This window comes from Benincasa hispida, chromosome 10 (genome assembly GCF_009727055.1).
Source record: "Benincasa hispida cultivar B227 chromosome 10, ASM972705v1, whole genome shotgun sequence".
In the NCBI taxonomy this organism is placed as follows: Eukaryota; Viridiplantae; Streptophyta; class Magnoliopsida; order Cucurbitales; family Cucurbitaceae; genus Benincasa; species Benincasa hispida.
In genome coordinates, this window is record NC_052358.1 from 41620770 (window position 1) to 41692858 (window position 72089).

Sequence of the window (72089 nt, forward strand, 5' to 3'; positions counted from 1 at the left end):
AAACCTAGATTCTGACCTGATCTTCCCAAGTCTAGATCCTGTTCTTAGACTACCCTCCCGAGTATCTCTAATAGACGAATGAAGCATACATAAACAAGACAGAATAAAGATTCCCTAGTTGTGCTAGCTAAATGCTTCTCAACTCATTCAACTAATTTAGCTACTCATGCGTGAATTACAGAGAGTGAACAAATATAGAGAAAGACATTCCATTCTTATAATTGAGTTGAGTACAAAATGATAATGGAAAATAAAGGTAGAAAGCCTGGTAGCAATTCCTTGCTGGCCGAGACTTTTTACACTGAATCTATATTCTGATCTACAAATATTCCCGCTTTCGCAGGTGTCGGCCCTCTTTCTGTCTTGGAGCTTCCGGTGCTTTTCCAACCTTGACGGAACGATCTATCGGCACACCTTCTTCCTCGCGTCCGCCTTAAAATGAAAGAAGACTATGGACAGAGACATGAACTTGTAAAGTGATGAAGTAATCAACTGCTTAACCCCTTCTCTGAAAAATGCACTTGGTATTTATAGAGCATCCATGGTGAAAGGCGGCTTCTCTCTCTTGGTTGTACAGATGGGACAGCTTTAATTCCTAACTAATGTACGGGATAATTGTCACTGATAAAGTTGAATGTACTTTGTGATCGTTATCGGCTATTGTCTTAATTTGGATCCAACTGTTATCAGCTTTCTGTCCCATCGCTCTTAATTATTCTTTCACTCGGATGCACCCACCATGTTACGCTGACCAAGTTGCGGCGATCCTTCTCGGGCGAATGTTTGTGAGCATGATCAACACAAAGTCTTGCGGTGAAGTTGCGCTCGATCAATGTATTCCTATGATCACAATCTCTGCATTACGTTAACACAGATTCTGCACAAAAATGTAAAGTTCAACTGCTGTAATGTGTTGGAGGCATGCGACCGCAATATTATAGAATTTATGCTTAATGGACACAATTTAACATATTTCATCAATGCAATCCCACATTGTTTAAGAACTTAGTACTATGATAACGTGCATTTCTACCCGTTATCAGTTTGCATTGATAAAATATATAAGATTGCATCCAAAAAACATTAAGTTCATAATATTGCGGTCACATGCGTCCATCGCATTAAAACAATTAACTTCTGTATTTTTGTGCAAAATATGCATTAAAGCAGGGCGAAAAATGAGATCACAATAAATTAAAGGTTAAGTGCAGCGTTACCACAAGGCTTTGTGGTGATTTGACCCCGCAAATATCTGCTCAAGAAGGTTGCCGCATAGAGCCAATACAACTTGGTAGGCACATCTGGGTGTAAAGCATAATAAATCACGATGAGACAGAAAGCTTATGACGGTCGATTCCAAATTAAGTTGACAAGCCGCTAGCGAACTACTGTAGCAAGTACGCTCAACTTTTCGGCGACAAATATTTGGCGCATCAGACAGAGAATTAATGTCATCCCATCAGTACAAGCATAAGAGAGAAGAAGCCTTTCACCCTAAAACTCTATAAATACCGAAGGCAACCTTCAGTGAAGGGGTTCGTGAAGTTCGAAAGTTAGATAATTTCTCTATAGTTAGAAGTAGCCTTGTTCTTAGTTTTTCTTTTATTTTAGAAGAAGGAATGGAGAGAAGTGAGATTGCACCGAGAGATTGTTCCGGTGAACTTGGAAGAGTGCTGGAAGCATCAAGATCAGAGAGAGAACCAACTCCTGCAGAAGCAGGAACATCTTTTGAGGAGAATAGAGTTAATAGTGTAAAAGTCTTGGAAAGTAAAGAATTGCTACCAGGCTCTCTATCCTTATCTTCCATTGTCATTTTGTACTTTGAACTTATCAATAGAAATGGAATTTACTTCTTTATATTTGTTCACTCTCTGTTTATTATGCATGAGTAGCTAAATCTGTCGAATGGGTTGAGAAGCACTTAGCTAGCATAATGGGGATCATCATTCTATGTGATTATCTTGTATTATGTATGTGTTATTCGTCCATTAGAGATACTCGAGAGGGTAGTCTAAGGATAGAATCTAAGCTTGAAAAAGTCAGGTTAGAATCTAGGCTCGGGAGAGTCAGATTAGAATGCATAATCAAGAGATAGAAGCTTAAGAATAAGCACTGTTTGCTATTAACGCATTGCATGCATCCTAAAGATAGGTTATGATTGTAGGCGGTCACTGTGTCCTTGTATGCATCTTGTATCATCGCATAGGCAAAAGGTAGAGACTTAAGAATAAGCTCTATGGACATTTTGCATTCATCGCATGCATTCTAGAATTAAGAGCACCGCATTTACATTAGAAAATGATTAGTTGTCACATGAGTGTAGCATGATCGCATAGTTTGAACGCATCCTCAGGAAATGCTAGCTAAAGACCTTCTCAACCCGTTCCTCTACATACTCAGTGTATCTGCCACATAATCAATCTTTTTCATAAATCCGCCGCATACTTTTTATACCGCAAACAACAAACCAACCAATCATTGATTTACTTGTTACTACAAAGTCTTCTTAAAAATTATCACCGCATATTATCTTCCTTAATCCCTAAGTTCGACCCTGGACTTACCAGGAAACTCAGTAGGATTTATACTTGGATTCTGCTGAGAAAACTGGTTGCACAACGTATTTCCATCACCGCAATTCCTTTCATTAATTTCACCGCATAAAATAACGCATCAATAGTAGTGAATAAAATATCTCATATTATTACATCACAAATATTTGTTCATACATGTGTTTATAAACTACAGGACCCTACAAGATTTAGGGTATCAACCCCAACATATAGGGTATAACAACCATCTGTTTCTGGTGTTCTTGGTCATAATCCTTAGGAGAGTTAGCTGAGGAAAGCTTAAAGTGTTGAGCAATGGGTAAACTCACAAGTTTGGCATCAATCATGTTGAACCTTTTAAGGATTTTCTCACAATAGTTAGACTGGTTGATGCTTAGTATAGACTCCTCTTTGTTCCTATGGATCTCTATTCCTAGGACCTTGCTTGCTTCTTCTAAGTCTTTCATATCAAACTCTCTTTTTAAGAGGTTTATAACATGGGCTAAATCTTCTTTAGACCTACCTACCAGCAACATGTCATCTACATATATGAGTAGGTAAACTTTGTCCTTGTAAGAACCTGTGTTTACATAAGCACATATGTCAAATGAGCTTCTCTTGAACCCAATGCTAGAAATATAGTCATCAAATCTCTTATACCAACATCTAGGTGACTGTTTTAACCCATATATAGACTTATTGAGTAAGCAAAAGAGATTTTCTTTTCCTTTAACTTCAAAGCCTTTAGGTTGCATCATATAAATTGTCTCCTCTAGATGTCCATGAAGAAAAGCAGTTTTGACATCTAGTTGATATAATTCTAAATTATTTTAAGCAACTAAGGATACAAGAAATCTTATTGAAGTTTGCTTTACAACAGGAGAGAAAATCTCAGAACAGTCTATTCCTTCCCTTTGAGTGATTGATGCTCGTAATTATGTGGTGGAAATATGGATGTTATGCGTTGATGGAATTACATTGTGTACTCAAGTTTCCCCAGTGAAATCCAAGTTTAAATTCCTCTGAGTTACCTGGTAAGTCCAGGGTCGAACACAGAGACTTGTGAAAATAGAATGCGTTAGTAATTTTTATGAAAACTTTGTGATAACCAAGTAAATAAATACAGTGTTAGGTATGTTGTTGCCTTGATGATAAAGAAATAAATAAAGGCGACGGATTTGAGAAAGACAGTTGCGTTGATAGATGCAATGAGTATGCGATGAACGGATTGAGAAGATCTTTAGCTAGCATTACTCGGGAATGCGTCAGACTATGCGATCTTGTTACAACCATGCACAGTAAGTCATTTTCCAATGTAAATGCGATGCTCCTAAGTCTAGGACGCATGTGTTGAATGCAAAGTGTCCATAGAGCTTATCCCTAAGTCTCTACTCTTGTCCTATGCGTTGATGCAAAATGCATGAAAGCAAGGTGACCGCATACAATCATATCTTATCGCTAAGATGCATGCGATGCGTTAATAACAAATAGTGCTCATTCCTAAGCGTCTATCTCTCATTTATGCGTTCTAGTCTAGTTCTTCCAAACCTAGATTCTGACTTGACCTTCCCAATTCTAGATCCTGTCCTTAGACTACCCTCCCGAGTATCTCTAATAGACGAATGAAGCATTCATAAACAAGATAATCGCAAATAATGAAGATTCCCTCGTTATGCTAGCTAATTGCTTCTCAACCCATTCAGCTAATTTAGCTACTCATGCATGAATAACAAAGTATATATAGAGAAAGAAATTCCATTCTTATAAATGAGTTGAGTACAAAATGACAATGGAAAGTAAAGGTAGAGAGCCTGGTAGCAATTCCTTGCTGACCGAGGCTTTTTACACTGAATCTCTATTCTAATCTAAAGATGTTCCTGCTTCCACAGGCGTCAGCCCTCTCTCTGTCTTTGGAGCTTCCGGCGCTCTCCCAAGCTTACTGGAACGATCTACCGATACGACTTTCTTCCTCGCGTCCACCTTAAAATGAAAGAAAACTATGGGCAGAGGCGTGAACTTGTGGAACAAAAGATTGTAAAAGTCGTGAACCCCTTTTCTGAAAAATGCACTTGATATTTATAGAGCATCCAAGGTTAAAGGTGGCTTCTCTCTCTTGGTTGTACAGATGGGACAGCTTAAATTCCTGACTGATGTACGGGATAATTGTCACTGATAAAGCTGAATGTACTTTGTGACCGTTATCGGCTATCGACTTAATTTGGATTCGACTGTCATCAGCTTTCTGTCCCATCGCTCTTAATTATCCTTTCACCCGGATGCGCCCACCATGTTTCACTGACCAAGTTGTGGCGATCCTTCTCGGGCAAATGTTTGCGAGCACGATCAACGCAAAGCCTTGCGGTGAAGTTGCTCTCGACCAATGAATTCCTATGATCGCAATCTTTGCATTGTGTTAACGCATATTCTGCACAAAAATATAAAGATCAACTGTTCTAATGCGTTGGACACATGCGACTGCAATATTATAGAATTATGCTTAATGGACGCAATTTAACATATTTCATCAATGCAATCCAACATTGTTTAAGAACTTAGCACTATGATAACGTGCATTTCTGCCCGTTATCAGTGAACCCCTTAGCAACCAATCTAGCTTTAAACCTAGGCTTTTGATCACAGGATACTCCTTCTTTAAATTTTAAAATTCATTTAGAAGTAACAAATTTATGCCCTTTTGGTAGATGAACCAAGGACCAAGTGTCATTCACCTTTAGTGAATGCATCTCCTCATTTATTGCCTCCATCCAATCCCTTGCATTAGCACAATTTGTTGCTTCCTCAAAGATAGTTGGTTCTTGGCTAGTAGAAGCTATTATATCATTTAAAACTAGATTCATATAATTTTTTCAATATATCTAGCTGGAGGTGTGATAGTTCTTCTTTGTCTATCCCTAACTAAGACATATTGGCTTAAATCATGTTGATCATATGCTGTCTCCTCATGTTCCTCTACATTTTCCTCTGTTTCTCCTGTGTTACTAGGTTGGCTAGACTCATTTGGCTACTCGAATGGTAACTTCACCTCAAAACTAGTATTGGATGACTCTTCTTCATCCTCTACCTTTTTCTTCTTTTGCATAAACATCTCCTCTTCCCTAAAGGTGATGTCTCTACTCACTAGGAATCTCCTCTCAATAGGATGTCACATTTTGAACCCCTTGACACCCTATGTAAAGCCTACAAACATACACTTAACTGCTTTGACCTTTAACTTTCCCTTATTTTGGTGTACAAACCCTACACATCCAAATACCTTGAGGTTACATAGGTTAGAAGGACGTTTAATCCACTTTTCCTCAGGTGTAAGCAAATCTAAATATGTGTGAGGGCACCTATTTAAGGTATACACAGTATAGAATGCAGCTTTTGCCCAAAAAATTCCCCTAAGATAGCATCAGTGAAGGAACTCTTATTCAAGAGAACCTACGAGCGGAAGCGGATCTTTCCAATTCATTGTGACATAATTACCACATATACATTCAAACGTGCTAAAATGCATTAATAATGCTAAAGAAATTGAGAGATCATACCAGTTGAAGACTTATTCTTCACAACGAATCTAAAACCCAATCGTCTACCTCGAACAGTCTCCACACGAGTGAGATTCCAAAGTGTGGGCTTTGTTTGGATTTGGTAGAGGGGAGGAGAAAGAGAGATCGTATACAACGATCAAGTTAGTGGGAGATGAGCTTGTCTATCGTATAGACAAGATGCTTGATCGTTTAGGTGAAGTAAACGATCGTGTAGGAAAAAGGTAAGCGATCGTCAACGATCGTGTAGAAAAAGTTAAGCAATCGTCTAAATGATCATGTAGGAATAACTAAGTGATCGTATATACAATCATTTAGTAAATATCGAGAGCTAAACGATCGCTTAGGAAAAGGTAAATGATCGTTTAGTAAATAGCGCGCAGGGTGTAATCGGTAAGCGATCACTTAGCACTATCATATAGGTAAGCGATCGTGCAGGCATTATCGTATAGGCACTGGTTTTCTAAGCGATGACACACTTTTTAACACAATGTCCGTGCATCTCATGCTTAACATACCGTGAGCTATTTATGCATTTCAAAGTGATCTTTCAACTCACTCATCTGTTATTAAAACAGAAGAGACGTCGTCCCATTTCCCTTTTAACCGTCCAATGAATGTGATCACATCATATTCATCACATATAAATTAATATCATATATTAATTATAGTATTTTTCCTCCACTAGATATAAATCATATTTATATCTAATTTCTTCCAAATTAATGTCATCATACATAAAGTTAATTATATCATATATAATTAACTAGTTCAATTATATCATGTATAATCGAACTCCCTCTTGTCAATTTGAACATTTCAAACTGACTCTCAACTTGTATCCAAGCTATCAAGGGGACCTTATGGACCTAAGGCTCGAAGCTTCAATGGTACGTGAATAGCTAACTAAACTCTTTAGTCACGATATCCACTATCCGTTAACTACCAGGCATTCCACTAAAGACCGATAGTCGAACTCTTCTTGCCATAGATATATTTCTATGTCCATTGGATATAACCAATCATCAGTACGATGACCCTTCACAAATACTCGTAATTACAGCAGATCAATTTACCGTTTTACCCCTATAATTACATCTTCCTCCTTAAGTACCACTGATCCCTCTAATGAACAATACAACATAGTCCTACTATGTGTGAACACCTCTCGGGCCATGAAAAGGTGTGTAGCTCCACATCGTTCAAGCCCCAGGATCAGCCCTTAAGAGGGCAATCTATCTACTTGCCCCTTCTTTGAGGAAGGAATGAACTCTATCTTGTGAAGCTGAGTTTTCATCTCCCAAATCAGACGAATCCCCAAAATGGTAGGTTTGAGTCGGCGCTCTGGCCACTCGCACCCATGTAAATCAAAGGACCGCCCTCAATGGCAAGAGTTCCTAACTCACTCAAGATTGAGGTCATGTTACCTATGGTCATTCTAGTGAAGTGAAGTCTCAGTCATGAATGAAGTTATATGAAGAGACATTAACACTTCGAGGTCAAGTCTTATACAAACTCTTTGTATAGGATGCCCCCGCTCGCATGTCCACTACACGAATGATCAGGATCAGACCATCTGTGACAGTCACAACACTTGTAACAATTCCATAAAGCGGGTCGCGTCCGTAGTGTTACCAGGATAAAGTTTTTCTCCTATATCCATATATTACAGACTATTTTGGTTGTCACTTAAGACATGATCCACTTGTATGTTACTACATACATGCTTAAGTTACATAAAGACAACCAAGGATATTACGTTTATTGATTTGTAGTCAAATAAAAAATATCTAAATGTGCAAAGTCAAGAAGTGAGGTAAATATCATGTATATTATACATCACAAGTGTTTTTACAAAGTTGTTTACAAACTATAGGACATGAGACTTTAGGGCACAAACCCCAACAATCAGAGAGCAAACACCTAACCGTTTCCATTATGGTTCTATTTAACCTCTCAGCAACCCCATTTTGTTGAGGTGTATACCTCACTGTCCTATGCCTAATTATACCATTCTCACTATAAAATTTATCAAAGTGTTCACTACAAAATTCAAGCCCATTATTGATTCTAAAGTATTTTAATCATTTAGATGTTTGATTTTCTATCATGGCTTTCCATTCTTTAAATTTTCCAAATACTTGGTCCTTAGTTTTAAGAAAGTATATCCAGCTTTTCCTTGAAAAATCATCTATAAAGGTTAGAAAATACCTTGAGCCACTAAGGCTTGGTGTAGGAGATGGTCCCATAGGTCAGAATGGACATAGTTCAATGCTTCTTTGGTGGTGTGCTGTGATTTTGTAAAGTTTTGCCTGGTTTCTTTACCTAAAATGCAATGCTCACAAAAGGAAAAATGCTCACTGATACCTTTGGGCAAGATTCCTTACTTGGACAGAGCTTGCATCCCTTTCCCACTAATTTGGGAGGGTCTTTTATGCCACAAGTTAGCATTTGTCAAGTTTGATGTTAAAGCTGTGTAGGCACGTGTCATCATTTCTACTCCTCTCACAATGTAAAAGTCATTGACCTTCTCACTAACCATCACAACTTTGGAATCCTTGATAACTTCAAGAACTCTACCTTTTCCTCTACATTCACACCCAATGGAGTCCAACATACCTAGAGATATCAAGTTTCTCTTGAGCAAAAGTACATGTCTAACATTTCTTAGAAGCTTGATTGAGCTACCCTTTAGCTTCAAGGACACTGAACCAACCCCCTTTATCTTATAGGCTTCATTGTTGCCCATGTACACTGATTCTCTATCTATTTCCTTGTAAGTATTAAACCAAGGTCTGAAAGGTGTCATATGATAGGTGCATTCGGAGTCTAGCACCCAATCATGCTTCCCAAGAGGACTGATTTGGTTGGTCTAATTTCTGGTAGAGGCTAAGGCATCAGAGTAAAAATAGGAACCTTCAACCACATACACTCCTAGTTGTTTCCCTTCTGATCCTTCTCTTTTTCTTGATTTTTTTCTTTTCAGGCTGTAGCAATCTCTCATTAGGTGATCTTTCTTCTTGCAGTAATTGCATCTCAACTTGGTCTTAGGCTTGTGCTCTTCGCCTGACTGGTTTTTGTTCCCCTTAGACTGGTTCTGCTTATTCTTCCCCTTGGAAAACAACCCCTCTGCATTAGGCTGCTCCTTTTTGACTGACTAAAGCTCTACCACTCTTGTTCTTAATGTTGAGATGATGGTATCAGTTGTCACTGATTCTCTGCCATACTTCAGAGCATTCTTCACCTCTTTATAGGCTTTGGGTAGAGAGTTTAATAACACAAAAGCCTCATTCTCGTTACCAATTTTCTCACCAAAGCTCTTGAACTCTGAGACTATGCTCTTGAATTCATCCAAATTTTCTGAAAGAGGCTTGGCAGAATCAACTTGAACGTGAAGAACTTTTCCCTCAGATACATCTTGTTTGAGAGATCCTTTGTGACAAAAAGTCCTTCTAGCTTGACCCACATCCTGTAGGCTATGTCTTGATCAATTACTTGCCTCACAATACTTTCACTAAGATTCAGAACCAGAGTCCCATATGCTGTGAGCTCCATTTCTTCTTTTTCTTGTACTGGTATGGTGGTTGGCAGTGTTGATGGGTCCAAAAGAGCCTTGTGTGCTCTTTATTGTCCACGAATGGCTTTGATTTTGGCCTTCCATAGGCCAAAGTCGCCCTTCCCATCAAACTTCTCGATCTCATACCTTGCAACGACCATTTCTGAATCGAACGAGTATCGAGTCTTGATTTCTTGAAAGTCTTAAAGCTCCAAGAAAGATGACCTTGCTGACCTTTAAGCACTTTGATACCAATAATTGTTGGGCTGAAGACCCTTCACAAGTCCCAAATACTCAAGATCACCGTTGAAGAGATGAAGAAATGGCTTAAATCGATTCTGCCAAATCCTTGATACTCGAAACTCGACGCTCGACTGCTTGCTACTCGATCCTCGATTAGAATTTTCTTCTTCGTCTGACTGATCTCTGTTAAATCATTGATGCAACTCGATGACAATAGAGTTAATACTCGATCGTCCTTGACGGTTCTTGAACGATACTCGGTGCAACTCGAACGTGAAAACGATGTACTCGGACCTACTCGATAGCGATGAATCGATACACGATTGACTCGATAACTTGATTACTCGATGCGATTTGTAATGCAAATGATTGTCGCACGATTGCAGTGAAGTATTACTTGATGAAAACAAGAAAGATAAGGGAAGAAGAAAGAGACACGGTGTTTTATGTGATTCAGCAAGATTGCCTACGTCCACGGGAAGATCTGAATTCTTTACTTAATGAAGATTGCTTACAGATTTGTTGTTTGCAAGAAAACTAAGAAATGATGATAACTCTCTGTTTTTGAATTCGAAATCAATGGTATTTATAAGATTATACTAGCTGATTGTTATACAAGTTAGTTACAAACAAAAAATGTGATGGTATTTGAGTCAAACTTCTTCACATATCTACTCCAGTATTCTTAAGTTGTCCAACCACTACCCAAAATGAGCATAACTCTACATAAAACTTAAACTATCAACCTCGATTTCCAAGTCCACATATCGTAAAAAAAAAACAAAAAAAAAAAAAAAAAGTTTGACTAACCATCTTTAAGTTCTAATATGGCGATTAAATAATTGAACAACTAAAGAAAAGGCTTGGTCAAATGGTTGAGTAAACAAGAAGGGAGTATTAAACTATTTTACTCAATAACACCAAAAGTTCTACAAACTTCAATTATCTTTTACAAAATTCTATAATCATCCAAACCTTTTAAAAAAATTTAAAAAAAAATCAACAACAATTTCTATATTAATTAGGGAGTTACATCCCAAACATCCCATTACTCATTATTTTTCCTCCTCAGCCACAAGGAAACTTTTCTGTATACATTTTCAATGCTAACTCACCTCTTTCTCCTCCTCCTTCTTTTTCCCTATCTTCCTCTCTTAGTCAATTCAGTTTCTTTCAAAATTGATCAAATTGAACCGAACGAAAACCGTTTACTTTACCAAGGAGATGCTGTTCCTACTAATGGAGCAGTTCTATTTAGTGATCCTGCATATTCCTGTCTTGTTGGTCAAGCTATTTACAAAGATGCCATCCCAATTTGGGACTCTGAAACCGGAAAACTCACTGATTTCACAACCCATTTCTCCTTCACCATTGATACTCAAAATGCTTTACACTATGGCAATGGGGTTGCTTTTTTCTTGGCTCCAGCTGAGTTTCATATCCCTCCAAATTCAGCTGGTGGGTATCTTGGCCTTTTCAATAAGACCTACACTGAATCATCCATAAACCAAATTGTTCATGTTGAGTTTGATTCTTACTCTAATGAATGGGATCCTAAATTTGAACATGTGGGTATCAACATTAACTCTGTTTCTTCCTCTAATTTCACAAAATGGAATGTCAGCTTACATAGTTTGGACACTGTTGATGTGTTTATTTCCTATGCTTCAACCACTAAATACTTGAGTGTTTCATGGAATTATGAAAAGACAGCAACTTCTCTTGAAAATACAACTTTGAGTTACCAGATTGATCTAATGAAGATTCTTCCTCAATGGGCAACAGTAGGATTTTCAGCTGCAACAGGGGCATATTTAGAGAGACATTTGCTATTTTCTTGGGAGTTCAACTCCAGTTTAGAAATGAAACAACCAGCTAGTACTGAAAAGAACGGGAAAAAAGTTGATGTAATTGTGGGTGTGACTGTTTCAATTGGAGTTTCAATTCTCATGGCAATTGTAGCCTTCGTAGTATTTTGGAGATTGAAACAAAAGAAAAGAAAATCAGAAGAAGAAAAGGCTGAGGAGGTAAACTTGACATCCATTAATGATGATTTGGAAAGAGGAGCTGGACCTAGAAGGTTTTCTCATAAGCTTCTTGCCATGGCTACCAACAACTTCTCCAATGAAAGGAAGCTTGGTCAAGGAGGATTTGGTGCAGTGTATAGGGGATACATACCAGACATAGATTTGACAGTAGCTGTGAAGAAAATCTCAAGGGGTTCAAGACAAGGGAGAAAAGAGTATATAACTGAAGTGAAGATCATTAGTCGGCTTCGTCATCGAAACTTGGTGCAACTCATTGGTTGGTGTCATGATAAAGGTGAGTTCTTGTTGGTTTATGAATTCATGCCTAATGGAAGTCTTGATTCTCATCTCTTTGGTAAGAGAGCCCCTCTTCCTTGGGCTGTGAGATATAAGATTGCTTTAGGTTTAGCCTCTGCTTTACTGTATCTTCATGAAGAATGGGAACAATGTGTGGTTCATAGAGATATTAAATCTAGTAATGTCATGTTAGATTCAAACTTCAATGTCAAGCTTGGAGATTTTGGGTTAGCTAGATTAATGGACCATGAGTTGGGAGCACAAACAACTGGGTTGGTAGGAACTTTGGGCTATTTAGCTCCTGAATACATAAGCACAGGCAGGGCTAGTAAAGAATCTGATGTGTTTAGTTTTGGGGTTGTTGCTTTGGAGATTGCTACTGGAAGAATATCAAGAACTTCAATGGAAATTGAATCTCATAAGGGTTTGGTGGAGTGGGTTTGGGATCTTTATGGAAGTGGACAATTCACTGATGGCATGGATGAGAAATTGCAATCTGATTGTGACAAAAAACAAGTGGAATGTTTGATGCTTGTTGGATTATGGAGTGCTTATCCAGACCCTAATCTTAGACCTTCTATAAAACAAGTAATTCAAGTTCTTAACTTTGAAACAATGATGCCAAATCTTCCAAATAAAATGCCTGTTCCTGTATATCCTGCTCCTCAAACATCGATGAGCTCAAATGAAGCTTCCATTACTGTAAGCCTTGACATGGGTCGTTGAACAATAAGGTCATGTCGGCCATGGTTAAGCTACATGTCTACTTTGTTTTGTTAGTTATCTAAATATTGTTTTAGAGTGTGAAAAGTGTAGGCTGGTGCGATAATAATTTTGTTTTTAATTTTTTAGTTTTGAAATTTATGCTTTTTTATTCTCATGTTTTGTACAATAATCTTCCCATTCAATTTCTTCAATAAGTATAACTAAGTAATCTTTGTCATGTTATGCATTGAGCAATCTCAAGATATATATAGCAAAGAAAATTTCTATCGTACCATATATTGAGTAATCTCAAGATACATAGTAGAACAAAACTCTATCGTACATTCATACAGAATAATTTGGAACATCAATAATGTCTCAAGTCAAAGATTTGAATTAGAATTTGAAATTCGAATTTGGCACTTAATGCCCTGAACATTCCCTTACATCCCTTACGGCCTGGACACACTAATAATTAATGTAATGCTTCAAGTCTAGAACTTGGACAAAGATTCTAAATCAGAACTATGCACCTAATGATCCTAATATTTCCTCTGCATCCCTTATCTGAGTACGTGGATGTATTATGGAATAGAAACGCATTCACAAAGATCACCATAGATACAAAATTTAATAGTTTGAAAACAACCCCAAGTACTCAAACCACATTCGGGTCACAAACATTCTCAAGCCAATGCCTCATATTTTAAAGTGATAATTAATTTATCAAATTTTACAACTGAAATCATGTCACCCCTTGACTTACATAACTCCAAACATTTATGTATCATGCTTTCATTTTGATAGCGATATTTTAATTTATGATATTTTCAATTCTTTGTGGTGTTTTCATGAATGTCACAATCTTTAGAATGAGTAAAGTTTTTTCATTTCTAAACCTCGAATTTGTAGCAATAATATTTGTTTCTATGATACTCTTTATAAGTATTTTGATTGCTCTTGTTAAATATAATTTTATGAAGATAATAGAAAAGTCCTAAAAAAGGAAGAAAACAAGAAAAGAAAAGTGTATTAAAAAAATTTGGGCAAAAAAAATTGTATTTCTCTTCTTAAATGTTATTTTATGAAACATAAGTCTTTAAAAAAAAATAAAAGAAAAGTGTACTAAGAAAACTTAGGCAAAAAAATAATAATAGAAGAGTTTATATTTTCCAATGAAAAGCTCATAATGCTCTTATCTTACAACTCAATTAACTAATACTAAATTTTAAAGACTACTTCACTCAACATCCTTCTATTGGCTAACAAAGTCAACTCCTATCTTATCTTCCTATCATTTACTTAGTCAACAACTATAAATTAAAATTAATTCCATTAGAAGTCATTTGATTTAATGTTTTATAGGTAAAACAATGAATGTCTATATAATATATCTAAGAATAAGATTATTGATTTTTCAAAGAGAATAAGATTATTGATTTTTCTAAGAAAATAAGATTGTTGGAATAAGATTTTGTCATACTTGATTGTGCATGAGAATCTTATCAAGATTGGAAGAATATATGTTTAGATTTATTTTATGAAATTAATTGTGACAACCTTATTAATTAACAAAAATATTAATTAATTAATAATACAAAAAAAAACATTTTAATTAGATAGTTAATTATAATTACTATTAAAAAAATGAATACTCATACTATTACTAAGTTAATTTAACTAATAATAAAGAAAAGTTCTTTTATTCAAACTAATACTAATATTAACTAATTAATATTTGGTTAAATTATAAAAAATGCCTTTGAACACTGTGTCAAAAATGTCTATGAAGTTTCAAAAAGTTTCAAAAATACACTTAGAACTTTCAAAAACAAGTTCAAATAATACCCTTGTCGTTAGTTTTGAATGGAAACAGTTAAAGTTTTGTTTCAAAAATACTCTTTAACTTAATAAAAGTTCAAAAATACCTTCACCGTTAATATTTGAACAAAAACCATTAATTCCTCGTGACAAAATGACTTTACAAATTAAAAAATATTAAAAATGTTCTTGCTGATCAATTTGTTTGAAATTTTTTAAGTTAAAAAAGAACCAATTTTAAAATAAGTTATATAGATATCCTCATTGTTTTTCGTATAGCTACTCCCATATTTCTCTTAAATTGTAAAATTAAGAGAAATATGAGAGTACCTCTATGTATGATAAATAGTCAAATACTTTTTTATTTGATTATTTATCGTTTTGGTATGTTTCAAAAGGAGATTTTGATTTTGAAGTTTTGTGAAATTTTGTAGTATTTTATGTTTAAACTTAAATTTTTTGTTTTTATTTTGGTTGTGAGAACATTGGTGTAATCTAAGAATTGAAAAATTAAGTACCTATATGGAAAAAATTTAGTGTTCACACAAGGTTTTTGGAGAAACTTATTTCGTTGAGTGAAACTTGTGTTGATGTTGATGTTAATATTGATATGATGCAATGTGGTTCAATCTCTAGTACTCGATTTTATGATTCTTTCTCAATTGAATTTGTACGCTTGATTTGAAGAAGCGAAGTGTCTGATTTTCTTGAGGTTGAAGATTTGAAAGAGTCTTCGAATCTTCAAGAGGCTTGTGTCTTCAAGAAGTGTGCAGCTTCAAGAGTCTAGAAGTCTTCTGATTGTTGAGAGAATTCTCTCTGGACTCTCTAAAATGTAGAATTGTTGACCCTCACACATGAAGAGAGCTCCTGTATGTATTGAGTTATCTGGTGGGCTTCATAGGTTTGGACTTAATTGGTGCATGGGCCTGGCCCTTAGGTCCAATTAGTTGGACTTTGACGTACTTCGGCTTTGGGCCAAATTAAGCTCATTTTTGGGCTCAACTGGGCTTTAGCCCAAATCATAATATCAAATTGAGCCAAATTAATTTCACTCAATCCAACTTTTGTGATGAAAACATGTGACATCATCAGACTTTGTCAATTTATGTCTTCAACTTCAATTTGGGGACACATGTCAACTTCTAATTAGTCCCAAGTTCAATTATTTGAAGTTTCGTCATTAATTTAATAAATGACATGACAATTTGTGATTGATCCAAAATTTCTCCTTCAACAAATCCCCTCTTTCGAGATTTATTCATATATGTGGGGTGGATGAATCTCGAAAAATATGAAGTTGAAGTCAAAATATAAGTTATTTGCTTTTGATTTAAACTCCATTTGATGTGCAAACCAAACTATGAATTTAGTACTAGAATTTAAGATAAAATTTAGAATATCGTCCTCCCTTGTCTTATCTTGTTGTACACTTTTTTTTAGTCTTTTTATTTTCTCTCTTCTCCGATTTTTGCTTCTTCCCTACTCTTTTCATTTTTTCATTTTCTTTTCTTTTTCAGTTTTTGTTTCTTCCCTTTTTTATTTTATTCTTTCTTTTATTTTTTATTTTCTTTCATTTCCTTCTTTTTCTCTTTCTTTTTCTTTCCTTTATTTTTTATTTTCTTTCCTTTCCTTTTTTTTTTTTTTTTTGCCTTTCTTTTTTTCTTTTTTTTTTTAATTTTCTTTTCTTTTTTCAAAATTTTCTTATTCCTTTTCTTATTTTTATTTTCTTTCTTCGGTTCTTGCTTATTCCTTTTTTTTATTTTTATTTTCTTCCTTTTCTCTGATTTTTGCTTCTTCCCTTATCTTTCTTTATTATTATATTTTCTTTTCTTTCTTCGATTTTTTGCTTCTTCCCTTTCTTTTTCTTTTTCTTTTTTTAGCTTTTCTTTCATTTGTCTAGTTTTTGCTTCCTTTTTTTCTATTTAATTTTCTTTCCTTTTTTCAGTTTTTGCTTCTTCTCTTTCTCTTATTTTTAAAATTTTTCTTTCCTTTAATTGAATTTTTTCTTCAATTTTTTCTCAAGAATTATGAGGCTGAGTTCCGTACCCAAGACTTGAAAGTACTCAATTCATAAGTGACTTAACACCAACAAGCCAATTATCAAGTTTGTTTATATAAATAGCAAATGAAAGTCTATCAGTGATAGTGTGAAACTCGGATTTCCATTATTCCTACTTAAGCAGGTGTTAAAGGAATTAACTAAGTGAAAGTTAAATCCTATGTTGAAGTGAAGGAAATTTCCAAGTGCTGAATAGATTTTTCTTGAGTAGTTTTGAGTTAAGTTTTAATTGATGAAATTTGGCTAAGTGTAAGGTCAAAAGAACCCATGCGTTAAGAGTTAGGAGACATTAACGCATAAGTTGAGAAGTCAACAATGCGTTTGTAAGGTTGAATGCATGATTGGCCAAAATATTGGCAAGAGGCATTGCCAAGAGTTGTCATGCATTGGAAGCTAAGGAGAAAATGACTAAGTGTTGGACTATGCGTTGATGTAGTGTCATGTGTTGGTCATAAAGTTTTGAGAGGTTACTTGGGCATGGAGAGAGAGATTGAAGTAGGGCCAAAAATAACGCATGCGGCAGCCACTGCCTTTGGAGGTTAGATCAACGCATGGGGTGCGATGGCTGCGATGGATGCGTTGGACATGATGGTATGCGTCCATGCGGCCAAAGAAGATGCGTTGGTAGGTTGCAGTGGTGCGAGGGCATGCAATGATGCGGTGCGAGGCATGCTTCGATAGAGGCATACGGAAATGGAGGCGGACGCGATGGATGAGTTGGACGCGAGAGTATACGGCCAATGGTTTGCGGCCGAAGGGATGCGTTGATGACATGCGCGTGCTACTATGCGTTGATGTCATGCGACCGTACTATGCGTAGATGACATGCATGCGGTGCTATACATTGATGTCATGCGACGAAGCTAGGCGTTGATGACATGCGGCGGTGCTATGCGTTGATGTCATGCGACAGTGCTATACGTTGGTGGTCTGCGGCAGCCTTGCTACACGAGAATGTGCGGCTGAGGGCGTGCGGTGATGCGGCCTACGGTATGCGGCCGATGGTGTGTGCGTATGCAGCCGAAGGAACGCGTTGGTAGTATGCGATGGAGGCATGCAGCCGAAGGAATGCGTTGGAGGCATGCGGCCGAAGGAACGCGTTGGTAGTATGCGATGGAGGCATGCAGCCGAAGAAATGCGTTGGAGGCATGCGGCCGAAGGAATGTGATGGACGCATGCGGCCGAAGGAATGCGTTGGTAGTATGCGATGGCATGCAGCGATGGATGCGATGGATATGGTGGATGCGGCAGCCTTGATAAGGGTATAAGCTATGCGATGTAACGAGCTAAAGTGGACGCATAGTGATTGCCCTTGCGTTGCTAAGGCTTGCAGTAATAAGGTAAATGAGGTGGGTTGCGTTGGTTATACAGATGCGATGGTGTTGAGTGGAGAACCAAGTTGACCCAAGGGTTGCTATGCGTTGGTGATATGCTATGCGATGGTGATATGCTATGCGTTGGATATCCAAGGTTAGTAATATGCGTTGAAAGGGGTGTTGGTCATCATCCTAGTTGAACGCATATTGAGTTGGATGGACGCATATCAAGGATGAACGCATAGGAAGGATGAACACATATGAAGGACGTCATCCGGACATATGGCTTGTTTGGGGACACATGTCAACTTCTAATTAGTCTCAAATTCAATTATTTGGAGTTTCGTCATTGATTTAGTGAATGACATGGTAATTTATGATTGGTCCACAATTTCTCCTTCAACCATAGAATATCTATATAATTTATTTTAAATTGATTTTTCCAAACTTAAGAAAGCTTCAAACAAATTGATCAGTAGACTTTTTTTTTAATTTTTTTATTTTTAAAGTCATTTTTGTCACGAAAAAGTAACGATTTTTGTTCAATACTATTAGTGAAGGTATGTTTTAACTTTTATTAAGTTAAAGGTATTTTTGAAACGTTCAGGGATATTTTTTAAACAAAGTTTCCATCCAAACCTAACGGCAAGGATATTGTCTGAATTCTTTTTAAAAGTTTTAAAGGTATTTTTGAAACTTTTGAAACTTCAGGAATATTTTTTACACAAAATGTAAAGTTCAAAGGCATTTTTTATGATTTAACCTTAATATTTTTAATAAATAACCTTAATTATATTAATTTAGTATAATTCTACTAATAAAAATGAATTAAATTAGTGTATAAATTATTAGTTACAATTAGTTATTTAATTTTAGTTACCATCCGTTGAAATAAGTTGTAGATACATCCTGAGCGCATGAGATCCACCACACTGCACTTGAAAGAGTTGTCAATTGCAGGTGCATGGAGAGTGGCACACAAGGATTTGCTTTATACCTAGTTGGGTAAAATTGAAGGTGCAATTTCAGGTGGGCAAAAACATTATTTTGAATCCCCTTCTCATCATTTAATTTCTCATTTCACTTTTCTTTATTGTTTTTACACACAACAAATCGGAACAGCCAGTAACTAAAGACTTGACTGAAACATATGGTCTCAACTACAAGGAAGCCCTTATTTACCCCTTGAAAGTCTTTCATTTCATACAAGTTTCTTTTTATTCTAACAAAGCAAATAGGGATCCTGAAACACAAGAAGATTTACTCGTTAGTATCAATTAGGTGGTCTCTATGAACTTTCGTTGCTCTCCACAATGCTTTCGGACTAGTAGGTTTCATGTTACATCAATTTGAACTTACTCGATCTGTTCAATTAATCCAACATTTTTATCGATAACCTCTCAGTCATCTGTCTAATCACCATTTGCATTCAAGTCGTTATGGAAACCTTGTGAACCATTCCCTTCTGTTTTATATTACTTGACATCATTGTATACTTGCGCTTAAAGAAGGTATCAACCACACATCCGTCAATCGCTTCTCTAGCTCTTGACTTTCGTCCTCAAACCCTTTGTCCTCCATCACGATCCCCAGCTTCCATCTCTCTGAGAAATAGTCTCCTCTCTCTTGAACTCTAAAACCCCAGCTGAATGACCTCCAAAAACCTGAACAAACGAAAATTAAATAGCTACACATTGCAATAGCATGGCCACACTATAAGTAGCGTTGCGATGCTACCCAATGCTCTGTAGCGTCAAGTGACAATGGCATCCTTTCATCTTCCGAAGCGTTGTGATATGCTCTCTGCTAGCCATGCAACGCTTTCCCCCCTGTTTGGTTTTAAGTTTAGAGCACCGAGCAATGCTCTTTCAAGCAAAGCTTTCTTTTCTGGCTCTTTGACTCCTACTCTTTATCTTTTCATACTTAGGACCCAAAATTGAGTCTTTAAGCCCTCTCTTCTTGATTAATACTTTCAAGTCTTCAATTTCCATCCATATGCTCGGTTCCTACAACAAAGAAAGACATAAAAGCATACATTTAAAACACTGAATGTAGCTAATTAAAAGCATAAGAATAGCACTTTTTCGAGTGCCAAGGCATTTGATTTCTATCTCCAGATGCGAGTCTTGATGAGTCTGCCAAAACCAATGATGCTCAACCATGGCATGCATGAACATCCATGAGTTGCTTCTGAAATTTAGGCCCGCTGTCTTGTTGGTTATTCTTTGGTGTACATGTATTCCATATGTGATCACTTAGAAAGGTTAACTTCAGTTGTTACCACTTTACAATATAGAATAACGTCTAAAATACACAAAACAGGGAATCTTGACAGGTTAACTTCAGTTGTTACCAGAATGAACCATCATGCTTGTTGCTAATTTATTTTTTTTTCAATCAAAAGTGAAATTATTTACAAACAGCTTACCTTTTCTTAACCATCTGAGTGGCAGACTGATTCAGTTCACATAGGAATCTGCATCACATCTCTTTCCACTTCTAATAGCTGTGCACAATGAACACAATAAGAATACCTTGATAATTTATTGTCAAATTGCAGTTTCCTAAATTATGCAACACATACCCACATGGTTTCTTGTGAATGCTTGAATTGAGTTCCAAACGATGTTACCAGCTACATGCAAAGGGAACCTACTTTTTGGTTAGTTCCCTGTTAAATTCTTCCAACTAAAGTAAAGAATTGAAGTTAATATCAAAACATGTGTAAAACTTCTTGAAATGAAACGTTCAGTATTCTCTTCTAATTTAATGGCTTCATGGGCAAAGGTATGCACAAAGTAATGTAATATGATCCATTAAAAAAATGTACCTGAAAGCCAACTATTTTTTCAGTGTATGAGGAAACATTATCGAAGGCAAAGAGTTCCAGACGAGTGTGGATCCAACTCTTTCTCATTTTGATCGTCATATTTTGCCCTTGAAATAATTCTTGAGATTTCTATGAAGTTGTATAATTCAAGGTATGAAATGTTTTCAAGCAATACTGAAAGCCACTACTTCATTCATAGGGCACTCCAGCCAGCTCTCTTCTCCACCCCTCTTTTCTTCATCATATCACGCACTTTTTCCACCTCCTCCCACCTTCCCAAGCAACCATACAGGTCAGACAATATTATATAATACCCATCATTTTTTGGATCAGACTCTATTGCATATCTGGCAATCCTTACCCCCATTTCAAATTCATTGTGAATTTTACATGCACTTAACAAGGAGCCCCAAACAGTGCCATCAGGAGTGATGGGCATTGATAAAACCAAAGCTTCAGCTGCTTCAAGACTACCCGATCTGCCAAGAAGATCAACCATAGAAGCATAGTGCTTCAGACTAGGCTTGACACCATATTTCTGCATTCTATCAAAGAGATGCCTTCCTTCAACAACATGCCCTGTATGATTACAAGCTGAGAGAAGAGAAAGAAAGGTTTGTGCATTCGGTTTAATATTTGACTCTTCCATTAGTTGGAAGATCTCCATTGCAGATTCTACACGTCCATGCATCCCATAATTTGATATCATGACATTCCACAAAATAGCATCTCTTTCTTCCATTGCATTGAACAATTTTCTTGATGTCTCGAGCTCCCCACATTTTGCATACATATCAATCAATGCAGTTCTAACAGTGATATTGGTCTCAAATCCATTTTCCTTTATATACTGGTGGATCTTTTTGCCTTTATCTAAGGATGCAAAATGAGCACATGCCGAAAGAACTATTACACAAGTAACTTCATTGGGGTAGACCTTTTCTTTAACCATTTTATCAAATAAAATAATTGCTTCAGCAAGATTCCCACTTTGCTTGTAGGACGAAATCAACGTATTCCATGAGATAATATCCCTTTGTTGTGTCCTATGAAATATCCTCCATGTGGCAGTTAAATTGCCACTTTTTCCGTACATGTCCATGAGCGAGTTAGCTATTGATACATTTTCAATTATTGAGTTTTTAATAGCATAGCAGTGAACGGACCGACCAATATTGATAGCTCCAACTTGCAAACATGAAGAAATGACTGAAACTAAACTATTAAAATCAGGTTCTCTGCCTAAGACATGCATCTCCCTTAAAAGGTCAATGCACTTTTCACTCTGCCCCATATTGCTATATCCTAATATCATTGTATTCCAATCTTCACTGCTTTTATGAAAACTATGGAAGATCTTATTTGCCGTACCTAAGAGTCCAAACTTACAATACATGGAGAGTAATGCATTTTGGGTTATTCCACTCATTGCACAACACTGTTTCAAAATCCAAGCATGGAAGGCTTTTCCTTCAAAGATTCTATCAGAATTACCAAATCCCATAAGCATACAACTGATCACAATTTCATCTGGGATTATTTCACCGGCCTGCATCTCCCAAAATAAATGTAGACATTTGCTCATTAACCCAAATTTAGAGTGAACTGCAATAATTGATGTCCAAGAGATGAGGTCTTTTTGGTCTACTTTATGAAAGCAACGATAAGCTTCTTCAGGTGACCCACACCTTGAATACAGAGAGAGAATAGTAGATTTAATAACTTCAAAACAGAGAAATCCACCTTTTAAAGCCAAACCATGTAAGCATTTACCCTCTAATAAAGCATCCAAATCAACACAAGCTTGAAACCCACTTCCTATTGTTTTGTGATTTGGTGTCCCTCCAATCCTATGCATCTCAAACAAACATTTCAAACCTCTATCACTCTCGTTATTTTGAACATACCCAACTATAAGGGCAGTCCAAGCAACCACATCTTTAACAGTAATTTCATTGAACATGAGAGATGCACTTTCTACGTGACCACATTTGGAATACATATATATGAAAGAAGAACCTATAGCAGAATTATCAACAAAGAGCCCAAGTTTTAAAGCCAACCCATGAATGTTCATGCCATGGTTGAGCATCATCAATTCTGCGCAAGTGGAAACTACCATGGGAACTGTAAACTGGTTTGGCAGGCTACTCGAGGCTCGCATCTGGAGGTAGAAATCAAATGCCCGTTGGTAATCACCATTGGAGAAGTGGGATTGGATGATGGAATTCCAAAGAAATTTGTCCTTAGAATGAATCAAGCGAAACAATTGTGTGGAGAACACAGGTTGCCTATGAGAGGCATAAAAGGCCATGAGCTTTGTGGCAAAGAAGACATTGTTCGAGTTTCCAGTGGTGATAATGGTGGAATGAAATTGAAGAAGAGATTGGAACGTTAGATTTTGTTTTGAAAAAAAAAAGTGAAGACAATTGTTAAGGTAGTGAGGATCTGGAAGTGAACTGAATGTGGAAGAGAAAGCAAAGGGTATGTGAAATGGGCTCAGTCGGAGTCTAAGCATCGAAATTACTCGTGCACGAAAAAGTCCAACTATGGGATTTTTCTAATATTTGATAGGTCAATAAGAAATTTGTATGAATTGTCCTGTCGATGACAAAGTAGCATTATTCAAAGAAGAAGATATTAGTTCTAAATACAAACAACAATACTTAAGTAGAATGACAAATCAAAAACATAAATATCAAAACATAAAACAGAGTTTATTTAAAAATTAATCTAGTAATGGGAAGGGGTCGCACAAGTCCATTCCCCCACTGCCACAAATTATTTATGACATATGATCTGCCACAATAGACAGACCTTAGGCAAGCACCACTCCAAAGTTCAATGGAGGTCACCAACCTAAGCCATGGAACTTCTTGATCACCAACCTTTGCTATGGGGTTTGCTAATTTATATGTTTAAATTCTTTGCACTGCACATAATAAAATTCAATTTTTGCGAATCGTATATTCTTAACCTATCGATGGGCATTTCTCCAGTTTTGGAAGTTCTTTTTAACATCATAAAAAGCTATTGTACCAATTATTCAACTCAAGTGTCTTGACCAGGTAAATTTGTTATTTATTAAAATAATTTTGATGAATTTAAGTGAAGAGACTACTTGGATAGAAAACAAAAGCATGAAAACAGAACTATCTTAAAATTATACACCATATTCAGCCAAATTTAATCTCAATCAGTCCATGGAGGAGGAAGAAGGGTTCTTCATCTTCTAAATATCTAATCAATAAGAAAGAGAAAAGAAAATGGTGTACCCACAACTACAACAGCTAGCCATCATTGGCCATTGGGTACTGGATTTACCAAAATCTTTAATCGTCCCTAAATCTGGCATGAAACATCTTCAGCCAATTATTAATACTAGAATGGTTCTGATTATGGTAAATTTTGATAATGGCTCCTATTTTTCAGCCACTTCCTATGTGAGAGAGATGTGCACAAAAGAGAAGAGAGGTTTTATAGTCACATCTGCTGCTTCTTTAACGCTTCTTTTGTTAAGGAGCTAAAATTTTGAAAACCAGAATATGAGTTTTTTCATGTTTACTCCCTAAAGTCTGTTGCATAAATTATTCCCCTCTCACAGCATTCTCTCCTGTAATCTTTAGCTTAGAATCTCACTCTCTTGACAACGATTGATATAACCCTTCTAGAGAAGATGTTTTGTTTTTGACAAGCTAACTTAACCCACATAGCACCATTTAGAAGCATTGTCTAAAACATATCCATGACCCGCGTTTGGTAACAGATAGAATTCCCCTTTGACAGCATTGTCTCCGTTTTTCATTCTTATTTTCACAAGCTTACATAACACCATTTAGAGTTCACAATCAGTTCAATACAACCATGAAAAACAAATTTCCAATCACACGAACAAGAACAAACAACAGTCGGTGACTGTAAGAACAAGAAAGCCACCAATAAAAAACAAGAGGCAGTGACCGTAACAATAAGAAACTGAGCTTAAAGCCAGCAAACATTTCCCATCACAAGAACAGAAAACCAATTATTGGGTCAATTGAATAAACCAGTTTAGAGCCTCTTGTAGGTGAAATTACCTCAATGACAGCAAACAAAAACACGATGAGGAATGACGGAAGGAGTCGACGAACCAAAACCACTCGATAGCACAGTATCAACACAGTGAAGGAGCCGAGAGCTAGTGGCTGAGTAGTTGACGGTGGGTGATTGAGTGTGAGTGAGTCGATGAATACGAGATGAAACTAGAGAGAGAGACGAAGTGACCCAGCAACCCAGAATGTTGTTCTTCTCATACTTCACTTCAAGATGGAAAAGGGAGGATGTGAAAAGAAGAAGTGATCCGGCCCGATTCAGCTCGAGTCGGGTCGAATCGCTTTGGTGGATTAATTGCAATGTTTAAAATATAGGGTCGGTTTCGATTGACTATCAAAAAATTCATTATTATGTAAATACTTTTCATAAAAATTACTGAGAATATACTTTAAAAACTATTCTGAATGGTTGTCGAACGTTTTAACTTTTTTTCCAAATAACTTAATTTTTAAATTAAATACTTAAAAATGCAATTCAAACACACTCGTAGACGTCGAAGAAAATGTGGACTCATAATTTTATAAAAATTTTGATGGACGATTTTGATAGATATATCTGAAAAAATAATGCAAACAAATTTAAGTTTGTAAATAAATATTTTATTTTTAAACAAGTTAATTTGTCTATTATTTATATTATATTTACATTAGTGATATTTTGTTATTTAATTATTACGTATCGTGGAGTTTTTTAAGATATAATAGAAACAAGTTAATTAATTAATCATTTATGTAAATAAGAAACTGTATTCACTTAATAAATTTTTATTGTAAAAATAAGTTAAGCAAATATTTTAATAGATTATTATTAATTTATTAAAATAAATATTTATATTAATTTTGTTAAAATAATATTAATTAATTATATCCAAAATAAAATTGTATATACAATAAAGAAAAAAAGAAAAAAATTTGAGGAAAATAGAAAATTCACAGTTTTGGAATGTAAAAAAATTCTCTTGTTTCTAAGAAAAGATGATGCCTTGAAATAGCTTATTCTCAAGTAGGAGTTCTCTTTCAATTCTCATCCAAAAAATTGTCCAATCAAACGACCCTAAATATATATCAACAATTTTTAAGAAGTGTAGATATAGTAAAATCTATTTCTGATAGACTTTATTACTAATAGACTCGTATTAGTGATAAACTTCTATCAACTTATCTAAATTTTGTCATATTTGTAATATATATATATATATATATGCATTTTGTTATATCAACTAATACTTTGGTTCTCATTGCTATAATTGTAATTATCCCTTTTTTGTTAAGCAACAACCCAACATGATGAAACAAAATTCAAATCTCAAAGGTAAATTTGGAATCTTTAAAATTTAGGGACTAAATTGAAATTAAACTCAAAACTTAGGTGATGGTTGGGTAATAGGTTGATTATTATAGTTTGAGGTTATTATAGTAAATGAGTTATAATAGTATCTAATGTTTGAGGTGCATATTATTTTAGTATAGTCAAGAAATAGTAGATACTTTAATAAGGAGAGAAAGATAGGGTGACTAGGAAACAACATAGTTAATTGTAGATTATAATAATTGAAAACATCAACTATTATAATTGAAGACTCACTTGAACGTGGGGGTCAAACGCTCCTCGGGAATTGAGAAGTAGGGAGTCGTCAATTTTACTTCTCAATTCCCGAGGAGCGTTTGGCCCCCACGTTCAAGTGATATGAATTCTAAGAGTTAACTAATTTCTAAGAGTTCCCGGATAGTCATTGTGGATTCTAAGAGTTCATAACTCTTTAAACTTCATAACTTTATGGAATTCACAATTTCACCCCTTGTTTAAAACACCCTCTTAAACACTAAAAAGGTAGCATTTTAAAATATATGGACTACGTAGAAACTAGATCTAAAATTTAATGATAAAAAGGTTTTTTTCCTTGATATATACTATAAAATATATATATATATATTGTTTGTACTTAAAATAATCTTTTTTGATCATTTTCTTTATTATTTTTTAGATGTAAAATTCACACAATTTTTAAAAACTAAAACCAAGTAATGTAAGAAACTTCATTCAAATATATGGAAAAGAATCTCTTCCTATACCTAAAAGAAAGAAAGAGAGAACGAAAGAGAAAAAACCAAAAAAATTCCGACCTGCCGGATTCGAACCAGCGACCTAAGGATTTCTGACATACTACAGTCCTCCGCTCTACCAACTGAGCTAAGGTCGGATCGATGGTAACGGAAGCCAAAATTTTTAATTCTCTTAGTACTCAACTTGTTTTTGTTTTTTTTCCTTTTTTTTTTGTGTATGTGGTTTTTTCTTTTAGAAAAATAATCATAAAGAATGGATATTACGTTGATATTATATATTATATTTGAAATAAATCTTGAATGAGCATTAATAAACAATTAATATACTTATTTTTTAAATTATATTTTGAGTGAGTACTAGTTATTGATAGGCCTGGGACTTATGTCGTTAATAAGTCTCAAACTTGATCAAAAGAAAATTTGTATACACCGAACTACTCATATTTCTACTGAAACATAGCAACAGTGATAAGTCCGGGGTCGAACCACAGAAAAGTGAAATATTAATTTCTTTTAAATTAAATTTGACTTTGGAAAAATAGTAGAAACGAGATTTTGGCTTTTGGTTGGAATTTGAAAAAAGCAAGAAAGATAAATTGCAAGGAATAAATGGAACAATAATTGGTTCATCTAGTTTTAAGATCAAGTAGCCATACAAGGTAATTTAAATCATCGATTTTTGCCAACGAATCATTTCATCAAATTATGCACGTATGACTACCCAATTGATGTGAATTAACTAATCTCTACAAAGACCGACAATCAATAATTCGAAACCAATCAAGTGTCTTAATTAATAATTAAGGCTCGAAAGATCGTGCCTTAACTACCTATGTGCTCCTAGATTCAATTGGATTCTTAGCGGCCATAAAAAACTAGAAACACATTCATTAAGCTTTAGGATTCAACTATGTCGATTAACTGTCAGGAAAACCATGTTCAATTAACCAAATATTCTTCAAATTTAAATTAAAAATGCAATGCAAAAATTCAAGGTCAGCCTATAAACCTAAGCATTCACATTTAATTGATGTTATCGTGGTAAACTCAAAGCATGGATGAACTACTAGGATGCGTGTAAACTCGAGATTAACTAGTGATAGAATTGCAATCTATAGGATTATATCAGCATGTACTGGAAGCAACAAGGATCAATAAGCATTTTAATTCATTAATTTTGGCTATAAACAAAGCATGCTCATACAATAATAAGAGAGTTTCAATACATACCTTTGTAAAATCTCTTGAAACTCAAATTCAGCTGTCAATCTTCTCCAAATCTTCTAGTGAACCATCTCAAGATCTTTCATACTATTCTCTTGGAGTCTTAGATTGAGTTGTGGGATTCAAAATAAGCTTGAATGAAGGAAATTTGGAGAAGAAGCCCACTATAGAAACTTGAAGAACACCTTCTTCAACCTCACAAGTTTTCAACAAAAATTATGCAAGTTCATACAGTTTGCATGCTCGATTCTCAGCTTAATCTTTCCTATTTATTGCAAAACCATCATGCAAAAAAGAAGGTTGCATGAAGAGCACCTCATGCTTAGAAGATTGAATCAAGAATCAAGTGGGAATTGTGTGAGCTAGTTCAAGGTGATAGCGGAGTTCTCCCATTTTGTGTTTTCCATCTTTTTCAAATTTTGTTTTTATAAATTGATTTCCATAATCAATTTTGTTTTCAAAATTTGAAAACTTTTAAATTTTATAATATTAATTTCATAAATTAATTTTCTAATAAAATTAATAATAAATAATTAATTAAACAATTTAATTAATTCTTAATTAATTTAATATCAAATATTAAATTAATTTTAAACAAATTTCACTACCATGAATCCCTATTCATGAAATTAATATTTAAATATTAATTGAATCATATTTAAATATTAATCGATTCTCCAATTCCGTTTAATTCTAAAATTAAATGCATAATTATATAATATATAATTACTAATTTCCTTAATTCTAATTTAAACATTTCAAATTAGCTTATCACACTACTCTAAGGCTAATCCATTTACGAGCTAGTAGGGAGACCTTGTGGACCTACAAATCATGGACTCCAACGATCCAAGATTAATTGGCTAAACTCTTTACACCGAATTAACCCTCATTCGTTAACTAATGGGTCACACCACTAAAGTCCATAGTTACACTCCCCTCACTGTAGATATATTATGTCTACTTGATATAACCATGTTTAGTAAGTTAACCCTTCACAGGTTGTTCGTAATAACGGTTAGGTCAAATGTTTGTTTTACCCCCGAGATTACCACTTGTTCCTTAAGTTTCACTGATCCTCTAATGAACAATTAGTTTGTGATCCAATCAACAAACCGAGTCCCTCTCGGGCCAATTAGAGGATGGGACACCTTGTTCAAGACCCAGAGTCAGTATTTAAGGGAACAACTTCTCTACTATCCCTAAAAGCAGGTAGGAGTGAATTCCATCTTGCACCCTATGTCCCCAACTATCTGCCCAGTCTTACCCCTGAAATGGAGGTTTATTAAATCGGTGCTGTTGAGCCAACCCTCACCTATGCAAATCTAAGGATAGTCCCGAATAAACAGGAATTCATAGTTAGCTCAGGATTAAGATCAAGTTACATAGGTCATCGCTTTGAAATAGTCAGTCTTAAATAGTAAACAACGTTATAAAGTAAGAGTGACTGATTTCGTGGTCCGATCTTGTACTACTCTATTCCACAAGATGCCCCCATTCCTCATGTCACCACATGAGTGAATCAGAATCATTTCGTTTGTAACACTTTACAACGCATTGTAACAACTACAGAATGGGTCGCATCCAATAGTATTACCAGAATAAGGTACTCAACCTTATTCATATACTATAGATCATTTTGACTATTTACTCGAACCTGATCCACTTTTATGTCTCCATATAAAATTGTAAAAGTCATGGATCTTTTAGTTATGGGATTTATTTGTAAAACAAAATAAACAATTCATATATTCAATAACAACTTATTGAATTTTCAGAATAAGTTTTATTGTTTACAAATCACAAGTCTTAGGACATAAAACCCAATACAATCATGATAGGGGCGTCAATCCAATACTCAAATGCAATTCGAAATTAAACAAGATTCAAAGAAAAGGCAATTTCGAATTAAAACACAAAGTTGGGCAGAAAACTCAATAATTTACATTAATGCTCGATCCAAGAACCAAATAAAAGAATTACTTTATTAGTTCATAGAAAAACCAATAAGGTATAATCCAATATACGTTCATCATCCAAAATCAAACAAAAAACTATTCTAATGATACTGAAAATAAATAGAGAAAGGAATAAAATAGGGTATCTCCTCAGCCTCTGATGCGTTGATTTATCATGCGATGTAGGGATGTGTGGATGCGATGATCAGACAAGTTTTCCTAATAAAGCCCAAGTATAAGCCTTCTTAGGGTCCTAGTAAGTCCAGGATCGAACGCAAGGATTACTAAATAGATATGCGACAGACTCTTTGATTCTATTGCGATGGTGATAAAGAAGTAGATGATGATTTAATTTAGATTTTCTAATGTGATGGAATTAAACGCGGAGCGATGAAAGGGTGGTGTTGTAATAAGTATGCGATGAAGAGGTTGAGAAGAGATTTAGCTAACATTTCTTAAGATTTTTTACAAGTCATGCGACCATACTATATACAAATATTAAGCACTACATTTCTCAATGCATAATGCCACATTTCCTATTTCTAAGGTGCATGCGATGTGTATGGAATGTAGCAGATAGAACTTATTTCTAAGTCTCTACTCTTGCTTATGCCATCTAATCCGACTCTCTCAAGCCTAGATTTTGTCTTTAGACTACTCTCTCAAGTAATCCAAATGATGAATGAAGCATACATAAGACAAGATGATCGCATAAAGTGCATAGCTTAAGTCATGCCAGCTAAGTACTTCTCAACCCATTCACAAATTTAGTTACTCATGCATGGTGTGGAGAGACTGAACATAAATTGAAATGAAGTTTCCATTTTTGCAAATAAAGTGTTGAGTACAAAACAATAAATGGAGTGAGAAGTATAAGCTAGGTAAGCGATGTCTTACTTCTTGTGGCTTTTTACACTACTCTTATCACTTCAACTCTTTTTCGATTTGTAGAATATTGCTCTCGCAAGGGTTGGGTGTCTCTCCTTTGTGCTGTTTCTGGCAGTCTCTTGACCTTTCCGAAAATTAATTTCTTTTCAAGAATTCTCTTCCCTCAGCTTTGCCTCGCCTCCTCGCCCTCCCCCTCTGGTTTGATAACATTGGATATTTATAGATTTCAAGGTGAAGCAGTTCTTCTCACTAATAATTTCCATACTCTGTTGCATCGTCTAAAAGTCATCGGAAGTTTAATGTATTTGCAACGATATGATCTTTAACGGCCATTAACTGTATTTTAGAATTGACCGTTACCAGCTTTACGTCTCATCATGTTTTAATATGCTGTCACTTTTATGTAAGGTCTTTACGCGATCGTTTTTTAGGTACTTCTTGGATCGCAAACTCAAATGCGCCATCACATTATATCCTTGGATCACAATTTCAAACGCGCCATCGCATTGTACTTGCACAAAATAACGTAATTTAACTGCTTTCATGTGATGAGTATTATTGATCGCAATTTCTTTTAGTTTGGCACATTCAATCATAATATTGCCTATTTCAACATCGCTTTCTCCCATTGTTTTAATAATTTGAGCTTCAATAACTTGTATTTCTACCAGTTATCAGCCTCTATCGAAATTCAGTTTATCCCTATTAATTTTCGTACCCCCTTAACCTAAATTGGAAGAATGTATTTATAGAAAAAGGGACAGTGTCAAAACTATATGGAGCATTGCAATGTTATTGCGGCTGGTCTCGAGCGTCAGGCACAGAAGTCCAATGCTAGTCTGACGCTCACTTGCGCGCGCGCGAGGGTTTCTCCGTCTTCAACATCGTAGCATTGCAACGCTGAGGGTGAGCATTGCAACACTACCCATTCTATCTTACAATGTTGGGCGAGTGTCAGGCCAATGCAAATCATGAGCGTTGTGACGCTGAAGCAGGAGCATTTTGATTTTTTAACTCATTTGAAGCCCAGATGCTCAAATCACCTCCAAATTGCATCAAATTAACCCGTTCAACTCCAAATCTCCAATTCTACCTCTTGGTTGCTTGGTATCTACAAAAAAGGAAAATAAACACATAAAATCCAATAACGAACCCGAATTAAACTAGAAAATATAGCTCTTTTCGAGAGCTATCAAATATCATTTATTATTGACACACTTTATTATAACAATATTTTCATATATTATCTTTGATAAGCAACTATTATTAGTATGCTTTATATTGAGTACATCAATAAATAAATAAATAAATTATTGGTACGATATACTACTGATATACTAATGTTATACTTCAAATAAATTTTGAATAAATATTGATATACAACCTAATACTTACAATTTGATTTGAATCTTGATATTCTACTAACACACTTTTATATATAACTTCTATTTATAGTCAAATTTTAGGGTTAAACAATAAAGGGATGAAGCTTTAATTTCTTCATTGTGCAATTTAATGAAATACAATAGCGTTGTCCATGTCTTTACTGGTAACACATAATACCCCCGAATGCATGTTTAGTTAGAGGAACAAATAAGTCAAGTTAGGGATTATGATTAAGTTTACGATTCTTCCATCACATATTGCACATAATAGACCTTAGGAATGGAAAAGTGTCAAAATTGAACTCGATCAATTTAATTTTTCATCAAAAATCGGTCCCTAAACTTAATGCAATGAATTAAGTGGTATTTAATGCATTCATTGCCGCAATTAAATTAATTTAGGAATGAATTTGTCGTCTAAAGAATTGGTTCTCCTTAGAGGGACTTTTATTGGCTGTTTTCATATTAATTGATTATGTTGTTAACCAAGAAATCATATTTCTATAATAAATCATTGAACAAAACCACTAATTAGGATGGCTAATTCTAAATTGGCCTAGGTAATCCCTTGTCACAAATTCTTTTGCTTAACTTCAATCACTTGTCACTTCATGTTTCTTTTTTGACCTATCACAATCACATGTCAAATCATACTTCCACTTCTAATACTTTCATGATATATGTCCTCTTTTGACTTTTTGTTTATTTTATTATATATATATTATATATATATTTTTTTTTTTTTTTAAGAAAAAGAACCCGATGACTTTCTTGGAATGTTTTTTTTTTTTAAAAAAAAATTTGTAGTTTTAAAAAGGAAATTAAAATAATATAGTTGTTTTGAAAACAATTTACAAAAATATTGTAGTTTTGAAACTATTTACAAAAATATTGGTATTTTTTTTTAATAAGTCGAATGTTGAAAATTCGACCAACCTAGGTCGAATTTTCAATTCGACCTTTACCTTTTTTTTTTAATAATTTAATATGTCGAGTGTTGAAAATTCGACCCTACTAAGGTCGAATGTCATTCAACCTTTGTTTTTGTTTTGTTTTTTTTTTTTTAAATTTTTCATTCTATAAAAACCATTTTTAAAAATATTTTTATTATTTTATTTAAACTTTAAAAAGAACAAAATTAAAAAAAATAATATCTCATAAAAATAAAAAAGTGAAAATTAAAATATCTTATTTATATAAAAATAATTACAAAAATCAATGTGTCCCACAAGGCGGACATCGTCGATTTCGAGTTGGTTGTCGTCGTCGACTTCAAACTTGAGGTTGCTCTGGTTCTTCTTGATGTTGTTCTAGTTCTTCTTGATGTTGTTCGGGTTCTTCTTGATGTTGCTCTGGTACCTCTGCAGGTGCTTCATGATATAAATATTCATTATGCTCTTCACGACCCCGACCATGTCTATGCATGTATGAAGACGAAGGACCAGCCTCTGAGTCATAATGTCCTGAACCAAATGCTGGCATCATCATCATCGGACTAACATAATCAGTTTGACTCTGCGTCTGCATCACAGGGGGCAACTCTTCCACATTATGGGCAACCTCATCAAACTCATCCTCTTCGCGAACAAGTCCTCTACGTCTAAGAGCTAGTGGAGGAACAATAGATATATCGTACATATAATGTATCTCTTCCATATAGTTTTGATTGTCACTACATATAGCAAGAACTTGATTCGGATCATTCGCAACATCACGAAGTCTACTGTTGTTCGATCTCTGTGAATTATAAAACAATTAGATAATATTTCAAATAAATTTAAATTAAAAATAATTGGATAATATTCATTCATTTACCAGATGACCCATAACTACTCCCGGACGAGTGACGTAGCGCCTTGTGATATTATTATACCAATGAATGTAGTCTTGAGTGACATTCTTATCAAACTGTTCAATAGAAACCCCCACTACAATAAACCTTGCACGATAGTACCATCGTACTACCAAATGTGCAACTTTTTCGGACCAATTTACAGTCCTTAAGTCGATATCATGCAGTAGGGGTTCAGTATTACAGGGCGATGGGATATCCTGCTGAAAACCAAATTGTCTCATTACCCTGTCAGGAAGATGTCACTCACCAATGTGAAAACATATGAGAGGACTCATCGTCCGCTATATGTTGTGACCATTTGTACAGAAATTGGGCAAAGTATGCATAATAATTTTGTATGGCTCCCAAATAACCTGAAACACAGAATATTATATTGGAGAACATTAAAGACAAATACAATAAAAATGTGTATAAAATAATCAATTAGGTTCAGTGTAATGTACCTGATCAGGTTGAAGCAGATCAAACATGTATCAGTACTAGCTGACTATATGTGTGGCTATCCTAGTCACAAAAATTTGCTCTTTACCTAAATTTTTAAATTGATAATTTATATTCTAAATTAACTAGATCAGTGATATAAAAATTAAATTGAATTAGAATAACATACCGAGAACTGTAGGCTTGTTCAGCTAACTGAGCGTCATTAACGTGTTGTAGCTGTGGAGCCATTTTTGGAAATCGCTCCCAAGCCCATAGTTGTAAAAGTATGAGAGGCCCAGCTATCTCACGAACCTCAGATCTTGTTGCTTTGCATAGTTGTCTATACAACATGCTAAACATGCTCCACTCCACGAATATCGCCCCGCATCATAGAGGTTAGCTAATAGTGGCAGGAACATCAAGTAAACAAAATGACTTGATTTGTCGGAAAACAGACTTCCACCCATCATTTGTAGTATATATGCTCGCGCATATCTTATGACGGTTTCCTCGTTTGCATCATCTGCGAGCTCACGAAATTGTGTTCCTAACCATATCAAAATTAACCTCGATCCTTTAATTTTGTTGGCAGGTGGGGTCACACCGAGGTATAGTTGACAAACTTATGACCAGTCATCGTACATCACTCTGGTGATCAGCTCACCGTCAACAGGTAACCCTAAGAACACTTCTATGTCTTGTAGAATGATAGTGCACTCTCCAACAGACATATGAAATGTATGTGTCTCAGGCCTCCATCTCTCGACCAAGGCCGTGAATGCCAGTCCAACTGAATAGATCCCAATCTGGCAACCCCATGGAGTCCAAATGTGTGCAGTAGCGGTAGTATTCGAGGGTGAAGTGGGATAATGCGCTGGAGAACTGCCTCTCGACGCCTGCAAGATTTTTCTCCAGTAGTACGATCTAGCCATACAACAGATGATCGATGAATGGACTGGTCGTACAAAACATCAGGATCAACTGGTCCTGGGTTTAAAACCATGATCTGAAAGAAAAAAAATATTTATTTCTGAATTAAAAAATATTTATTTCTCAATTAGAAGAATAATGTACAAGAGCATTTATAGGCAACATTCAAGCTCTTTTGAGGACGCCATTTATGCACTCTGATAGATTTGTCGTCTTCCACCCATATCTGAACCCTCCATCATGTGCTTGAGTCCATTGCTCTAAACTAATGTTGTAAAAAAAACTCAGACAACTCCGATTTATTCCTTTGATATCTTCAATTGCTTTATTGAACTTCCAAATTTGAAATTGACACCCGACACGATAAACATAATTTTTCAATGTATGTATTAAATATGTACTTTATATTAAAGTTGCTGATGATATGTCGTAAGCAGAAACAATGGTGACATTTTGGTCCTATCCAATCATTTGCTGGATTGTTCATTGCTGCGATTATGCCAGCATGTCGATATGAAATCAAACACACCTCTTTGTGTGTTACAATTTCTCTAAGTGTTTTAGAAACTATCCCCATGAGTCTGTGGACTCCTCATCAACAACGGCAAATGAAAGTGGAAGAAGATGCTTGTTTGAGTCAACTGATGTAGCAATCAACCATTTTCCTCGATATTTTCCATACAAGTGTGTACCATCTATCTGAATTATCGGCCGACATTTATAAAAGCTTCTATACAAGAACCAAATGCCTAAAATATAGAAGTTAGGATAACATGGCGTAAGCGTTTCTTTCACTCTCCACTCTACACGTGTTTCAGGATTGGTCTGTTTAACCATATACAACCACCTGGATAAAAACTTGTAAGACTCATCCCAATCACCGAACACTTTAACCAACGCTTTTCTTTTGCCCTCACATACCTTATGGTAAAGAACATGATATCCAAACTTTGATTTGATGTCGGACTGCAGTTGTGCCACACCGATAGATGGTTTTTCTCTTACGACATCACAGAACTCTAGTGCAATCATTGATGAATCCAATTACACACGACTTTGACTCAGTTCTAAATAAAAACATGTATGCTGCTCATCGTACTTAGTGATCTCGAACAAGCCATGCGATTTTTTCTTTATTGCACGAAGTCTCCACTTGCAACCTTCCTCCCACTTCTTACACCGAATTGTCCAAATCGTCGGTGTCGATTCCACAACCTTATATGGTGCGTGACATTTAATAGCAAAATATTTGTCCACGTGTTGTAGCATTTCTTTGTCTTGACAAATCATCCCTTTATACGATTGAGTATTGTCAACGTCCACAGGGGCTACAATTAGGTCATGTTCTCGAATGCTATCCAGTACATTCATATCCAAATCGTTGAATTATCTGAAAGTAACTCATGTTCACGACCATCGAAATCCAACTCTTTAAATTCATCGTCCGTTTCAGTTCTGAAATCTTAGCCGCCATATCTTCATTATCACATGGCGATGCAACTGACTCCGGATCAGGATCAATACATTTAGTTGGATTTCAAACTGACTAAATGATGTATTCAAGTTTATATCCACTCCTATCCTATTTACATTTACATAAAAATGCACTAAATTCGGTAAGAACTAATTACCTTTGGAGATATCTTGTTCAAATCTTCTCCCAGTCTTGAACAAGCCACCAAAAGAGCAAAATCATGAACTGGACACCACCAATTGATCTTCTCTGCTATTCCATTAGACAAGGATGGTTTGTAGGAACCACTTGAAAGATTTTTTTTTTGAAGGGAATGGTGAATAGTTTTTTGGCAAGTAACATTTCACTGTTGATTTTTTAAAGAGATTTTTTAGACATAGTTTGTGAGTGATTTTTTTGTATGTCTACCAAGAACAATATCTTCTTCTAATAACACTTACCAGAACAAAAATGTGAGGGGAGTTTGATAGTTAATTATTAAATTATTAAATGTTTAACAATTTTAGTTTAATAATTAGTTAAATAATTAGGAGAAGGATAATTAGTTCACTAACTAGAAAGTAGGGCTAGACTCCCATGACACAAATGTAAAGCTAGAAGAGGAAGTTGAACTCGATGAAGTTGATCACAATATCAAAGGCTTGCCTCCTATGACGCAAACACAGAGCCAAATTGGTGATGCTAGTCCATTCACCCCAATGGTGACATGCCGTCATTTGGATCATATAATATCATGATCCTTAGTGGATGGTTATAGTTTAAAATTGATAAATATTTTTAAAACCTACAATATATTTTTTTTCTCCATTATGGACAACAATTTAATTATTTATTTATCTACATATACTATCTAGGACTTTGGTAAAGACCACCTTCGACAATCAACTCTAGCAATGACCTCTGGCATCCAACTTCTATGTTCACCTTACTTACCAACTTTGACCGCTAATTGCAAAGAAGACCATCTCCAGTAACAACTCCGACAAATAGTATAGTCTCTATATTTAAAATAAAATATAGTTGCCCACTAAATTTACTTTGAAGGATTAGTAATATATTATTAGAACTTTTGACATTCATGCAAGTCAAAGTTACGAACTCCTTGATTTTATTCAAACAATAAAGAGAAAGAAATACATTTTTGGTCGCTAAGTTTTGGGTCTAGTTTCTATATGGTCCATAGGTTTCAAAATGTTACACATTTAGTATTTAAATTTTTATTTTGGATTCAATATAGTCTCTAGAGTTCAAAATGTTACAATTTTACTCTTGATATTTGAGTTCTGTTTCAATTTCGTCTCTATATTTCAAAATTTATATTTTTATCCTTGATTTTTAATTAAATACTCATTATTTGTATTTAGTGTTAAAGTATGTTAATAAATTTAAAATAATTAAATGAGTTATAATTAATTAAATTTCACTATTTTTTTATCACTTTTAAATTTAAAATTTAACTTCATAATTATTTAAATTTTCTAAATTGACCTATTGAAGGACTTCTTATCTTCCCTTTTTCTCTTTTTCTTCCACAAAACGAACAAAATTTAAAATGGACTATTCCTCGTAAAATCAAATTAAAATTAGAACTTCCACGAAAAGATTCAATTGAAGTTAACGAAATAAATCTAAAGCTGATTGACTCATAATATTTGAGTTTTATAGTTAATTAAATTGATTTGATGAATATTTGGTATTTAAACTATCTTTTTATTTGAGGTAATTATTCAAAGCAATTGAGCCATTCAAGATAATTTTTCAAATTGTTAAAAAGTTAGGGTTTAGGTTAAATATTTTAAATGGAGAAAAATGAAGGAGAAATGGAGAAGAAAAGAAATGGTGGAATGAAGAAGAAGAAAGATTGAGGGAGGAAAGAAAGAGAAAGAGAAGGAAAAACGTAAGCCATGAGCAGAGATTATTGAAAATGGGGAGAAGAGAGAATGAAATTAATTAGAAATCTACGATATTTTTCTAAATATTTTCAAAAGTACCGCATTTTCCTAAATATTTTTAAAAAATACAATATAATTTCAATTTTTCCGACTTTCTTTCCAAGATCTTAAGCATGACCACCAGTTTTTTTTTCCCATAGTTTTAAAAAATATATTTTAGAAAAATTGTAACAATTGGCAAAATTAACTAAGTATTTGGCAAACATGTCTTTGGGGTTTACTATTTTGCAAATATAGCAAAATAGTAACGTCTAAATTTTTATTTTTTTGGATATCCATTTTACCCTTTTTAACAAACATATTTTCCCTCTTCCATCAAAGAGTAGACACAATTCCTAGAGTGGAAACCGTTGGGTATGTGCACAATTTCCCGAACCAATCCCCCATTCAACGAAAAATCTCACTGAAAAATATTGCAAATATATCTATATTTATTTAATAATCTTGAGAATTTCTTGATGTTTGTATGAGCTTCAAGATTTCTCTTTAGAGGGAATCAAAGACAACCTTAGGTGGAACAAAGATCCAAAAAGAATTGGCAGCGCTCAGCACAACACCTGGTGGCCGCCCTGGTTCATCGCTGCTTTTCCTCATCACAACCTGAACCCATCATCCGCGACGGTAGTAGGTAACGTCGTCCAAGCGTGTACACTTGACGTGCCAACACTGGCGTAGAGGCTCGTCACCATTCTCTAGGTTAGCTTTAGCAGACTCTTCCCGCCTTCAATACTCGATATTGTTGGAATTAAATCAAATTAGTGGTAATGATGGGGGGAGAAAAGAACGAGAAAAAGAGAGGAAGGACTGAAAGAGTAGTACCGCATAAATCGTCGGGGGGAATGTTGGCAATTAGAAGGTAAAGCCATCAGATGTAATCTTCACATTTTTAACTGATACATGACAATCATAATCTGATGTCAATATAAAAAAACTATACATTAATTGATGTGAAATAAAAGATAATAAGAAGGCAATCAAATGAGCATATCAAAAACTATTAACTGAATGACTATAGATGTCCATGGGGCGGGGTGGGACCCGGGATGCCATTCTCGTTCCTATCCCAGCTCCCCATTTCATTCTCCATCCTCATGAAAATTTTACACGGAGATCGAGGTGGGGGTAGATCACAAATATGAGAAAATTTTAATTAAACAGTTAACTCTATCACTAAATTATTTATTATGGTTAGTTTTACATGAAAATTTGACTTTAAAGATAAATTACTCAAATTTTGATAAAAAAAAACTAATAAACTTTTTTAATAGAAAGAAGTAAATATAATAAAAATTATTTTTATATATAATCAAATTTAAATATTCAATTTAAACATATTAATAATCTTAATCAATATACAATCAAACTTGAAATTTAAAATTAATATTTTTATAATAATAATAACAACATAATATTAAATAATTATACTAAATAAATAAATAGGTTAACTAGAAACAGAATGAGGCGGGGCAGGCATGGGGAATGTTCCCTCCTAGTTCCGTTTAGAGAAAAAAATTGGGATATCTCTATACGTGACAAAGAATACAAGTAATCAAATGACAATTAGAAACAACAAATGACAATTTAGAAACTACTAACCAATTGACAAAAAGAAGAAGCTAATTAAATGATAATCAGAAACTACTACTACAAAATAATAATATAATAATAATAATCAAAACGACAAAAGAAGGTTTCTGAAACTACAAGTAATGAAAAAAAAAAAAGAGGTAATCAATGAACGAACAAATAGCAATATTAGAAAACCTACTAACTGAATGATAGAAAATAGAAAGTAATCAGATGATAATCAAAAGGTAATATCAGAAACTACTAACTATGTGACAAATAATAAAAGGTAATCAGTATAGTAATCAAAAGGCAACAAGATGAAATTAGAAAACTATAACTAATTGACAAAAATAGAAAGTAGTTATATGATAATCAGATAGCAATATGAGAAACTATAACTAATCAAATGACAAAAAAATAAAAGGTAATCAGATGAAATATAAAACTACTGACTAAGTAACAAAAATAGAAGGTAATCAATATGACAATTAGAAGACAATCAGATGACAATATCAGAAACCATTAATTAATTGATAAAAATAAAAGGTAATTATACAACACTTAGATGATAATATAGAAAACTACAAACTATAATGAAAAAATAAAAAGTAACCATGAGAAATTAAAAGATGATCATATGACCATAAGAAACTAATAATTAATTGACAAAATAAATAACAATCAGAAAGTAATAAGATGGATTGGGATTAGAGATGTCAAAAAAATTTCGAGTGTGAGCCCCGCGAGGACCCATCCCGAACGGAGCGAGGAACCTGAATACATAGGGAATGGGGAAGAGAGTAGGAAATTTTTTCTTCCCATTATCTCCGTCCCGAACCCCATACCGACTTTTTATATAAATTATAAATTTTTAATATATATAATTATATATATATATATATATATTAATATTGGTAGATTTTATTAAGATAATTAGGTATGTTTAATTATTTAATTTCAATATTTTTATTACTTTTAATTCTTTAGATGTTGTAATATGATAATTAGGTAGTTTTAATTATTTAATTTCAATAATTTTTATTACTTTAATTCTTTAGATGTTGTAATATTTAATATAGGATGCTCAAAATGTTGAATTTTAATTTTTACAAATTATGAGAATTTAACATTTTAATTATATTTTTTAAATTGCATGTGTCTTAATTAGTAAAATTGATACTATTTCATTTTAAATGAAAATTCCATTGAAATGTTTAAAGAATTATAACAATATATATTTAATTGAAATTAAAAATGTTAAAAAAAATAAAGGGGGAGAATTTCTCTTGTGGGGAACCGATTCCGCAGAATCCCGCGGGGAATCTCCATCTCCTTTCCCACGAGAAAATTCATGGGAACGGAGAATGGAATAGGGGACGGGAACGGGATGGAAAGGCTTCCCTGTCCCCACCCCGTCCCGTGACATCTCTACTTGGGATGTAAACATATGAACAAAAATGATTACTATACTCTGTTTTCAATCTCAACTTTTAATATAACCTCCTTTTTTCCTTTTCTTTAAATTACACGAAATCATATTGTTGAAGTAAATCCAATGTTAGGACAATTAAACAAAAAAAAAAAAAAACTAAAATTGAGGATTATTATATTGATTGAAAGAAGGGACGTTAAAGCTCATCACTTTAGAATGAAATGAACAATCAAACACTCGTTAATCCATCCATTTATTTGATCTTCATTTAAAATCTCTCTATCTTTCAATTTTTTTTTCTTTTATCTTGTTTTATTTCCAAAAATAAGCTTATGCTTTGTGAAGCAATCATCATTACAGCAAACTCTAATGTTTCGTGAAGATGCAGGAAAGTGACTCAAAAGTCGTTGGGTATTTTTTACTTTTGATTTTCAACCCACTAGTGAAATTGGGCTGGGATTACGTATTTTGACATTTATGCAAAATATATAGATTTGGGTTATAGACATAATTTTAGTAATTTATTTTTAGGATTATTTAGATCTTGTTTGATAAACATTTTGTTCTTTGTTTTTGTTTTTAAAAATTAAGCTTACGGACATACTTCTACCTCCAAATTTCTTTATTTATTATCTACTTTTTCACCAATTAACTATAAAAGGTAGCTTTTAAAAAGTTGTTTTTGTTTTTGTAATTTGGTTAAGAATTCAATAATTATATCTAAGAAAGAGACAAATCATCCGAAAAAATGTGGATAAAATAGATTTAGTTTTAAAAAATATAAGCAAAAAACTAAATGGTTATCAAATAATACCTTATATATTAATCACTTTTCAAAACTTTTTTTTTCCCTTAAATGTCCAATTTTTTTTTGGATACTTTCAAATATAAGATTTACTGATTTTTTTTTTTTTTTGGACAAAATAGCCCTTGAGGTGGCCGCCTAATGTTTACGTGCCTATTTATTAGAAAAATCTTTTCCATATTTACGATGTCCCTTAATGCCGGAGAGAGAATTAATATTTATTATAGAATATTTATTAGTTGAGATTTTCTTTCTATTCGCAATTAATATGATTTTATTTTATATTTAATGTATTAAGCATTTTTTTATGGCACTGTGAGCTTGTTGGTTTCACAACAACTAATTTTTCTTTCTTCTAGTAGATTGATGGTTATTTTTAAATATACCTTAGAACATTGTGTTAGATGTTTAAAAATATTATAATCAATATATGAAATATACTAAGATTTGTTATAAAATGAAATATACTATAAAACATAAGTTGTTTGACACTACTCTATTTGTAAGTATATTTGAAATATACTCAGATAGATGGTTGTTCCTTCGAAAGTTTAGATATAACCGTATATCTATATTATAATACATCGTTTAATTCAGATAGGTGATTAATATAATTAAGAAGTCCATTTAGACGTTTTTGTAAATAATGGAAAAGTTAGATATAAATATAATATAGGGTCCTTAATAGGGTTTTATGTGTTGTTATCCCTTATTTTTACATTACTACAACCAACCAATAGGGTAAATATCAATTTATACCCCTAAATTTTGGATTGTATTAATTAAAATCTTAACTAATAGTTTAAACCATAAACTTCCGTAAACTGTATTACTCTTCTATATTTCGTTTGACCAATTTATATATATTGTGAACTTATAAATTTGAGTTAATTAAACTGTTAAATTTTCATAAATTAGTCAATTTAGACCCTTCTTCATTACAATTTCATAAAAGTATAATGTTTCCGTCATCTTTTCTTTTTGGGCTAGTTGCAAAATGGGCAAAATAAGTTGTTTATATTAGGCCCATAGCCCAAACCTTTTAGTTTTACAATAATAGCAAAAAAACAAGTCCAACCCAAAATGTAAAAAATGTATGAATACACTCATACATTCGATGCACCTCACACACTTGATAACCCTTGATAACACACACTTGATACACTTACACACGATACGATACCCCTTATATATTAAGGATGTACACTTGAACATACAAAAGCAAAATCAAACCTTAAACATACAAGGGAATATCACTTAATCATCACTTAATCACCAAACTATAACTAAGGAAATTGGGACTCAATTTGAGATGCTCAACAAAATCTTTAAAATATCAGCAATCTAAAGAACCCAAGCATATAACCATTGAGCACAGAGTACTAATACATATTGCAGAACAAAAAATCAAGAAACTTTTTTATTATATAAGTGACTCCAAAATGAGATTTTTGCAATAAGTGCATCGTTCATCGCCGTTAATGTGAGAATAATTTGAAGGCAAACCCTAAGATATCAAAAAAAAAAAAAAAAAAAATTGAAGAGACGAGTATCACCGAAAATCAAGAAGAAAAAACTCAAAAAGATGAAGAACCTAGATTGATTGATGGAGAAAAATCTTGCAAGGAGATGAAGAAAAATGACAAAATTTCCTAATCAACTCAATACAAGTAATATTTCCTAAAAAACTTAACACAATTACCTTTGAAAAATTATCCATACATTAGTTCTCAAACACGTGTAGACTTCTTCAATGTTGATTTTACAAAATAGACGATTAGAGTAAATGCGTGGATGATTCTCAAAGAAAATCCTATCTAAGAGTCTAAATCGATTTATTTACGAATGTTTTAGGGTTTACTTGATACAATTATAAGTTCCACACGAGATAATTTCGAATGAAACACAATAGAGGGAGTAAATTGACATAATTACAAAAAGTTTAGAGTTTAAATGGATACAACGAGAGTATATGTTGATATTTTTCCAAATAAAAGAGTTGTGCAGAGACTAATGGAGATTGACATGAAGTAGGGTCTTTATAGAGACTATAATTTAATAAGTTACAGAATATGGTGGGATTTAAGTATTAGAAGTAAGCATTGACATGGCCGGAATTAGCATTTATTGTTGGCATTATTGACATTTGCATTACTTGTTAAGGGGAATTGACTTGGTGTTGGCATTGACATTTGCATTACTTGTTAAGGGGAATTGACTTGGTGTTGGCATTGACATTAGCTGTTGGAATTTGCATTAGCATTGACATTCGTTAGAACTTGGACTTGGTGTTAGGGGTTGATATTGACATTAGTAGTGTGGAATTAGCATTTGCATTGGTTGGAATTAGTATTAGCATCAACATAGGTGTCGCACTAACATTAACATTATTTGTGAATTTGAGAAGGGATGTTACTTTTTATACTACTTTAAACTATGCCATTGTGAATTAAATTTGTTTTAAGTATAGTTTCAACCGACATAAAATTTGTTCTATCAATTTCAAAGCACATATTTGATCTACAGAAAAGAATTAGATTGGTTGTGTACATATTCGAATTATAGTACAATTTTTTTTATTAGTATAAATAAATAATAGGTTTTTTCTTTTAAGTACAATAACATGGGTGGTAGGAAAATTCGTATACCAAAGAAACAATATAACTAAAATATTCATGCAAATAAAATATAATAAAACTTCATAATAGAAACAATAGAAAAATATAACTAAAGTATTCAATCTCCATAACTTTTAAAAATTAAAATTAATATATATATCAACAACATACATAGAGTTCAACTTGTTTTAAAGAAATCAGTGTACCAGAAAAATTCCACTATATATAGGCAAGGGAAAGGCACTTTAAAATGTCTCAAAACACATTCCCATATATTTCCATTTCATCCAACCTCCATATGGCTACTTCCTTGTATCCATTGCCAAATCTTGGTCGTCTTCTTCTTTTTTTATTCCATTTTTCCCTCTCGGTTAACTCCATTTCTTTCAAACTATATCATTCAATGTCCGACATTGAAAACTTCATCCTTTACCGTGAAGGCATAGTTCATTCTCCAGAAGATATTCCACTCAACAACAATCCCGATTCCAACATTTTTGCTGTTTACCAAGCCATTTACAAGTATCCTATCCCAATTTGGGACTCAACAACAACACCAAAACTCACAAGTTTCTCAACCCATTTCACCTTCCAATTTGATTCCCTTCATGCAAAAACATATGGTGGTGGCTTTGCATTTTTCTTAGCCCCAATTGGTTGGCCAATCCCTCCAAATTCAGGCTCTGGCTTTCTTGGTCTTTACAAGGCTAATACTCAATCCCCTCCAATTGTTCATATTCAGTTCCAAATTGGCTTAAATGCTGCTTATCCCCCATATGAACATGTGGGTATTAATATTAACTCTCTTTCTTCTTCTAATTCTACTCCTTGGGATGCTACTTTACATAGTGGAGATTTTGCTGATGTTTGGATTTCTTATAATTCTAAAACCAAAGATTTGAGTGTGTCATGGGAATATCAAAGTACAGCTTCATCACTTGAAAATAGTTTCTTGAGTTATAAGGTTGATTTAAGTGAAGCTCTTCCTCCAAGGGTTATGCTTGGATTTACAGCTACTACTGGCCTTTATTCATTGAAACCTTTGATTTCTTTTTGGGAATTTGATACTACTTTGAGTATACAGAAAACAAATAAGAGAATTAGTGATGGGAGCAGGAGGAATAAAGTTAATGTAATTGTTGTTGCTGTTGCTGTTCCTGTTGGAGTTGTTCTGATTAGTTTGGGATTATTTGGACTTGGGAGATGGATGGTGAAGAAATTAGGGAAGCCAAAAAGTATTGAGAATGGAGGTGAAGGTGCCATAGCTGTTGGAACAACAAGTTGAATTGATTAAGGATCTGTTTGATAACAATTTCATTTATTGCTTCTTGTTTTCCTTTTTTAGTTTTTTTTAAGAACTAGAAAATAGGAATATATTTGCTAGTTATTCTCATTGATTGTTTCATGATAAAATTGAAATAGAAATAATTGAAGAAAACAAAATTATTTGAATGGTGGACTTTTTCTTTCGAGAGAGAATAAAGTATGGACAATAATACTCAATCTTCTATTGATTTCTTTCTCAACATTGTCTTGGAAAAGATTACACTACCACTATATATAGTCTCACAAAGTGTCTCTCTGAATTCTTTCAATAAACCACTAATAAAAACAAATGAAAGAGATTACAATAATTAAGACAGAATTTCAAAAGTTGTAGTAATTCTTGACCCTTCATTACTCAAACTGTCATAACTTTCCATAGAAAACATCACGACTTGAGACTTGAACCATCAGAAAGTGGAGCATCAAAATCCATAGGTTACATATTTAATTTGGATATCGTTTGACCTTCCAAATGCTTGCTAAAAACCGCCCAAATACCTGACAATTTGAGTTTAATGCTCAACAATAAAAACTTATTTGATTATTGTTTCTCATTTCTTGTATTTTTTTTTCTTAATTTTCCCTTGTTTTATAGTTTAAATATAATTTAGTTAATAATAATAAAAAAATACATTTATAACACATGCATTAATTTTTTTTAAGTACAATAACTGCGACGATGAGGATTGAACCCTTGACTTCTAAGAAGGAAGACTGTGCCAAATTACCATTGAGCTAAGCTCACAAGCTCATAGTATGTTTAGAAGTTATTCTAAAATGATTAAAAATTACTTTTTTCATTTTAAAAAACAACTCCAAAGATGCTTTTAATCATTCAAAATCAATTTTAACAGTATAAAATTAAAAGTATATAAAAGAATAAAATTAAACAGTAAATTGATTTTAAGTGATTAATGATGTCTTTCGGAGTGATTTTAACCATTTCGAAATCACTCTCAAACATACACTTGATACAATTATCAAAGTTTTATATAAATTAAATACTCTAGCAAGCTGATTGCACCTCAATTAGATTCGATACACACTATATACAATAAGAATGTTTAAACTAGAAAAATAAGCCAGGTGGCATAATAAGGCTTATGAATTGAAATAACTAAGAACCTCAAGATATTGTGAAGTCGTCAATAGGTAGTTGAAGCACTCTTCTAATAAGCGTTGTCCCGAAGACAATTATTCACTCTGCATGGGTTGCAAGCAAACTATAGTGATCGCCTCAACATAATACAATGGCTAGTATTATAACCTTGTACTACTTGGATCTAGTAGAATTCTTGGATACTTACTCTCAACTCAATTCAAGATCAAAAGAAAGAAAGAAATGAGAGAACTCTTCAATTTGGAATGAGGTGCTATAAATGAAGAAATAAGTTGCTAGCTATTTATAGGCTAGCAACTTAGTAACTCTTAAATAAAATCAAATAAATACAACAAATTGAAACATTTGTGAAATTTAACTCAATTGAGTTGTTACTTGACCAAAATAAAATATAATTAATTCAAATTGAAGAAACTACAAATTTAACTTTCATATATGTTATATTTGTACATAAAACATCATCTAATTTTAAAGTTTCAATCCAATTTTAAAGTTTCTAATCATGAATTTCATATACATAATTAAATCCATTTTTTTGTTTCAATATTCACAATATTTTACTTTATATCATTACATTATAAATATCCAACAATCCCCCATGTGAAGAAAGTGAAAGCAAATCAAACAAAAATCGTTAAGAGCAACATACCAGGTCATGCATTAAGAGAGGTGTCTTATAGACTTAAACCATCCTTAGTGAATATCTGAAACATGCAATGAATTTAGTCTTTAGAGGTTTTTTTGCACACTTTTTACTTAAAAAAAGGGTTATTGCATGTGTTTTCTCCTAAATTTAGTCTTAATTAGCTAAAATGAGCTTAAGAAGGTTTGAATGAGTTTAAAAGATGTTATTTATTGATTTAGAGGTGATTTTGTGAATTTTGGCAGGTGATTTTTGTCAAATTGAAGATTTTTGTCTAATGCAACTGCATCGCCATATTCACTGCGACCGCATCAGTGAGCCCTAATTTTTTAGAATTTAACTCAGTCAAATATTGTTGCAATTTTCACATTCCAAGCGATTTTCCAACCCCTGATTTCACCTGGTAAATCTTCAGAGCATGGATTTCGGCCCTCCACAACTGATTCGGGACCTATAAAAGAAGGAGAAGCCCTTCATTTCTTCAAACAACTCCCCATCTCCTAATCCATCACGATTTCTCCATAGTTTTTGTCATTTGTCAGTTCCCTTGGAAATTTTCTCAACTTATCAAGTCAGTAGCCTCAAGAATGAAAATTTCTCTGAGGCGTAACTATTTCAGGTCATCTCATCTCGTTAAAGCATGTGATGAGAAACGATTTTTCCTTTAAAAAGAGAATCAACCTAGGGAAAGACTAGAAATTTGAGGACTTGTCTCAAGATCCCTTGAGTTGTAATTTCTAGCATTTTTCATTCATTCATTTCTTGTAGTTCTTTTATTTTCTTTTCACCAATCGAACCCTATATTGTAGCTATGATTTATGATTCAATAAAGTCTATTATTTCATCATTCATCATGAGCTAAATCTTCCTATGGATTCAACAATGTGGATGCCCTGGGGCTATTATGGCTTGAGTTGCACTTCATACCACTTTGTTTTACGCATTCTCTTTATTGAATTTAAAGATAAAATCGGTAAGTTAAACTGGTCACTTAATTTAACGATCTAGTGGAGATCTAATATTGAGAGAGTTAGGTTATAAACGGATGTCGCAAAGGGATATGGGACTTCAAGCCTAGATATAAGACTGTCACGTCGCCTTAGAAATAAGAGGCACCATAGGATAAAGAAACTAAGCTTGAACTAATCTAAGATTCAACTAACGATGGAAACATTAGGAATTAGCTGCTTAGACCTCCTAAAGAAACTTGACATAAGATCAAATAGGAGTAGATTTTTGTTCATGTGTAACTCACTTTCTTGGTATGATGTGGCCTCATCACTTAGAGCATAGCACCCGAAAGGTTGAAATATTGTTTGCCCTGCTCAATCATCATTGTGTACTATTTTTAAGCTTTTCCTTCACCTGGTACAATATGAACTTTTCATTGGTTACCTTGGTTTCATTGATCCATAGTCATAATCAATTTAAGAATTGACGTAGTCCTGTGGGATTCACACTTGGAATACTTTATGTTTATTACTTTACCAATAGTGCATGCTTGAACTGAGACATCATCTATCCAAAACTTTTTGCCACTCGTACTTCTGGTTGATCAATATCCATTGAATTTATCAGAGAAACAATAAGACCAAACTCTATAACTGTCCTTTTGATTGGTGAATTGAGATAAATACCGCACACAACTCATCTTGTATCTTTGAGTAATATACTATTGGGTCCATTTTCATCTTGGACAAAATCCTGAATTCATGAGAGCTTTTGAGAACATAATTCATTTAAAAAGTTCTCATAGAAGCGACCCCACTTCTACTTCACACAGGTAATATTGATTAAGAGTATTCTCTCATTACTTGTCTTGTAAAGCAAGATATCAATATGACCTTAACATCAACAGATCACACTCTACAACATCATAGAATTGGAGAGAAACTATAAGTTTTTTAGCGTGTCAACTATGATTTATTCAACTAGTTTGCCTATTGAACCTAGATCTTGGGATCTCAAGTCAACTAGGTTAGTTTACCACCAAATAACTCATTTCATAGGCATTAGCTCAATTTTCCTCGATGTATATTTGTGACTTGCTCTCTTTATAATCCTTTTGTTAAAAGAATTGCAATATTTTATTTTAACTTCACATGATCAATGGTCATTATTCCATTAGAGAGTGATTACTTTATCAAATTATGCATGCATCTAGTATGTCGTGACTTGCCACTATAAATATTATTCTTAGCTCTCATTAAAGTTGCTAAATTGTACAATAAATACATGTTGCACTTTTAGGCTTTGGCCACAATTGAAGCCATTATGCTTCTTCTCCTACTTTATCAAGAGCTATAAACTTTTATTCCATAGTAAAACGTGTTATACATGTCTGTTTGAAGTTTTCCATGATATAGATACTCCACTAAGGTAGAAATATACCCACAGGTTGATTTAGTCTCATGCTATCAGAGATCAATTAGCATCACTAAATCCTTCTAGTACATGTGCTATACCTTGTATAATGTAATCCATAGTCTAGAATGTACTTCAAATACCTTAAAACTTTGACTAAAACATTCCAATGACTATGCCTAGGATTTTTTGATGTATTTTGCAAACCTCCTATTGAATAGACAATATTAAGTCTTGTATAATTTATTGTGTAAATTAAGCTACCAGTAACTCTAGAGTATTCTAGAGAACACCCACATTCATCATTATTTTTATTCAACTTACAATTTCGATCGTTAGGAGAAATTTAAGTCGTTTGTTTTGCATTATGACAGTTTTAAACATCTCTATGTTATGGAGGGAATTTGTTGTTAACGGCCTTATTACATACAAATTATTTTTCAATTTAGCTGAACATATTTCACCACCATCTTTCATAAGAGACACTTTGTTAACTGAAAAGTTCAGGGTGCATTTACATTCAAGCCACAAATTTACAAAAATCAAGTTCTGGTTTAATCGGGAACAATGTATACATCATTCAAAATGATAAACCTATTTTGTAAAGTCAACTGGAGGCCTCACACTGCCACAACTGAGGCGACGTGTCCGGTGCCAACTCGCATCGTCATGTCACTAGCCTCAAGCTGCCGCCAGGATCTAATCCCCTGAAATGAAGAACAAATATGGTTAGTGGCCCCAAAGTCTATAATCCAGGTAGAATCATCATTCTCTACTAAACAAGTCTTCAAAACCAGTAAATCATATTTACCTTGTTTGGCTTTCTTCTTGTCCTTTAAATAACGTGGGCAATTTCACTTCTAGTGCCCATCTTGGTTGCAGTGGAAATAATTTTCCTTGTCAATTGGTGCTGGTCACCTACCCCACGGAGCGGCAGATTATGGGTTAGTAGGTGCCTTCCCCTTCCCTTTACTACCCTTCTTCTTCTTCCACTTGCTGGTATTGGAAGAAGAAGGTGCAAACTTAGTTCCTGAGGTCGAATCTTTATGGAACTTTCTAGATGATGAAGGAACATTTGTCTCACCAACCTTCTTTTCCTTGCTTTTCAGCAAGGATTGGAATGTTTACAACTTTCTTCAACGAGTTGTTCGAACATTCCCTTCAGGGACTCCATGATTTCACATGTAGTGACTATGGGCTCATGCTTCTTGGCCAAGACGTCGTTCAGGCTGGCCAAGATATATGCTCGGGCCTTCTCGTTCACCCATGTTCATTTCTCGTAAGCCTCTCGAACATTTCGAGCAACGTTTTGAGGTGGAATAGGAGGACACTCTTCCATAAGGATGAAGCAGAAGTCATCGATGATTAGTATTGTGTTTATCGTGTTTTTCCAACTACGTAGTTATCGAGCTAAAGTAGCGGTTGCCATTTTTAAAAGTTGCTGAAAACAAGAACAAACGTAATGAGTCTACTTGCATTACCACTTTTAACACCACTTTTAGGTTTTAGCAAAAATAGTTCTATTGTACCCTAAGTGACATCTATTTTGCAATGATGCCCCAACAAGGCAGGGCAAAAGTCACCGGTGGGGTGATCAACTACCCTTTCACTGGGATGAGACATCCTCAACCATTAGACATAAACAACTTCTTATAATTACTCTAACAGTCACCAGTTCGGTCTAGAATTTGTTAACAACCTTAACAATTCCGCGTAAGTATAACCCCTTATTTTAGGCCCTAGAGTCCCACCCTAATGCGCCTACTGTAGAGAAAAAGCAGATTAGGACAAGAGAATAAAGCAACTCTATCCTTTTCAGGAGATTAGATAAAGAGTTGTGCAAATACAACCATCCTTTAGAGGGATACTCTCAGGGTGCCTCGAGGTGATGCACGAAAACGTTATCCAACCTAATGAGATAGACCGTGCGATATGTTGTCATACGTCTCTCTCTCATTTACTATAAACATTCTCTCCATTCACCTTGGTATTAACCTACCCAAACATCATTCTTTAAGGGGACACTGCCAGGGTGCCTCGAGGCCAAGAAGAGATCTCATGATGTGAACTTTTAAGGAGAAACATGTAGAGGTTTAAGTGAAGTATCAATACCCCAAGTACCTCCCACTGAATGTTCTACCTAGGGGTTCATTAACTTAGTCAATCCGACTACTGATTTTAACTAAGTGGGTGTTTAATTTGCTAAAAAATAACACTTTCTTTTGATAATTAAACAAGTTTGAATCAAGTCTTATTAAACACTTTAACAGACTATCATCAAAGTTACATGCATGCAACAAATCTATCTATTCATCTTTCCAGATAGGTTCCCAGATAGGGGTATTCCATTTCCGTCAGCTTAAATACCCCAGCCTAGCCAGAACCCATCTTAGAAAAAAGATCTCTTATAGATAGATTTAGTACATATTTAATCTTTTATTAGTCAATTTAATCCTAATAAACCAAATTAAAATATTAAACCTAGGTTTCTAATCTCATTAGAACTGTGACCTTAGGTCCATCTCAATCAAATTTTAAAACTCTTTTAAAACATGATTAAAGCCTAAGAGTGCATGCACGTCTTTCTTATTGATTTTAGTTCTAATTTCATTAATTATAACTCTTTTAAAAAAATGAAACAACTAAAAACAACCACATTGCTAAGCTAGACTAGGTATTTATAACTTTTATAAGTTAACCTAAGTGTCATACTTCATGCAATGTTCATGCATTACTATATATATAACTCTTACGTAACTTGTAATGAACTAAGTATACATGCTCTCATACACCTTTATACTATAACACTTATAATATAAAGATGATGCATGACTATGCTTAAATGCATGCATATATTTTATCTCTTATATTATATGATGCATGAGCATGCTTTAAATACATGCACATATTATACAAGGCACTCGATCCATGGGGGGTTTTAAAACTACATGACATATTTTATGTATTTTTAATTAAATGCATAACCCTTATACTATAACACTTATAATGTACTTGTGATGTATGTATAATTATATGCTTTAATGAACGTACCTGTGATGTATGTTTAATTAAATGCATTGTAGAAACATAAAACCCACCAAGACTATAAATGTAATTCAATACATCAATGGAATTTGGAATATAAGAATAACCTGACTCTGATACCAATTGAAGGATCTCTAAATGTAGAGAACCAATGAGCGGAAGCAGATCATTTCAAATTCCAGTGCAAAAGAACAAGAGCCTTTACAATCAAATAGAACAGTTATGCATAAAAGATAAAATTACAGGATTCTACAAGGTTAAAAACAAAGGATCGAGTAAACATACCTTTGAAGAACCCTTTTTTCTAGTATTTCCTCGATCAATCAGCACAGCATTCATCGTCTAACAACATGAATGCAATGAGCCTCTGGAAAACCCTCGATCACAATCGAGTAAAACTCGATCCTCGACCTTCGAATAGAAACTTGACACCGCCACTCAGTTATCTTGGTATTCTCGGTGTGAGAATCCAGGAGGTGTGGGCTATGTATGGATTTGGGTAGAGGCATGAAGAAACTGGACGATCGTGTAAGTGGGAGAAGGAATAAGCCTATCGTATAGACTTGTGTACTCGATCGTTTAGCAAGCGAGCAATTATCGTATAGAATCCTCGATCGATCATTTACTCTCTCAACCAAGCTATCGTATATCTTGAGCCTTTTTACCCGTGGAATGAAAAATGAAAACGATTTTCATTTTATCCATTAGTTAGCTATAAACTGATTAAAACCTCCCACTAAGGTGGTTATTTGGAGAAAATCGAAATCATCTTATAATTAATTTATTATAAATAAATATAATAACTAATTTATCATATTATATTTATAACCTATAATTTTACTATCACATCATATGCAATATATAAACCATAGTTCTTTTTCTCCTTTATGGCATTTAATATAAATCATATTTATATTAATTCCTTAAATCAAATAATAACGTATCAAATATATTAAATCAATTAAATCATATATAATCGAATTAATTTAATTATATCATATATAATCAAATTCCCTCTTATTAATTTGAACACTTCAAACTAACCCCAAACCTGATTCTCAATATGAATTCACTGAGCTACCAAGGGGACCTTATGAACCTATAGCTTGAAGCTCCAACGATATGTGAACAACTAACTAAACTCTTTCTCACGATATCCACTTCGGACACTCCACTAAAGACCAACAGCTGCAGTCTTCGCACTACAGATATATTTCTTTGTCCATCGGATGTAACCAATCAACTGTACGATAACCCTTCACAAATTGCTCGTAAGTACAGTTGGGCCAATTTACTGTTTTGCCCCTTTACATCTAACTCTTTAAGTACCACTGATCTTTCTAATGAACAATACATCATAGTCCCATTATGAGTAAACCCTTCTTGGACCAAAAGAAGGTGTGGCGCCACATTGTTCAAGCCCTGGAATCAGTCCTTAAGAGAGCAATTTATCTACTTACCCCTGCTTCGGGGAAGAAGTGAATTCCGTCTTGTGTAGCTGAGTTCCTAGCTCCCCAATCAGACGAATCCCCAAAGTGGTAGGTTTGAGTCGGCGATCTGACCACTCGCACCTATGTAAATCAAAGGACCGCCCCCATAGGTACGAGTTCACAACTCATTCAGGATTAAGGTCATGTTACCTATGGTCATCCTAGTGAAATGAAAGTCCCTGTCATGAACGACGTTATATAACGAGACTACATGGTCCGGTCTTATACAAACTCTATTGTATAGAGTATCCCCGCTCGCACGTCTAATACATGAATGATCAGGATTAAACCATTTGTAGCACTTTACAACATTTGTAACACCTACAAAGTGGGCCACACTCGTAGTGTCACAAGGATAAGGTTTCCCTCCTTTATCCATATACTATAGACCATTTAGGTTATCACTTAAAGCACGATCCACTTGTATTTTTCCACATACATGCTTAAGTTACAACGATAACCAAGAATCTTAGTTTATTTGGTTTGTGGTTAATGCAACTAAAATATCTCATATTTCATAGACTGAAATGAATAAAATATCTCATATTATAAATCACCAAATTTTTATTCATACAAGTGTTTACAAACTATAAGACCCTACGAGATTTAGGGCATTAACCCCAACAAGTTAATAGAAGCTTTGCCGCTACAAGAAGAAGATAGGAGGAAAGGATCCATTGCCATCGTTGATCAAGAGAAGAGGAATTGTTGGAGATTGAATTTGGTGGCTTGCCTTCCTTCTATTTATTTGTTACTATCGCTAGACATTTCATTCGATTGAGTTGAGATTGTTATAAAAAAACTTGCTATCTTTAAATTCAATCTTATAGTTGCTCATTCCACCTTTGTTTCTCTATTTACACTCAAATTCGTATGTGGTTGCCACTTGCCTAACTTGATATATACTTGAATTCCATGCTTTAATCATCTTTATCACTTGATTAAAGTTATTAAGTAGTTAAACCACTCGAGAGAGTAGCTTAAGTATAGAACACATTGAGTCGTAACGCACAGTAGGTTTAGAAATAAAAGTACTAGCGTTTCTACCAATTTCTGTGACTAACGCATGCATCCTAGAGATAGGAATACCTATGGCATTGTATTGAGAGATGTTGAACAATATGATTGAAGGAACATAAACCCTAAAGCATACACATACATTTAGTTTGTAAGCACGCAACCACATTATCTTCATTTCATTCTCACCACATTCACACACACTTGTTTATCTTACTTAGAATCAATGCATATCTCAAACACTTAACGCCATTCAATCATAAATCCCTCTTTTCCCCTTGAACTCCTATGTCTTGTATGCATGCATTGAAGTTAGTGTAAATACTCTTCACTCACATTAATCTAAGAACTCTCTACAACTGAGGAAAACGCAAGGACTGCATAACACTATCCTGAAATACCCGTGTTCGACCCTGGACTTACCAGAAAACCTAAGTTAGATTTATACTTGGATTTGATTTGGGAAAGCTTGTATGCATCACAAGGTGTGCTTACATCCACTATGATGCATCGCCTATTTTTCTTAAAGAGATATTAATCCATCACTCATCTTCATGGGTATAGGCTCCATGGGTATAGGCGTGAGCTATTTGTTTTGGATTAACTGAGGGAGTAACTTAGTATAGGTTATGGGTATGGGGTCGTAACTCCTCTGATTACTTTTGAATACTTTTTGAGCATTTGATGAGTGGGTGTTTTACACATTTAATGAGTGACTTGATTGTCCATGTATCGCTCGGGGTCCATGCCCTGACACATATGAGTTACTTAAAGAACTTTGAGACGTTATTTGTCATTGGGTACTGTACGGTCTTTGCATTGTTTAAAAGTGGCTTTTGGCTATTACTGATCTCATGGATTTATCTTTCCTTCTTTTTTGGGATGATACTTTTCTTTTGGCTCGACTCGTCTAAGGTGTCCACTATTCTTCCATACTTCACCCCGTATTCAATCCTATCTCTTATAGAGATGATACCTGAGAAATTTGTTGAAGGCATTTCCAATCATATGATTGTAGTAAGGACATCGAAGAGTATTGATGAACATGGTGGTCATCTTTTTATCCATAAGTGGAGGTTGAATTTGTGCTGTCATTTCTTTCCATCTTTGTGCATACTTCTTAAAGCCTTATGTACTCTTTTTTTCTAAACTCTGGAGATCTAAGCGATCTGAAGCCATGGCCAGATTGTGCTTGTACTGTCTAGGGAATAAGTCTGCCAAATCCTTCCATCTTTGGACATGTACTCCATTTAATTGCATAAACTAGCGAGAAGCCGACCCTGTCAAGTTATCTTGGAAGAAATGAATCAACAATTCTCATTATGTATGTGTACTATCATCTTCCTACAGTACATGATTAAATGATTCGTCGGACACGACGTTCCATCATATTTTTCAAATTCAGATGTTTTGAATTTTGGAGGGATAACATCATAAATCAAACATAATTGTGTTGAATCTATGCTCCAAAATGTATCGACTCCTTGAGTGGCTCGTAACCTTTCCTCCAAGACATCTAGCTTCCCTTTTGATGCACCATTTTTAGCCTTTTCTGCTGCATTTTCTAAACTGCCAAATTGTTGAACACAAATCGGATCATTCTTATGATATACTTGTTGTATAGAGAGATGGGTTTGCTTAGGAATTGGGAATGTGGGGTTTTGAGTTGTTTGTTCTCCTAACAATCCCACTGGGTAGGCATACATATACATGGTTCGTTGCATTTGGGCTGTCGCAATGCCCTGATGCTGAGGTATTTACAGAGTGAATCGCGAGGATATAGTGGGGTATCTTCTGATCCCTGAACTCCGTTACCTAGCGGTGAAGTTTTGGCCACACTTGCCTTTTTATGCAGTAAGTAGCTCTAAATTTTTTCCCATCTACTCTTTCAATGCGTCAACTGAAGGGATCAAATCTTTAGTGGAAGTGTGTGAATGCCTTACATCTCGAAAATCGATTTTTGAATAAACAAAAATAGTGTTCTCAAACAAAACTCATGAAGGATAAACATGTCAAAAGTATGTGGGATAAACATGTCAAAAGTATGCTTTAATGAAGAAGGGAAATTAAAAGAGAACAATTTCTTACCTTTGAATATTCTCAAGCTTCTAGAAAGATCCTCTCGGTTTTGCAACGAACATCTTTAAAATCGATCTTAAACATGAACATCTCTTCGATCGATCTTGAACACTACTACGAGAATAACCTTGTTATTCTTAGGATTCCAATAGATAGGTGGTATCCAACTATTAGAAGAGAAAGAGGTAAAAGATTTCTTTGGTGAGAGTAGAGAGGATTTTCTTTTAGTGGCTAGGTTAAAATTCACCAAATGAATTCTTGCCTAAAAAGGGCCATAAGTTAGAATTTATATGGAGAAGGGTTAACCTTTTCTCGAAATCTTTCCTTATTTATCTTTGTGCTTAATTAATCTTTCCTTATATGGAGAAGGGACCAATAATAGCAAGATAGTCATTCACAAATATTCTTAATACCAACTAGGTAAAATTATCGTTTTACCCTTATGTTACCTCTAACTTTTTAAGTACCAGTGCTCCTCTAATGAACAACCTGTTTACGATCTAACCAATGAACAGAAATCCTTCTCAGAACAATGGAAGGGCAGGGCTCTTTGTTCAACTCCCGGAGATATCACTTAAGGGAACACTCATCTAATTACCTTGAAGTCGGGAATAAGTGAATTTCATATTGTATTATTATGTTCCCAGCTCCCACTTGGTCTTATCCCCAAAATGGTAGTCTTATTGAGTCGACAAACTGGCCACTCTCACCCATACAAATTAAAGGACATTTCCTCATGAATAGTAGTTCATAATACACTTAGGATTAAGACTAAGTTGTATTGGTCATCCAATTGAAGTAGGAACCTAACTAGTTAACGGTGCTACATCTAGGTATATTTCGAGGTTTGGTCTTATGCAAACTCATTGCATAGGATACCCACACTCGTGTATCACCTATCAGCTACACGAATGCATTGGATCATTGGGTTTGTATCAAATACAAAGTGGATCGTATCCATAGTGTTACCAAGATAAGGTACCCAACTTTATCCCGATACTATAGACCCTTTAGGCTGCATCTTGAACATTGATCCCTATATGTCTCCACATACAGTTCAAGACTCATAAGGCAGTCTTGGATGTTAGTCTATTGGATTTAGGATTATTAAGACAAAATAGAATACAACACGATTAATAACATTTATTGAATTAACATCGATAACTTTTCATTGATGATGATCAATTAATAATATTTACTATCTACGAATTTTAGGGCACACAACCCAACAAACTCCTAGTTAAACTAAAACTCTAGTTAGTGAATTGTACATAATATCATAATCCAAAACAACAGGAATATGGTAAATAAATACAATAAATTAGGGCATCCATATACCCATTACACATCTTCCACTTGCCCTAGATTATACAAGTCTCGTAGACCTCGATTCTCTAGATGACCCTCGAACACTTTAGCTTAGTGAGCTTTCGTAAATAGATCAACAATGTTGTGCTCCGAGGCAATCGATCACATCTCCTCATTGTATAATCTTCATATAGGTGATACTTCCTCTCAAGATATTTTTCTCGTTTGTGACTGCGAGGTTATTTAGAGTTGACTACTGCCCCACTGTTGTCACATTATAAAGTGATGGACAAGTCCATATTTGGAACCACTTCCAAATTGCTTAAGAATTTCTTGAGCAAAATTTCTTTCTTTGCTACTTCACAAGCAGCTACATATTCAGCCTCCATAGTGGAATCTGCAATGCATCCTTGCTTGACACTACACCATACTATAACTCTCCCATTTAGTGTAAACACTGATCCTGACATGGATTTCGAAGAATCCTTGTCAATTTGGAAATCAGAGTTGGTGTATCCTAAAAGGATTAAATTGTTAGCTCCATATGCCAACTTGTAGTTCCTCATTCTCCTAAGATATTTGAGGATTTTCTTAACTACAGTCCAGTGATCTAACTCTGGATTGGACTAGTATCTATTGACTATTTCCACTATATAACAAATGTGTGGCCTAGTGTAGAGCATAATATTCATTAAGTTGCCCACAGTTGAGGCATGGAGAATATGTCTCATATCCTTAACTTTTTGAGGTGTCTTAGGACACTTTTCTTGAGATAAGTGAACCCCGTGCCTGAAAGGTAACAAACCATTCTTAGAGTTCTGCATCAAATATCGAGTTAACATTTTGTCAAAATAAGTTGCTTGAGTCAAAGTCAACATTCTATTCTTGCGATCCCTAATGACTTGGGTCTTAAGTACACGTTGTGCCTCTCTCAAATCTTTCATTTGAAATTGGGCTACCAACCATTCCTTAATGGCAATAAGGTACCCTACATCATTCCTAATGAGTAGGATATCATCCACATAAAGTACTAAGAAATCTACTTTATCGTTGATGATTTTCTTATAGATACAAGGTTCATCAATGTTTTGATCAAAACCAAAATATTTGGTCACTGTATCAAATCTAATGTTCCAAGATTTGGATACTTGTTTCAACCCACAAATGGACCGATTCAGCTTGCATACTTTTTGCTCCTAACCTTGGATTATAAACCCCTTGGGTTGAGACATAAAAATGTTTTCTTCAAGATTTTCATTCAAAAAAGAAATCTTGACATCTTAGCCATAATATATGACTATGGTCACTCTCTTCCTTTTGGGTATAACACTTTGCTAGAAGTCTAGCTTTGAAGGTCTGTACCTTTTCAGCTACATCTCTATTTCTTTTGTGTATCCATTTACACCCAATGGGTTTAACCATTTTAAGTAGATCTACAAGCTCCCATACTGACATGGAGTACATAGACTCCATTTCAAGGCCCATGGCTTTGACCCATTAGTCCTTGTCTACGTCATTCATTGTCTATTTATAGGACAATGGATCCTCAACGGCATCACTTGTATGATAACTTGAGTTTCAATTGAACCCAAATAACGATTAAGTTGTATCACAACCCTCTCATTGCGTCAAGGTACTCTTAACGATTGAAAAGGATGAGGCTGACCTTAATGTTGGCTTTTTCATTAACTTTTGATGAAGGACCAGTTGTATCAACAACCCTTGTTGATTCTTCAGTAGCTTCATTTAATACTATTTTTCGACGTGATTTATCATCTGTCATGTGGACTTCCTTAAAAAATATAATGTTTATCGAACCAAACACCATATTTTTCTTGAGGGTCATAGAACAGACCACCTCTCTTTTCCTGATAGCGGAAATCTCGGTGTCGCTCCTAAACTCCTTGCTATACAAATAAAATTTATAAATCACCGAACAAACCTTTTATACCAATTAGTAGTACAAGTAGCAAGTCTGTGGTCGAATCACACAGAGCCTAATATGGATACCTAAAAAAAATTGGAATTTGTATAAAATAACCGGGAGGTGAGAGAAGGAGGGGGAGGGGGGAGGGGTTGTGAAAATTGTTAAAAACTAATTCTGAAAACAAAAAGAAGTGCAATGTAACAATTGTGAAATTTTTCTATCAAACAAACACTTAGCTTGGGCAATTGTAATTTAATACATTCCTCAATAATTCTATCATAGACTACTCAAAATTTGTGTGAGATTATTTGAACTAAAAAAAATTAGCCTACTCGATTAGAATTCTAACCTGTAGTCCATAAAATCAAGTTAATTAAAAGAAGAGCGGGGATCCTCAACCAATCAATTAACTAACAGGCTTTAAGCTTTAGGGAAAAAACTAAGCCAATTAATTGGTTTCCATCCTTTGATCGATTAATTGAGTGAAAATTGTCTAAGTTAGAAAGTAAATGCTTGTTAATTGGAATCTCTAATTAACACAACAAACTGATTTAACTTTTGCTTCTAAGTGATGGTTACCTAACGATTACAAATTAGGGCCAATCAAAGCAGCCAATTAAATGTGCAGCTAATTTGTCAGATTATCCCATACACGAAAACTGAAAATATACTCAAGACAAATTCCATAAAGTTAGAATAATACTCATGGAATTACATAACGAATCTCAAGAATTACATTACATTGGAATTAAATTAAACTAACTAACCCAAGCTAATTTCTTACCCTTTAGCCACGGAACATGTCGAAATCAACATGACTGGAAAATGGGAAGAACTTATTATAAGAAACTAAAAGAAAAAGCACAAAAACAGAACTAGAAGAGAGCTAGCGGTACTCAAAGTCTGAAGAAGAAGGGAATTTTTACGTGTGTTTTGTCCCAAGCCCGAGGGGTCTATTTATAGAAATCGAGGCAGCGTCGCTCGATGCTACAAAGAGCGTCGCGATGCTTCCCTGCACGCTTCAGCTATTGTTCCGCTTCAAGTCGTAGCGTCGCAGCATTGCATTGTAGTCTTGGAAGTCTACTTCGCGTCGTAGTGTCGTGACTCTGTGGATGGCATCGCGATGCTGCGTTGCCTCTCCCCAAAATGACAGCTACAATCTTTCAGCGTCATGCAATGCTCAAATCGGGTGTTGCGGTGCTGAGGACGTTGTTTCCGCGACTTCCTTCTTTAATTTGTTCAATTTGGTGCTATCTTGGGCATCTTATTGTAATTTTTACCCGAACACTTAACACGATTGCTTGTGCACTTGATTTCTACAAAATAATCAATTAAAACACATTAAGTAGCTTATCGACCATGAATTAAGCAAGAAAAGATAGTCTACAGTTTAATTTTAGTCAGTAGGTACATGGGTAACCCTGGAAAAAATTACTGGGAAACTACCAAATGGGTATTTCAATACCTAGTGGGATCAATGGACATAGGACTATTATACATAGCTTTTAATGAGCCTAAACTACTTCTAAAAGGGCATGTTAATGTAGATTTTGCAGGAGATAATGACAAAAGGAGATCCCTAACAGGTTACTCCTTTATGTTAGGATGGAACATCATAAGCTGGAAGTCTACCCTACAATCAGTAGTTGCCCTGTCCACTACTGAGGCTGAATTCATAGCAGTAACAGAAACAATCAAAGAAGCAATTTGGCTTCAAGGCTTAATTAAAGAGCTAGGCCACTCACAAGAATCATTAGAACTACTATGCGATAATTAGAGTGCAATTCACTTAACCAAAAATCAACAATATCATGATAGAACAAAGCATATTGATGTAAAACTTTTATTTGTCAGAGACATTATCATGAAATGAACAATTATTATACAGAAGTTTAAAACAGAGGACAACGTAGCAAATTTCTTAACTAAAGCCCTTCAAAGACCTAAGTTCGACCACTGTTTAAAACTACTCAAAGTAGTAGATTTAACTAAGGGAAAATAAGACCTTCAAGGAGTTTTTTGCTTCAAGAGGGAGATTTGTTGAGGTGAACCCAAAAGCTCCAAATCTTGTCTCTAAGCTCAGCTTCAGCTCTTGTCAAAGACAAACCATACAAGACTTACAGTTAGAAAATGCTAAAGAGTTATAACAAACTAAACTTCTTGGCTGAGCACTTTTGTTATTTCTATTTTCTGTAATATACTGGTATAAATAGAATAAAACCTCTATGATAAATAAGAATGCAACATAAAATACACCTTAGAAGATAAAAGGTTTAAGAGGGAATTCGAGTGTATATACTTGATAGTGGGCAGAAATGCACGTTATCATAGTGTTAAGTTCTTAAACAATGTTGGATTGCGTTAATGAAATATGTTAAATTACGTCAATTAAGCATAAATTCTATAATATTACGGTCGCATGCGTCCAACGCATTAGAGCAGTTGACCTTTATATTTTTGTGCAGAATATGCGTTAACGCATTGCAGAGAGTGCGATCACAAGAATCCACTGGTCGAGCGCAATTTCACCACAAGACTTTGCGTTGATCGTGCTCACAAATATTTGCCTAAGAAGAATCACCGCAACATGGTGGGCGCATCCAGGTGAAAAGATAATTAAGAGCGATGGAACAGAAAGCTGATGACAGTCAGATCCTAATTAAGTTGACAGTTGATAATGGTCATGAAGTACATTCAGCTTTATCGGTGACAATTATTCGGCGCATCAATCAGGAATTAAAGTTGTCCCATCTATACAACCAGGAGAGAGAAGCCGCATTTCACCATGGATGCTCTATAAATACCAAGTGCATTCTTCAGGGAAGGGGTGAAGTAGTCGATTAAGTCATCACTTACAAGCTCACGCCTCTGTCCATAGTTTTCTTTTATTTTAAGGCGGACGCGAGGAAGAAGGAATGTCGGTAGATCGTCCCGGTAAGCTTGGGAAAGCACCGAAAGCTCGAAGACAGAGAGAGGCCCGACGCCTGTGGAAGCAGGAACATTTGTAGATCAAAATAGAGAATTAGTGTAAAAGCCTCGGTCAGCAAGGAATTGCTACGAGGCTCTCTACCTTTATTTTCCATTATCAGTTTGTACTCAACTCAATCATAAGTATGGAATGTCCTTCTCTATATTTGTTCATTCTCTGTTATTTAAGTATGAGTAGCTAAATTAGTTGAATGGGTTGAGAAGAAGTTAGCTAGCATAACGAAGGAATCTTCATCTTTGCGATTATCTTGTTTATGTATGCTTCATCTGTCTATTAGAGATACTCAGGAGGGTAGTCTAAAGATAGGATCTAGACTTGGGAAGGTCAGGTCAGAATTTAGGTTTGGAAGAACCAGATTAAAACGCATAAACGAGAGATAGACGCTTAGGAATGAGCACTATTTGTTATTAAAGCATCGCATGTATCTTAGCAATAAGGTATGATTGTATGCGGTCACCTTGCCTTCATGAATTTGCATCAACACATAGGACAAGAGTAGAGACTTAGGGATAAGCTCTATGGACATTTTGCATTCAACACATGCGTACTAGACTTAGGAGCATCGCATTTACATTGGAAAATGACTTGCTATGCATGGTTGTAATATGATCGCAAATTGACGCATTCCCGAGTAACTCTAGCTAAAAGACCTTCTCCACCCGTTCATCACATACTCATTGCATCTATCAAGGCAACTATCTTTCTCAAATCCGCTGCCTTTATTTACTTCTTTTTCATCAACGCAACAACATATCCAAAACTTTATTTATTTACCTAGTTACCGCAAGTTTTCATAAAAATCACCAATGCAACTGTTTTCACAAGTCCCCGTGTTCGACCCTGGACTTACCAGGAAACTTAGAGGAATTTTCACTTGAATTCCGCTGGGGAAACCTGAGTACACAATGCAAACCCATCAACACATATCATTCATATTCCATTCAATAAAAATAACACATCAATACTCATCTTTATAGAATCTGAAACTTGTAATTTTGAAGGATGAATAAAGGGCTTGAAGATCGTTTCCAGAGTGGATGTAGGTGAAGAATCACCGAACCACTATATCCCTATGCGTTTGTCTTCTTCTTCTCTTTTCATTTATGAGATTACATGTTGTTTTTCCCATGAGTTCAAACCCATAACCCTAAAAGAAAGAAACGAAGAACAGAGAGCAAGAAAAAGTAGAGAGATCTGAAAAGAAGTATATCAGAAAGCTAGCATAGAGAAAAACATATGGGAGCTCGTTTCCACAAGTTGAATTGTATGAAGTATGAGTGAAGTGGGTTGTATTTTTAGTTTGCTATATCTAATGGACATATGTAGAATTATTCCTATAAATTTTGTGTATGTGGCTACATGGGAATGTTGAAAACATTTGTATGTAAAAGTTTTGTTCATAGCCATTATAGGTTATATACTTAAAAGCAATGTGTGACGTGAGATATAATTTTAGTCTTATGATTTTGGAACGTATAACACATATGGATTGGTCTTGTGATTTTGGAATTATCATATATTTGTGCGGGGTTGGAGTATGCATAATCGTAAATTTTGGAATCTTTCATATATATGAAAGATGATAGAAGAATGGAATTGCTAATTGGATATGTTGGGCTGATATATAGACCTTAAATGTGCAACTCTTTATTTAAGAACAATGTAATACCTAAAATGAGAAATGAAAAAATCATAGTTTAATTTGAAAAAAAAAAACATAGATTACTTTGAAAACGTGTCAAGAATTAAATAACTTGTCCATTATTTCATGGTAAGATAAAATTATATTTGACAAATAAAAAATGTCAAGAGTAATCACATATGATACATAATAAATGTCAAGAATTAATCAACTTGACATGCCATTAGTGTCAAGTGTATTATCTTTCTTGACACAAGAATTAAAATGTCTTGACGCTATTTTGAAATCAAGTTATCACGTTAGACTTAACAGTCGATTACACGACGCTTTTGAAAGCGTAGGTATATTCTCCCTTGACATTGGCAAAACATCAAGTAATGCAGATTTTGTAATTAGTGATTTGGTAGGCATTTTTCATATTTCAAACCCACAAATGAGAGTTAGTGTTAGATGATATATAATTAAATCTAGGGTAATTGCAATTGGTAGCATTTTTAAGAATAATAATCAAGTGTATAACATCATTTTTTTTTAAAAATTGCAAATATAGACAAGTTTATTAGCGATAGACTTTTATCATTGATAGACTCTTACCAGTGATATGGTCTATAACTGATAGACTCCTACAAATAATATGGTATATCACTGATAGACTATTTAAATTTGGCTATATTTGCAATTTTTTTTACATTATGTTATATCTGCTAAACTTTGGGTCTAAACATATTTGCAACTGTCCCTTAAATCTATCTCTAACCTATTAGCTTAAACTTTTGATCAATCGGTAATTTAAGATATTGCAATTACCCTTGCCTTTTGGCTTCATGATCACAATTTTTTAACCACAATTAAATGAAAGAGAAACGTGCAAGTGTGCCATCCATACTTGACAAAAATAGCTTTTAACAAGTATTTTCAATAATTTTTGTCAAAATTATTTAAATAAAAAAGAGTTTTTTTTAAACACTTTTTTTCTCAAGTCAATCTAGACGAACCCTAAATTTATAAGGGGCAATAGCAACTTTAATAAAAAAATAAATTGAAAATTGGCCGTTCAATCTAGACAGGCCCTAGGTTTTTCTTTTGTTGCAAACATGACAAAAAAATTTTGCCTGAAAATTTGATTTCTATGTGATATTATGTGATTATAATTTGATTATAAAAAAGTTGAAATCATGACGTTGGTTTCTTAAAATGTATTTACCATACAATATAATTTCCGTATTTATAAATCATAAATAAATTGGAAATTTTCAATAGGCAGAATATGCAAGTGTGCCCTCCATACTTAAGATTTATATGACCAAATATTGAATTCTGAAATTTCATTGATAAGTATTCCAAGAATGTCTTTATAACAAATCAACATTCTTTTTATTTTCCAAATTTTTCTCCCTCATTTTTATCATTTTCCATTTTTTTTTTTCCCTTTCTTCCACAGCCTAGCATGTTCGTCTCCATCGATTACATTTGCAAAGTTCTTATAATTTGGAAAGATTAAAATTCGAGAAATGTATTGTTGTCTCATTATCCGAAATCTCAACGCCGAATCGCTGTCATACTTCAATCGCTCAAACGACGAGCAAATTTTCTATTCATAGACGGCCTTTTCAGTAATCTCGTCTTGAAACTAGTAACTTAGAATCACTTTGATTCTGTCCCGACCGACTGTCTCTTGATCCAAAAGCTTAAGTTCATAGGTGAAAGGTGAATTTAATTAAAAAAACAATATTATTGGACTTGAACATATGACTTTCCGGACCACATCATCAAATTACACTTGGCATAAATTTTACATCACTAAAGAAAACTTAACATTAATAAAGAAAAGAAAACAAAATGAAACAGAAAAAACATCGCAGAAATACAGACATAGGCAACGCCATGGCATTAATTCTTATTTCTTCAACGACCTATATCAAGGCTTACCGTAATGGAAGGCTGTTTAGATGTCATCGATGTAAAAGGAGCATGATAGGAAGGAATAGGCATTTTAGTAGGAAGATTTGGCATCCTTGTCTCAAAATTAAGTACTCGAATTGCTTGTTTTATTGAAGGTCTAAGATTAGGATCTGGATAAGTACTCCATAATCCAACGAGCATCAAACATTCTATTTGTTTTTTGTCATAATTAGATTGCAATTTCTCATCTATGGCCACAAGCAATTGTCCACTTCCATAGAGATCCCAAACGCACTCCACCAAACCCTTGTGAGATTCCTCTTCCATGACGGTTCTTGACATTCTCCCCGTAGCAATTTCTAAAGCAACCACTCCAAAGCTAAAAATATCAGATTCTTTACTAGCTTTGCCAGTGTTTATGTACTCAGGCGCTAAGTAACCTAAAGTTCCTACCAACCCAGTTGTTTGAGTGCCTAAATCATAGTCAATTAAACGAGCTAGCCCAAAATCCCCAAGCTTGGTGTTGAAACTTGAATCTAACATAACATTACTAGATTTAATATCTTTATGAACCACACATTGCTCCCATTCTTCGTGAAGGTACAACAATGCAGAGGCTAAACCTAAAGCAATATTGTATCTCACAGGCCAAGCAAGGCAGCTTCTTCTACCAAAAAGATGAAAATCAAGGCTACCATTTGACATGTATTCATAGACTAACAAGAACTCGCCCTTGTCGTGGCACCAACCGATGAGTTGTACAAGATTGCGATGACGGAGTCTACTAATGATCTTAACCTCAGTTATGTATTCCTTTCTTCCTTGTTTCGAACTTCCTGAAATTTTCTTCACGGCTATTGTCAAATCCATGTCTGGAAGGTACCCTCTGTACACTGCACCGAATCCACCTTGACCAAGCTTCCTTTTGTTTGAGAAGTTGTTGGTAGCCATGGCAAGAAGCTTCCGGGAAAACCTTCTGGGTCCTGCTCCTCTTTCGAAATCGTCGTTAATGGATGTCAAGTTTACTTCCTCAACATTTTCTTGCTCTTCTTTTCTTTTTCTCTTTCAATCTCCTAAATACTATAGTAATTGAAATTGCTGCCATGGTAATCATCAAAACGCCAAGTGGAATAATTACAACCACAACTATATTAACTTTGCTCCCATTATTATCATTTTCAGCTTTTGGCTTTGATAATATATCCAAGCTCGAGCTGAATTCCCATGATAATAGGCTAAGTTGCTCTGAAAATGAACCACTAGAAGCTGAAATCCTACGGTCGCCCATTGAGGAAGAATCTTCATGAGATCAATCTGGTAACTCAAAGTTGTATTTTCAAGAGAAGTTGCTGTCTTTTCATTATTCCATGAAACACTCAAGTATTTAGTGATTGAATCATAGGAAATAAACACATCAACAGTGTCCAAACTATGTAAGCTGACGTTCCACCTTGTGAAATTAGAGGAAGCAATGGAGTTAATATTGATACCCACATGTTCAAAAGTAGGATCCCATCCACTAGAGAGAGTATCGAAAAGGCCAAGATACCCAGCAGCTGAGTTTGGAGGGATACGAAACCCAGCTGAAGCCAAAAAAAAGGCAATCCGATTTCCAAAAGCAAAAGCCTGTCGAGTATCAATGGTGAAGGTGAAGTGGGTATTGAAATCGGTGATCTTTCCTGTTTCAGAGTCCCAAATTGGCACAGCATCTTTGTAAACAGCCCAACCAACACTACAGGTAGACTGAGGATCAATAAACATAACTGCTCCATAAGAAGAAATTGCATCTCCTTGGAAAAGTAAACGGTTTTCATTCGGCTGGAATGGATCAATTTTGAGAAAAACTGAGATAACAGAGAGAGGAAGATAGAGAAGAATAAAGAGATGACTTAGCATTGTAAAGTCATACAAGCAAGGACTCGTGTGGCTGCACGAACCAAAAACAAAGGAGTAGTGGGACATTGATAAGCACTTAACGAAAAAACTATGAACTTCGTAGTAACAACAAGAAAAGAAAAGAAAAATCTGATATTTATTGTTCTTTATATAATTGTTCCAAATATATTTAACTATCAAACTCCACTTTCATGATTGAATATGTCAAATGAATTTGACAAGTTTATTTATTTAATGGCTTATAAGTTATATATATATATATATATTATTATAGATATATATATATATGTTAGGAAAAATCATTTTGTGATCCACTTTAAAATTCTATTATATATAGTGTTAACTTAATTTTATATTTTTTTTTCCAAGTCAACCATTTTTAAAACCGTTTAATATGTAATATAACAAAAAAAGTAAAATATATTTTTAATAATAATATCTTTATTTGTTGTTTCTTTCGTTATTAAATTCTTCGTATATTGTCAAAACGAGTATAACACAATTAACATACGAATGTGCTAGTAATCATACTTGTTGTAGTTTGAATCCCTCTACTCTTCATTATACTAAAAAAGATCTCTATGGATTAGATTTGGTATTAGAAAGTAAGTGCATGCAAAGGGAAGAAAACTTTACACCATTCACAATGTTGAGATGCTTCATCGTCGGGTTTTTTGGCTTGGAGTCCTATTTAGGTCCAATTATCTCCATAATCTTTTATCTTGATTTTTCCCAAGTTCTCTAAATTACTCTAGTCCTTATATATGCTCCATTAGTCACTAGTAAGCTATGTTACAAGCTTATAAAATCTATCAAATTCACATAGGTTATCAAATCATACATTCTTTTATTGATGACTGCTTTGATTTTACTTTTGTATATTTGCTGAAAAACAAAAGTGATACGTTTGATGCCTTCAAATTGTTTGTATTAAATTAGAGAATAAGTTTAATAGAAAGGTTAAAAGACTTCGAAGTGATAGGGGAATTGAGTATGACTCGGACAGTTTTAATGAGTTCTTTAACTCACATGGAATAATATACAAAAAGACTGCACCTTACTCTACTAAAATGAACGGAAAAGCTGAAAGAAAAAATAAAACTTTAATCATCCTTACCGTGTGTTATGTCTTAAATAGAATCCCATCTAAAAACACAACTTCATCCTACGAAATCCTCAAGAATAAAAAACCAAACCTATCATATTTTAGAACATGAGGTTGTCTAGCCTATGTAAGGATTTCAGACCCTAAAAGTAGAAAGCTATAGTAGAGCCTATGAGTATTTTTTTAGGTTATGCCATAAATAGTAAAGTCTATAGGTTCTATTATCTGATAAATCAAGTGATCATTGAGTCAAATGATGCCGACATCTTTGAGGATAGATGCCCTTTTAAATCGAAAAATAGTGGGGGCTCGGGATCTAGTAGTCTAACACTAGTTAGAAATCCTACCTTTGTAGAAGAAACCAACACAGGACCTAGAAAAAGCAAAAGAGCTAGAACCGTCAAGGATTTCGGGGATGACTTCCAGACATATAATGTAGAAGAATATCTCAAAGATCTAAAAGCTGCCTTGTCCTCAGTAGATGCCAACTTATGGCAAGAAGCCATAAATGATGACATGGACTCTCTTGAGTCAAATAGAACTTGACACTTAGCAGTGATGGAACATACACATGCACAACAGAAGAAAACCGAATCTAAAGTACTCTAATT

General features: G+C 34.3%; 4 protein-coding genes and 2 non-coding genes across 12 annotated transcripts; 2 read left to right on the top strand and 4 right to left on the bottom strand.

Moving 5' to 3' along the window:
- The first annotated feature begins 10099 nt into the window (after nt 1–10099).
- Nucleotides 10100–12952, top strand: LOC120089089 (L-type lectin-domain containing receptor kinase IX.1-like). The gene is made up of 2 exons (XM_039046514.1): nt 10100–10186; nt 10928–12952. Exons 1-2 carry the CDS (start codon nt 10100–10102, stop codon nt 12950–12952), a joined length of 2112 nt encoding a protein of 703 aa, XP_038902442.1.
- Nucleotides 12953–19169: 6217 nt separating this feature from the next.
- LOC120088228 (pentatricopeptide repeat-containing protein At4g39952, mitochondrial) lies at nt 19170–25273 on the bottom strand. 7 transcript variants are annotated; one of them, XM_039045382.1, is made up of 5 exons: nt 25034–25273; nt 20958–23558; nt 20716–20762; nt 20556–20633; nt 19170–20133 (listed from the first exon to the last, which is right to left on the bottom strand). In XM_039045382.1, exon 2 carries the CDS (start codon nt 23473–23475, stop codon nt 21151–21153), a length of 2325 nt encoding a protein of 774 aa, XP_038901310.1. In that variant the 5' UTR covers nt 23476–23558; nt 25034–25273; the 3' UTR covers nt 19170–20133; nt 20556–20633; nt 20716–20762; nt 20958–21150. The 7 variants fall into 7 exon arrangements, with proteins under 7 accessions (XP_038901310.1, XP_038901308.1, XP_038901311.1 ...); XM_039045380.1 differs by having other exon boundaries at nt 20712–20762; XM_039045383.1 differs by having other exon boundaries at nt 20716–20779.
- Nucleotides 23701–23861, bottom strand: LOC120089558. Its single transcript, XR_005485234.1, has one exon. It is a non-coding gene; the product is annotated as a U1 spliceosomal RNA (small nuclear RNA).
- A 1893-nt stretch (nt 25274–27166) lies between the features above and the next one.
- Nucleotides 27167–27249, bottom strand: TRNAY-GUA. The gene is given in 2 exon segments: nt 27167–27202; nt 27213–27249. It is a non-coding gene; the product is annotated as a tRNA-Tyr (tRNA).
- Nucleotides 27250–46028: 18779 nt separating this feature from the next.
- Nucleotides 46029–46910, top strand: LOC120089090 (L-type lectin-domain containing receptor kinase IX.1-like). The gene has a single exon (XM_039046515.1). It carries the CDS (start codon nt 46029–46031, stop codon nt 46908–46910), a length of 882 nt encoding a protein of 293 aa, XP_038902443.1.
- A 21428-nt stretch (nt 46911–68338) lies between these two features.
- LOC120088847 (L-type lectin-domain containing receptor kinase IX.1-like) lies at nt 68339–70396 on the bottom strand. Its single transcript, XM_039046290.1, is given in 3 exon segments — nt 68339–69528; nt 69530–69746; nt 69749–70396. Coding segments are annotated over 3 exon segments (1890 nt in total). The 5' UTR covers nt 70374–70396; the 3' UTR covers nt 68339–68480.
- Nucleotides 70397–72089: the final 1693 nt, after the last annotated feature.

Coding starts and splice junctions, on each gene's coding strand:
- LOC120089090 (XM_039046515.1), top strand. CDS start 46,029: ATGTCCGACATTGAAAACTTCATCCTTTACCGTGAAGGCATAGTTCAT.
- LOC120088228 (XM_039045382.1), bottom strand. CDS start 23,475: ATGCTTAGACTCCGACTGAGCCCATTTCACATACCCTTTGCTTTCTCT.
- LOC120089089 (XM_039046514.1), top strand. CDS start 10,100: ATGCAACTCGATGACAATAGAGTTAATACTCGATCGTCCTTGACGGTT. Junction 10,187..10,927: donor AACTCGAACGTGAAAACGAT/GTACTCGGACCT, acceptor TATATTAATTAG/GGAGTTACATCCCAAACATC.